The 71,288-nt window shown below is 33.0% G+C and overlaps 7 protein-coding genes and 1 non-coding gene across 11 annotated transcripts; 4 read left to right on the top strand and 4 right to left on the bottom strand.

The window, feature by feature from the left end:
• Positions 1-20,443: 20,443 nt before the first annotated feature.
• Positions 20,444-20,959, bottom strand: LOC130974624 (uncharacterized). The gene has a single exon (XM_057899485.1). It carries the CDS (start codon positions 20,957-20,959, stop codon positions 20,444-20,446), a length of 516 nt encoding a protein of 171 aa, XP_057755468.1.
• A 7,106-nt stretch (positions 20,960-28,065) lies between these two features.
• LOC130976022 (UDP-arabinose 4-epimerase 1-like) lies at positions 28,066-32,530 on the top strand. Its single transcript, XM_057900756.1, has 11 exons — positions 28,066-28,299; positions 29,219-29,338; positions 29,648-29,772; positions 30,159-30,272; positions 30,367-30,474; positions 30,587-30,678; positions 30,821-30,962; positions 31,077-31,171; positions 31,353-31,482; positions 31,811-31,959; positions 32,084-32,530. The coding sequence occupies exons 2-11, from the start codon at positions 29,278-29,280 to the stop codon at positions 32,313-32,315; spliced, it is 1,248 nt and encodes a 415-aa protein (XP_057756739.1). The 5' UTR covers positions 28,066-28,299; positions 29,219-29,277; the 3' UTR covers positions 32,316-32,530.
• Positions 32,531-33,657: 1,127 nt separating this feature from the next.
• LOC130976711 (coatomer subunit epsilon-1-like) lies at positions 33,658-36,567 on the bottom strand. Its single transcript, XM_057901634.1, has 6 exons — positions 36,146-36,567; positions 35,913-36,064; positions 35,486-35,621; positions 35,249-35,404; positions 34,825-34,904; positions 33,658-34,009 (listed from the first exon to the last, which is right to left on the bottom strand). Exons 1-6 carry the CDS (start codon positions 36,395-36,397, stop codon positions 33,916-33,918), a joined length of 870 nt encoding a protein of 289 aa, XP_057757617.1. The 5' UTR covers positions 36,398-36,567; the 3' UTR covers positions 33,658-33,915.
• A 1,548-nt stretch (positions 36,568-38,115) lies between these two features.
• On the bottom strand, positions 38,116-41,095 carry LOC130976525 (probable ribose-5-phosphate isomerase 4, chloroplastic). Of its 2 annotated transcripts, none has more exons than XM_057901405.1 (9): positions 40,742-41,095; positions 40,310-40,437; positions 40,033-40,102; positions 39,725-39,829; positions 39,538-39,633; positions 39,400-39,456; positions 39,017-39,134; positions 38,861-38,927; positions 38,116-38,419 (listed from the first exon to the last, which is right to left on the bottom strand). In XM_057901405.1, exons 1-9 carry the CDS (start codon positions 41,003-41,005, stop codon positions 38,347-38,349), a joined length of 978 nt encoding a protein of 325 aa, XP_057757388.1. In that variant the 5' UTR covers positions 41,006-41,095; the 3' UTR covers positions 38,116-38,346. The 2 variants fall into 2 exon arrangements, with proteins under 2 accessions (XP_057757388.1, XP_057757389.1); XM_057901406.1 differs by having other exon boundaries at positions 40,820-41,095.
• Positions 41,096-48,880: 7,785 nt separating this feature from the next.
• Positions 48,881-49,378, top strand: LOC130974622 (uncharacterized). Its single transcript, XM_057899483.1, has 2 exons — positions 48,881-49,075; positions 49,154-49,378. Exons 1-2 carry the CDS (start codon positions 48,881-48,883, stop codon positions 49,376-49,378), a joined length of 420 nt encoding a protein of 139 aa, XP_057755466.1.
• Positions 49,379-55,131: 5,753 nt separating this feature from the next.
• Positions 55,132-58,789, top strand: LOC130977143 (pentatricopeptide repeat-containing protein At1g52640, mitochondrial-like). 3 transcript variants are annotated; one of them, XM_057902170.1, is made up of 3 exons: positions 55,132-55,536; positions 55,713-55,917; positions 56,520-58,789. In XM_057902170.1, the coding sequence occupies exon 3, from the start codon at positions 56,590-56,592 to the stop codon at positions 58,159-58,161; it is 1,572 nt and encodes a 523-aa protein (XP_057758153.1). In that variant the 5' UTR covers positions 55,132-55,536; positions 55,713-55,917; positions 56,520-56,589; the 3' UTR covers positions 58,162-58,789. The 3 variants fall into 3 exon arrangements, with proteins under 3 accessions (XP_057758153.1, XP_057758152.1, XP_057758154.1); XM_057902169.1 differs by having other exon boundaries at positions 55,132-55,635; XM_057902171.1 differs by lacking the exon at positions 55,713-55,917 and having other exon boundaries at positions 55,132-55,481.
• Positions 58,790-59,125: 336 nt separating this feature from the next.
• Positions 59,126-59,199, top strand: TRNAT-AGU (transfer RNA threonine (anticodon AGU)). Its single transcript has one exon. It is a non-coding gene; the product is annotated as a tRNA-Thr (tRNA).
• Positions 59,200-64,121: 4,922 nt separating this feature from the next.
• LOC130976802 (ribonuclease MRP protein subunit POP4) lies at positions 64,122-68,298 on the bottom strand. Its single transcript, XM_057901727.1, has 9 exons — positions 67,113-68,298; positions 66,954-66,989; positions 66,762-66,838; positions 66,204-66,469; positions 65,924-65,992; positions 65,745-65,803; positions 65,126-65,227; positions 64,798-64,921; positions 64,122-64,618 (listed from the first exon to the last, which is right to left on the bottom strand). Exons 1-8 carry the CDS (start codon positions 67,330-67,332, stop codon positions 64,824-64,826), a joined length of 927 nt encoding a protein of 308 aa, XP_057757710.1. The 5' UTR covers positions 67,333-68,298; the 3' UTR covers positions 64,122-64,618; positions 64,798-64,823.
• Between the last annotated feature and the right edge of the window lie 2,990 nt (positions 68,299-71,288).

Raw genomic sequence — 71,288 nt, 5'->3', positions numbered from 1 at the left:
ATAGATACCCATTCCTTCAATGAATCCGCAACCCACAAAAAGGGATCATTTGGATTCCAAACGTATATATCCTCCTCAACCATCTATCTTGTCTCTTTCCCTCTCAAAGCTCTTTTTCTTTTTTGATCCCCTTTTACCTTTTTCCATGTCACAAAAAAATAAAATATAAAATGCACTACAAAAGGAGAACTAAAAGCAAATATACTAACCCCTTTTACTCGTCTTCAACAAAAATTCTCAAACGTCAATAAACTAGCAAACAAACACATGAACGTTTTAACTTCAGCCTTTCTTATAAACACCCACTAACCCACCAAATCCACAACCTCAGAAACACCAGCTAACACCCTGGCCAATCATGACCGTTAATTTTGCACATATAAACGGTCCTATTCACATTGATAACTGACTTCATTTCCCAAAAAGTATTCATTGCATATGTCTTTTCAGTTATTTTCTCTATTTTTTATTTTATTTTTAAAAAAACAAAACCATTTTTTCAAAATTTCATTTTAATAATAAATCCCAAACTCATTTTTACAGGGACACTTTCCTACTAAAATTAAAATTTTTCTTTGTCCCCAAAAACTTTCAATAAACAAGTCAAGCTTGGGGCTACCACTATCTTAATTCCGAGTTATAGATCAAAAATTCAACTTGTTTATAGTCAAACAATTCCACAAGTCATGCTTGCGGGCTATGATCCGTTACTCATAACTCAAACTAATAGCAGCCTATAAACTTGGAATCCGAACAAAAGCATATAACCACATACCAACCTGAACCAAGCGCAAAAATCTCTCCCCACAAATCTCTAAACAGCCCCAACGGCCCACTAAGACATGGTTGCCAAATAATTAGGCAAAACTTATTAAACATTACGGAGATATCAATAACTGTTCACTAACGCAACAATCTTATAAAACACAACAAGACCTATTTGGAAATGGTATGTTATTCACTCTGGATAATATTATATTCATCTTCTACTCTCATTAACTTGAGTATCGGAGTACCTTTGTAGGTGCCCGCCACCACCATTTTTCTTGAAGCCAACGTATACCTCTTCCACCTCAAGCAAAGGAAAACTCAATTCCTGAACAGGACGAGTTATACTTCAAGTCCGGCTTAACAATTTGTATCCTTGTTATACATGCATATGTATTGTAAAATACAAAAGCATTTAGCACAAATTATACCACATTCATGAATATATACACAAATTATACCTCGTGGTGCAGTCCCTGCTTCTCACGGGTCAACGAAAGCCTTTCGCAGGAGTGGCAGCAAGCCTGGGCAGGCCCTGGAACACATGGCTCCTCCTCGTCTTTTCGCACCAAGCAAACTGTCATCGTCAGTTTCTCGTCTATAGCAAGAAGCCCTAACCCACCATGAATGCATTCATCATCGAGTTGAGTCACAGAACTACACATCACCACAAATAAAGATAAGTTCGATTTTGGTCCCTAAGGTATAGACTGAATTTTTTTTTGTCCCCAACCTTTTTTTACATACAAAATCGTCCCTAATATTTAACTTAGTTTTAAAATCATCCTCACCTTAGAGACAAAAATCGTACGGAGGTGGCAGCGAAACCAGAGACAGAGGTGGATCGTGGATAACTTCTTCTTTTTTCCTTCCCCCTTCTTCTTCTTTTCTTTCCCCTTAGCATGAGAAGAAACAGCCTCTTTCTCTTATTTTTTTAATTTTTTTTGTCATTTTATAATTTTTTTGTTATAGATAATTTGGTCCAAAATTTTAATATTTAAGTAAAAAGTACGATTTTAAAACATGGTTTTAAACCTTAGGGATGATTTTGCATGCAAAAAAAGATTGGGGACGAAAAAAGTTTTTAGCATATACATTACATAATGTTTGGTTAATGTCCATGTCTCAATGAGACATGGACATGGTGACACATGTCTGCTGTTTGGTTTGGTGAGACACAGAATTTCGAAAGACACGGGAGGACATGGTTTGACACAGAGACACTAAATTTGTGTATTTCCAATTTGGTAAGACACTTAGACACAACTTATAAGACACTAATTTTTTACTCTTTTATCCTTATTCAATTTTTAAATTTCCAAAGTTTGTCCTCCTATCTTCCTAAATCTATTTTTAAATAAAGGATAATTTAGTCTTTTCAAAATATTTATGTGTCTTGTTCATTATTTTTACTAAATACAATGCATAGACACAAATATTTTATATCTATGTCTTTGTGTCTATGTTTTTGTGTCTATGTCTCATTATATACATCAACCAAACCAAACAGAGTCTTAGAGACCAAAATATAATTTAACCTTATATAAAATAATTTTTGGCCGAATGCAGGACAATTTGATAATTTTACAATTCTTTCTTTTCTTTTTTGTTCTTCCTTTTTTTGTCAGGACTTTTCGTTTTTGTTCAAGGCTCCTTCCTTTCTTTAAATGGACTGGATTTGTGTGAAACAAAACCCCAGCTCTTTTGGTTTAGAAAGCCCAATTACAAAAATAGGACATCTATTCGGATTGGGTTATAGATGTGAAAAGATTGGATTTCCCTAACAAAAATTGAACCCTACCAACAACAAGATTGAATTAAGTACCAAAATCTTAATTAGCATGAAGCCCATAGTGATAAAAGGGCTGTTTGTTAGTTGATTTTTAATTCAAAAACCATAGAAGCATGTAACACAAAAAAAAAAAAACCATAGAAGCAGCTACTACAAAGTCAAAAAAATTTGTTGAAAGAAAAAAAGTCAAAAGTAATTATTTAAATAGTAAAATTAACAACCCAAACCCTCCCTCCCCAAAAAAAATTACTACTACAAAGTCTTCTCACGTTAGATAAAAGGTTAACTATATAGATCAAAAGATTATTAATTCCTTTCATAAATAATTATCTCTAAGAAAACACAAATATACCAACTTGCATATAAATGTAAAGGGATTTAATCTTCAACCAATTTGTTCGTAGTCTTAGATTATTACCACCAAAATATATTTGACATAATCAATTTTCTTAGTTGTATTATTAGTAAGTGAGTAAAGATTCTAAATCTTTCTCTTTATATATCTATTTTAAGAATTTTCCCATACAATTTCACAGCAATTTCCTTTTTTCTAATGAAATATCTTGCAGTGGACTTTGATTTGGCATTATTCAAAATCAAGTCTCTTTCTACTAACTTCTTAGAACTTATCCTCACATGTCACATCAACTTGGAATTTTTCAAAGCACCTAATTCTGTCCTATGCTTACCATAATCTTTTCTAATATCATATATTTAGTTAGAACTTTTTTTCCCCTTAAAATGACACGTCAAACAATAATAATTTCTATTGGCTGAATAAAAGGTGTGTTTAATTGCATTTTAATTTTTTTTAATTTCATTTTCAGTGTTTTTAATTCGTTAGGATTTTGGGAAGAAAAAATAAAAATAAGATGTGAAAACATAAAAAAAAATTGTTATTTATTTTTTTTACAGAATTATAAAAATAAAAATCACTGAAAAAAATCATTTGAAGTAACTAATTAGATTATACAAAAAACTCTTTAAAATAAGTTGCTAGAAGCACATCCATTAAAAACTTTAGCAGAGGGACGTGAATTACTACTTACTAGTATATGTTTTTAAAGGAAGGTACTATAGATTTAAAATCTTGTATCTGAAGCGATTATAGTCTTAAGTATTTTTCCTCTTTAGGGAAGATTGGTCTTACACTTAAAGATTTTGTGAATAGCTCAATTAATAAAATTCATACTTTTTATTATTACTAATTGTTTGACTTAGAGAATTTAGTTAGATCTGTTACGTTGAAAATTGTACTAAATAGTGAATGAATGTGAATTTGAGAGAAGTGTGTTTACTAGACAATTTCTTACTCGTAGAGCAGCCTAAAGCATATATATATATATATATATATATATATATATATATATATATATATATATATATATTCAATGAGAATAAAATTTTTATTTAAAAATATAAAAATGTATTTATAATCATTCGATTAATTTAAATGGTTAAGATTAAATTACTTTTTAAATTTAAATTAAGATGGTGTTCAGAATTTTTCGATGTACTAGTATTAGCAATAGCAAGTGCATCTTTAATGCAGTCATCAATTCTCTCCGGAGGCTACAATTGCCGCGAGCAAACATAATTAGTGGTGAATTGAAATTTATGCATTACAAGATATACGGAGAATGACGGTGAAAAATTTCTAGCCTTTCACCTTATCGCCGCAAAATAAGTATGTCAAAAAAGGATTTCTTCGTGTGCCGCAATATTAGCGGCAACTGCATTAAAAAACGCCGCTAAATGAAAATTTTATTATAATTCAATTTTTCAATTTCGTTAATCATAAAAAAAACCATCGCATAGACGCGTCTATCTTATAATGATGGATGATTATTAATACAACAAAATATTTAAATGCGGATCACGTAATTTAAATTTATAAGTAGTTTAATCCTAACTATTTAAATTAATTTAATAATTATAAATACATTATTGTATTTTTAAATAGAAAATTTCATATTTTCATAGTTGGTACATTAGTGAAAGCCCTTACCTATTCGTTTTAGATATTTTAGCTTTAGCTAGAATACATGGTAGGATTAAGTGTTAGGCGGAAATCTCATATTCACAAAGAGTTAGGTCTCTATCCCTGAACAGACTGAGTTCAAGAAGTGAGAAAATTTCCCGCCGGCCCTCTTTTGAGGTCGAGACCAAGCAGGGGAAAGTGCCTTCTTATCTTATATATATATATATATATATATATATATGAATTTGATCCTACATTTTCGCCTTTAACACAAGTCCCATGTCAAATATAAAGCTAAAAACACTTGATAATAAATAGCATCTCCTCTTAATAACTTGAAAAAGAAATTTGATCACAAATACTTAGTTAAGATTCAACTTGAAGTATCCCATAAATAAATATTAAAAAAAAAGCTTGAAGTTGCTTTGAATATTAGAATATATTTATTTATTTGTTTATTTACTATATGATGAAGAGAAAGTGAGTTGTCTCTTTCGAATAAGAAACACAATTGAAAGAGTACAAAAGAAAAAGTCCAACAGCTTCTTGCTACCTCAACTAGATCACTCACTAACCACAAGGATTGTAAACAAAGTTAGGCATTGAAAATTCAAACTCCACCTAATTTCATTATTATTATTATTAATTATTATTATTTTGGTTGTATTATTCATATATTAATTGATCATTTTTCACATGACGTATGATATGGAAAGTCGTAGGACTTTGCCGTATTTCCTTGTATACCAAAATATTGCCACCTATCTTTAATGTGCCCACAAAATATTATGGACATAAAAACAATGTACCATTTAATGTGCACATAAATATATTAACTCTTTTCCATTATGACAAGATTGGATTTGACCATGAAAAATATATATATATAATGGTTTCCTTCCAAGGTGGATAAAGGAGGATCATGTTCTTGGCTTGATTAATTAAGGAAAAAAAGGTTAAAATAAAAAAACTTACAATTGTTTTATTGTATTAAAATGATCTCAAACGATTTAACACGGTGTCAAACGAAATAAATAATTGATGTTACTATATGTTTCAATTGTAGTAAAGAAAGAATGAGGAACTAATTTTCGGAAAAAAAAAATAAGGAGTTGAAGTTTCTGCCAGTTCGTATATATTAATAAAGAAAAAAGGCCTCAAAACTTGGCATTCATGAAATGTGAAGGTTCATATGATTCTATGATTAATAATGGGAATTATTGTTAGGAACCAAATAACCATCATGCACGTTGTGATATGATATCAAGGTTTTTTGTTTGACTTTTTCTCTATACCATATTAACATTATTATGGGATAGGTTAGGAGGGGTGTGACAAATAAATGAAAGTTTGAAACATGCGGAGGAAAAAAAATTAATCAGAAAATTGGAAATGAAAAAGAAACCAAAGAGATTCTAACCTTTATCTTGGTTTATGGAATAAACGAAATGAATGAGAATTAACAAAGTGGCAAAGTTCACCAAAACAAAAACTGAAGAAAGAAAAAAGTGATGACTAGTTGTATTAGTTTTTAATTTACTCAACAAATTAAAAATCTTTTTTTAGGTTAATGGATCATATATTTCATTGGATGGTACACCAATTTAATTAAAAGTTGTTAGATGGAAAATGATATATGTATTTATAAAAATAATTTTGATATGTATAATTAAATTGGGCAAATTAAATGTCGCTACTTGTCATTTTACTTCATATTCAACAGAGATTCTGTATGTGTATACAAGATAAACCCAATATAATCAAATACCCAATTAAGTAGCTGTTTAATTTTTTCTTTCACACCACAGGTAAGTTGACAACAAAATATGTTATTCTTTGTTTTAATTTTCCTTCCACTTCTTTCTATCTTTTTGGCAGTTTTTTTTTTTTCTATTTCTCTCACCAATTTTCTATTCTCTTCTTTTAAAATGCTCATCTTTCTTATTTGACGAATGCTAATGTGTTCCGAAAAAAATAAAGAATGCGACGTTCCTAAATCTAAATCATTGATATAAAATATAACAAATAAATAATTAAGATTTGTTTATATAATATAATTAACAAGAAATACAACACTCTTAATAAAAAAAAAAGTGACGATTAAGAATAATCTTTTTAAAGTTAAATTTATCATTATTTTATTCTCTTCGTTTTGGTAAAAAAAAATGATGATTATTTTAGAGACACAGTATATAGTACTACCACTCTTTGGATTTATATAATTGAAGTTTAATAACTAAGCGAATGACACATTCTGCCTAAGTAACAAATTTTATATGAAAAAAAATTATTTTCTACTTATGCTAAGATACTTTGTTACTTTCTCCATGCAGAATACTAGTAGTAGTTGCATTGTCACGTACGTTCATATATATAGTGTGTAATATTTGAATTCTCTACGTTTTGTATACCCTATTATTTGTTTGTTGAGATTCTTTTAATTTTAACTTCAAATAATTAACTACATACATATATACAATACATACATGCACCAAGCAATTTGTGGATGCTTCAGCTTTAATGCATGCTCCAACAAGCACATTTTCAATGTATATACACCTTTTACAAATTGACGAGCTGGCCAACATTAACAGACTTGATTTGATAAAAACAAAATTTAAAGATGTTTTTATGCTTTTTATTTAGTAAATAAAAAAAAATTATATATATGTTTATATATACTTACGACTTTTAAAAGATATAAATAATTTTAAAAGTACTTAAGATAATTTTTTTAAAAAATAATTTTTATTTATTAAAATTAAAAATTTTAATATAACTTTATACATTAATTAATATTTAAATTTAATTCTTTATTTATGTCTATTATATTATTTTTAAATATTAAAAACTAATTTACTAAATATACTTATTATTACTTATGTTTATCAAAAACTATTTTTAATTTAATTTATCAAATATAAATGTATACCCTTTAAAAAACTAATCTTTATAAATTATTTTAAAAAAATAAAAATTTTATCAGAACAGTACCGCTTTTAGCAAATAAATAATTTTGAAGACAATATATTTTTATTTTGATATAAAGTTGTAAAGGAAGCAAAATATAGTTATGACTTTTTTATTTAAATAAATAAAATAAAAATTAATTTTACTTGTTTTCTTAAAACAAATTTTTAAATATGTTTTTTTTTTCTAATATTATGTAAATCGTTCTAGGGTGATAAGAATTATAGAATATATTAAACACGGCATTTTAGGATAATTTATGCATTTATTATCAAATTCAAAATCTCCATAAATCATGCCAGAGTGTCCATGGTTACAAGTTGACTATAAATCGTGCCACTTTATTAGGATTTATATGATTTTGGGCTAAAACATAAAGGCCTGCCACGATTAATGTGCATCTAGAATCCTAACAATTCTGGCGCGATTTACGTTATATTTGCTAAATTTAATAGGCCTGCCACTATTCACATGCAACGTGGTAACCCTAAGGAGCCTAGAACGATTTATGATGATAAAAACTCTATAAATAAATGAGTGTGACGTAAACAAATCACACTTGAAGTTTTGTGAGTTTAGGAAAAGATGGCTAAGAGTATATTTTTGTTAATTCATCATCGAGGAAAGATTAATGAAAATACAAGTGAAGGTGTTGTGGTCTCTAGTAAAAAGCAGATAAGTGTATTTGTAAATCCGTCAGCGACTTTGATGGAATTACATAGTAGTATATTACAGAAGGCAGAAAAATATGGCAAAAAATGTGTGAAGCAATTATTTTTTCGTATTCTTATATCACTGAGATAAGGTTATGTTAAGTTTGAAAAGTACGAGATGCTGGGCGATGACGACATACGAGTTATATTCCAATATCAAGCAAGATTTTTCGACTTGGGCGCTATGAAGTTGTTTGCCAGAATGGTTGATGGAGAGGGTAGCTTTGGTGGATCCACTCTGAATCCGCCAACTAGCGTCATAGAAGGGAGTTTCGCCGCCATTCCAGCTGGACAACTGGTGACTCCCTTTGTTTCATCCCCATCATTTGCGGCTGATTTGTCCGTTCCGGCAAATGACTTGGGTGATGGGCGTAACTTCGGACAGCTCGCAGTTGTAATTGGAGCAGCACCTGTAGTAGACGGTGCACTGGCATTCATGGAGATGATATATATATATATATATATATATATATATATATATATATATATATATATATATATGTAGTAGACGGTGCACTGACATTCATGGAGATGATATATATATATATATATTTGCGGAGGCTGTAAGCGATGATGGGTCGGGTTCGAAGCCACCAATCATTAGTGATGAAAGCGATGGCGAGGAAGACACCACACGTGCTGGGGGAGCACAAACCCATGCAAGCAGTCAAACACACCAGTACCCTCGACACTTTTCCACTTTGGACCTTGATGCAGAATAGCTCTGGTGGAAGTTCACCGAATAGCTCTCCAAACCACACCCAGGCAGGCTTCCCTCCCTCCATCAACTGCTCGAAGTCACTGAGACACCCGCTCACTACATGTCTGTCAATAGGGAGGTCAAACTGATATGCCACATCTTGTAGTGTTATCGTGCACTCTCCGCACGACATATGGAATATATGCGTCTCAGGACGCCATCGCTCCACGAATGCACTGATCAGCGACTCATCAAGCTTGAACCAATAATCATTCAACCTCGCAACATGCAGTAAATTAGCACGATCTAAGTATAGCTGTATATGATCATGCATTGTTATCTTCTGTTGCCTACGAACGCTCCTAATTCATCGAGTTGGCTGATGAAAAATAAATATGAAAAAATAATTTAACGGGTGATTATACAAAAATAATTTACTAAGTATAAAAGGTTTATCCAACAAGCTGTTGAAACTAAAAAGGCTAAGTTATCCTTATTCAGCAAAAGTGCACACTTTTAACAGCACAAGAAAAAATTTATCACTGCGCTAACATCACAACCATAAAATTATCGACCACTTTATTCATGGCTCATTAAAAATTTCGAACTCTAACATCATTTAACCCAACTAAGAACCTACGAAATCACTAACAGTAAAACCCACAAAATCCTTATTAAAAAATGTTCTAACATGCATATTCAAACTAATATTCATCAACATATCAGTATAGTCAAAATAGCTATGACATCAACTAACTCAACTAAATTTACATTCTGATGACTAACTTCTTCGTCGATAAATCCGACAACATGTGCAATACCGTTAAGGCGGTACATATCTCTGTGGTTGGCCGCCATCCTTCCCGCAAGACGGATTCTTCCCACTCCGCTGCACAACCCACTGCTTTGTGCCTCACTACGCTGGACAATGGTGGATCTGGCCCTGCCACCGTCGCCAGTGAACCTCCGAACCCTCCGCTTACTGCCACCTCTTCCACCGGTGTGGGATGTCTTCCAAAGCTATCCGAATATGGTGGCTCCTCCCAACCCAACGTAACTCGCCGTTGTGTGTTGAGGGAAGATTGAAGCAATAACTCGCGGCAGCCACCTTAGGATAAATCTTCAGCATTAATCATCCCTAGGTTTTGAGAGTCTTCAAAAAGACCATAAATCGTGCCAAGCTATCTAATGTTATGCTTTTGAACGTAAATCGTGGCAGACTTTTATGTTGTAGCCCAACTTTACATGAATTATAACAGAGATGGACGATTTATGTGTAAATGTAATTCTGTTAGTCTTGTGACGATTTACACTTAATCCTCTTAGGCAATACATGTATAAATTGTCCTAAAATGTCATGTTTAATATATTTTATAATCTTTATCACTCTAAGACAATTTACATAATATTTAAAAAAGAGAAAACAGGTTTAAAAATTTATTTTAAAAAAATTAAATAAAATTGATTTCTGTCTCATTTATTTAAGTAAAAAACCCTATAATTATTCATGTGTGCATATATTCCTTATCAATCTGTATAAAGATTATATATAATATGGATGTAAATAGAATTTAAAAAATTAGCGTGTTAGCCAAAATTTATCGTTTCTCTAAAATTTATGTTGTAGAATCATTATCAATCTTCATCTAGTAAGGTATTTTAATTTGTTGTTAGTTGGAACAAGATTGATTTGATTTTATATCTCGTTAAAGCTAAGCCTAATAATTTTCTTTTATATTGATAACGACATATTTAATAAATATTTTTATTAGATATTAAAATTAATTAATATTTATTATAAAATATATTTTTATTATTTCAATTCTCTTATCATTTATAAATATTTTTTAATATTTATTATTTCACATAACTTACATATATAAAAATCTTTTTTTACTGTTCTCTTTTTATAGTATCTTCTTTGAAAAGGATATGTTATTTTTCTTTTAGTAAAATCACCGTATTTTTCATATTTTTCTTTCGTGTAATTTTTTTCTTTTATCACTGCTTTATTTCTTTTTTTTTCACCTCACTAATTAGTCCATCTTTTCTCTTATATTTTTAAGTCTAATGAACGAAACACGATCGTTATCCGCCATCACACACGCTTCCACACGTCACTAGAGAGTTCTTTGTTGTTCACCTCTACCTGCAATGTTTTCACCTTTTTCAGTCATATTTCCAGCGTCTTCTTCCACCACTAACCACACCATGATATGAGATGTTTGTCTCTCTGTTGCAAGTGCAACAGACCAAACCCTATTGCTGTAGGAGCCTCCACGTGCCTCCCAAAGCGGCTGCCACCATCCTTCAAACTCAGATTTCCAGATCCAATCTCCACCATTAGATTTGCTTCGCCATCTAAATGTTCAAGATCGTGCATTCGTTATTGCTAGCGCCTCTACCTAACTTGACAAGCAACCTGCATCTCTGCTTGACATGCTTTCTTGTTGATTGCATGTTGACTAGGGTTGAGTCAGTTGTTGACTGGGTTTGAGTCAGTTGTTGACGGGGCTCACGCGTCCTCTCACGTGGCTTTTATGCTCACTACAAGAAAAAGGTTGAATACCATCCCATTTACCGTCAGACGATGTTAGCATCGAATTTATCGGTGGATTTACCAATTTGGTAATAAATTCATCGAATAAAAAGATTACCGTCGGATACGCTTTTCTGATGGTAAATTTGCCGGTAATTATTGGAGAAAAAAAAAGAAAAAATGGCACAATCATTACCATCCAATTTACCGACAGATAAATCTATCTGTAATTCGAATTAGTGCAACGCTGCGTTTTGGTCATTCGTAAAGCATTACCGTCGAATTTATCTATTGGTAATTTTGCCCTAAATTCAAACCACGAACCTTCTTCCCCTCATTTTCGAACTACTCTCTCTAACCTTCTCCTCTCTCTCTCTCTCTCTCTCTCTCTCTCTCTCTCTCTCTCTCTCTCTCTCTCTCTCTCTCTCTCTCTCTCTCTCTCTCTCTCTCTCTCTCTCTCTCTCTCTCTCTCTCTCTCTCTCTCTCTCTCTCCCCTACAAACCACCTCTAGCAACCCCTCCACCAGTGTCGGCCACCACCATTAATGTTTAAAGACTGCGTGGAATCCTTGCGTCGCGTTGGTCGCTCTATAGCCACTGTTTTCGTCACTTCCGCCGCTGTTATCGCCGCCACTGCTGCACCACTTTTGCCGCTGCTCCCTGGGTCCCCGGAGCTGCCTCCTTCCTCCCTCCAGGTATGTTATCCTCCTCCTTCTTCCTATTTATTTTAATTTATTTTAAAAAATCCTAATAATGCAACCCTACTGGTTGGTCACTGCCGCCACAACTTTGCTGTCTGTACTGCTACCATTTTGCGAGAGTTGTCTCCTTCTTGTCTCTAGGTATATTGTCATCCTCCTTCTTTTTATTTTTTTTTCAAATTTAGTTTATGTATTAGTTTAGATTTAAGATTTTTTAATTTGGTTTTAATTTAAAATTTTTTTTAATTATTTTGATAATTTTGTGTTTGAAATTTCATTTATAATTCTAATTTCAAATTTTATTTTAATAATTTTGTATTTATTATTATAATTTTTGTTTATTGTTCAGAGATGGTGCAGGTTTGGAGGCCGGTAGTGATGTTTTACCAAAATTGACCTTAAAATGTGCTTTTTTTTCTTAATTTTGTTATTGTAGGTGTGATCAAGGAGATCATGATGATGAAAATGATGATTATTTGAATTGGATCAATTTGGATTTTGTTGTTGGTTTTGATTTTTTTCCCTTTTATTTGTTTATATTCTTGGGTTGAATTTTTTATTATGCAGTGAATAAACTGGGTAGAAAAAACCCTCTTGATTGTTGCATGCATGAATCCTGAGCTTTAATAATGTTGCCAAAACTTTGATAGAACTTGGAGCCAATGTCAATGCATACCATCCAAGTATTGAATTTTTATCTTATTTATTTTAATATGTTGACTGCTATCAATGGAATTAGTTTATTATAATTTGAAAGAAGCTGGAACATTGTGGTGAATTGCTACTGAGCAAAATTCTTGAAGTTTTGTAGCAAAAGTAAAACTTAAAAAGAAATTATAATTAACCCTAGGGTCATTCGTGATGTAGTTTTGGATACTACTGTACTTGTATAAGTTTCGTAGTTAGAATTTGAGATGGTTGGTTATCTCTATTAGAACATGTTCAATGTATGAGTCTCAATTTTATTTTTTCTGGTACAAGGAGGTCCTAGCCGTTAAAACAAAAGGAGAGAAAGTTCTCACACAGATTTCTAGAGAAATCAGGTAGTCTGAACAGAGACTTTGAAAAGCCAATAATAACTTGCCAAATGACAAGTTATTATTTAAATAAATAATTATATAAAATTTTAATTAATTATATTAAATAATTATATTATAATAAATAATTATATTAAATAATTAAATAATAATTAATTTAGTAATAATTATAATAATTATTTATATTAAATAATTATATTTTTATTTAATTAATAATTAAAATAATTAATTAGATTAAATAATTAAATTTTTATTTAATTAATGATTTATATTATTATATTTAATTAGCCATTGCAAAATTAACCGTTGAAAACTAGCCGTTACTATGTTACCGTTATTATTAATAAATTAATATTTTATTACTCTATATATATACCATTTAGATACACTTCTATTCTCACACTTTCTACTACTCTTCTTCATCTTCTTCCAAGTTTACGAAATCAAAGTTCTGCTAATATTGTTTTTTGTTTGGAAAAATGGATCCAAACCAACTCAACTCTTTCTTCAATTACTTACAAAAATTTTCTCAAATTCCAAATACCCAACAATCTCAAACCTCAAACTCTCAAGTCCCAAATCAAAACTTCACACTACCGAATACATTTCAAAATCCAAATCCACAAAATCTGTCTAATTTCAATTTTCAAGCTCCTTGTAATAATCAATTTCCTATATTCCAACCGCAAAATCAAAATTCACAAATATCACATTTTCCATTTTCTTCCATATTTAACCCCTCTATCGAAAATGTTACTCCAACTTCTTTGCCGTTTTCAACTCAATTCAGTGCATCAAGACATAACTCATCTGGTGTTGGTGGCTCTTCTAACACATCCTCTCAAACTCCTATACAATCTAGTCCAAATTCGCAATATTCAGATTTTGTCAATTCTCGTGGATTAGATGCTATCGACCTTAATGATGATGATATTGAAGATCGGAGGCAAGATAGTATTCAACACTGACATTGGAAAGAGGATGAGATGCTGATAAGTGCATGGTTAAATGTTTCAACTGACCCTGTAGTTGGTACCGATCAAAAGGGGGAAACATTTTGGAGTCGAATTCATAGCTACTGTGTAGAATATTGCTCCAACATGACAAGGGGGGTAGTTGCATGTAAGAAACGATAGTATAAGATCAATAAGGCTGTTGCACAATTTGCTGGTTGCTACGATCAAGCTAGTCGAAACATAAGGAGTGGTTCGAACGTGATGATATAAAGGAGTTGGCTTATAAACTTTATTCCACAAATTATGGTCAAAAATTCACTTTTGAGAGGCATTGGAACATGCTTCGGTTGGAGCAAAAATGGAAAAGCCAACTACCTACACAGAGTGGCAGCTCAAAGAAAATCAAGGTTAGTGCAACTGGAGCATACTCATCCTCATCAAAGTGTAGCAATAAAAGTAGAAAACTGAACTTGATTTATGTTTTTCTTGACTTACTTCAACGGTTGGTTTCAACTATTATAAAGGTTGTCATATCGGGATTTCATTGTATTATACTGCCAAAATCTTACTATAAAATAATATACATGAATTACATTTGTATTTTATCATTAAACATTTTATCCTTAAGTTTTAAAGTAAGTTGTTTAATATACATGAATTTTTTTTTGTTTATAATTATTTTTTGAGTTAATTAGTTGATTATTGTTAATTATTTGATTTATTATTGAGGGCATTAACCATTTTATTAATTTATTTTTTATTGTTGTCAATTTTCTAAATTTATTATTATTCGAGTTAATTATTTTTTAAGCTCATTAATATTATATTTTCCGATTCATTAGTTTAGAAATTATCGAATTTAAATATTTAAAATTAGAGGTAAATACCAAATCGGTACCCGAAAGATTTTGGCGCTGACAAAATGGTACCTAACTTTTGTTATTGACAAAAAAGTCCTCATAAGATTTTAAAATTTGACAAAATCACCCCTGAAAAGATGATGCCACAGTGAATGGAAAATGCTAATGTGATCGTTGGAAGAAAGCTCCTGCAATGTTAAAACCACCACCAATCCCTTCTTCTTCTCCTCCTCCTCCTTCTTTCCACCACCAACCCATTCTTCTTCTTCTTCTTCTCCGGCGCCGGCGAGGGAGGCAGGATGCATGTGACGACGACACAAGAGAGTACGACCCACTATGGCATAATGGATGAGGACGACACATTTTCTCATGGCTGCTGCTTTACTTTCGAATCTCTTTTCTCCTCTTGCCTCAACTGCTGCGCGCCACCTCCACCACCACCAACTATATCTCCAAACCCTTTTCTTTCCCTCTCTTCCACAACAAAACCCTTCCTAAACCCACCGTCACCACCACAACACGTGCCGCTAGCTCCTACAACCACAACTCTCCAATCCCCAAGCCACAACAGCACCAACACTTGTCTCTCTTCTCCTTTTCTGATGACGACGAAAAACCACGTTAAGAGTGTGACATCGTTGGAATCTACAGTGACCCCAAAGCCTCCCGCCTCTGCTACCTCGCATCCCACACTCTTTAACATAGTGGTTAAGAAGGTGCTGGCTCGACCAGCTCTTCGGCCCTTTCTTCCCGTAAGTCCTCCCTCACTAGCGCTGAAGAAGAAGAAGAAGAATGGGTTGGTGGTGGGAAGAAGAAGGAGGAGGAGGAGGAGGAGGAGCTTTTTAACGTTGTCGGAGCTCTCTTCCGACGGCCACATTAGTATTTTTCGTTCACTGTGACATCATCTTTTTATATTATGGGTGATTTTTTGTCAAATTTTAAAATTTTTCGGGGACTATTTTGTCAATAACAAAAGTCAAGTACCATTTTGTCAGCGCTAGAATCTTTCGGGTACCGATTTGGTATTTACCTCTAAAAATTATATATTAATTTTTAAAAAAATTTTTTATTTTAAAGTTTAAGTTTATCGTCGAATTTATCGTTGGTTAAATCCGCCTATAGCTATTAATTTAATTATTAATTAATAATATATTACCATCGAATTTATCGAGAGAAAATCCGATGGTAAAAATTACCAACGGTAATATTCTGACGGTAATTAGCGACGGATGAAAAATCCGCCGGTAAACAATTACCGACGAGGTTTATACCGTCGGATTTTTTTGGTAAATCTGCCGAAAAATCCGACGGTACTCAACGTTTTTCTTGTAGTGGCTGCTGATGTGGTAGTTGATGTGTCAATTGACGTGGTACCTCTAGTTGAATCCTTCCTAAGATTTTTTGGGTATCCTCTTTTTTATTTTGTCCTCCGTTTTCATGATTGTCACTCCGATCTTGTTGTTTTTTATTTTTGTGGAATATTTACTTATTTTCATGGAGAAACTAGATACTTTTCGTCACCTTTAATTTCGACATTTTTCTATCCTCTGACAATTGCCATCTCTTTGCGAGTTGCCACCTATTTAGGAGTTTTTTTTAGCAATTTGCCATCTTTATGACAATTTGTCACCTTTTCGATAGTTTTTTAGCAGTTCGCCGTTTTTCCGATAGCTCACCATCTTTTCGGCTATTTGCCACTATTTCGGCAGTTTTGTCTGCGCTCTCTTTCAGCAGTTCTGTATGTACTTCTTTTCGGTAGTTTCGTCGGCACTTTTTTTTGGCAGTTTTATTTGCGCTCCGTTCTTGCAGGTCCATATGCCCCCGTTCCGTCAGTTTCTGCAGTTTCTCTTTAGTTCGTTATTTTAAATAAATTTCAAACTTAAGTTGCCACTTGAGTTTGTAGCATTCATTAACATATCTATATATTTATTATACGATATTACATTTTTATTATTTTGATTCTTTTATCATTTATAAATATCCTTGTATATTGTATCATTTTATACAACTTAAATACACAAATATTTTTTTATTGCTATCTCTTACCTTTTTAAATGAATTTTTATTTAAATTAAATAAATAGGTAAATACCAAATCGGTATTCGAAAGATTTTGACGCTGACAAAATGGTACCTGACTTTTGTTATTGACAAAATAATCTCTGAAAGATTATAAAATTGACAAGCGTGCCCCCGAACTCGCCGGAGCACATCTCCGACAACCACACTGCTGACGTGGCCACTGTGTTTTCTTGAGATGGCAGCATTTCTAGACTAATTACCTAGATGTAATTAATAATTAAATTAAATCAATAATAAGTAAAAATTTTCCAACCCTAATCCTCCCTTCCTCCTCCCCAATACACTCTTGCTGTCTCACTCTGAGACGGGCCAAAACGACGCCTCAACTTCTCACTCTCACAGAGCTGCATAGTCGCCGTCTTGTCACGTCGTCCCTGTACTATCTCGTTTTCTCCATGCGGTCAAGCAGAAGAACAGGACATACAGTAGCGGCGCCTCACTCATCGGTCTTGTCTCCGTGCCTCTCGCCAGTAGCTGTGCCTCGTCTCCCCGTCGCCAATTGCTGCTCGCACCAGCTCGTTGCTCGCAACAGCTCGTGCTTGCAACCGCTCACAACTCACCTTCATTTGCCGCTTGTATCTGCTCGCTGCTCGCCGCCAGTCGCTACCTGTCGTGCCTCTTCTGTTTGTATTAAAGCAGCTGTCTTGGCTCCACCGTGACTTGCCTTCTCTGCCTCTGCCTCTACATGTCGTGCTTCTCAACCTTCTCAAAAGAACAAGAACAACAATAATAGGAAGGAATATAATTTGTGACTTCTCATTTTTTTCTAAAATTGTTGTGGGGTAAGCATTTAGCCATTAAAACAATGATCTCTGACTTACTTTGGAAGAGATTGAATTGTGTTTAGGATTTGGTACTAGATATAAAAGGATCCTTCTGGGTTTGGTACTTTCGTAATAATGAAATAGGAAATGTGGCTAGATAAGAGAACTTTACCTTTAGTTGTAAAGCTTATGAACAGATTTTCAGTTTTCATTGCCATCATAATAGAGACTTAGAGGAAAACTTTTTACACTGACATTTAGCCATTCTCATCTGGAGTAGGATTTTGGTAGTTTGTTGCTGGTAATTTTAAGTGTATGTGTGAGAATGAGAAGGGGGAGAGTTTGTTGGGGAGGGGTTTTGCCATCTCAGTAAAATATGGTGGCTACGTCAGCAGCATGTTTGCCAGAGATGTGCTCCGACGAGTTCGAGGTCATGCTTGTCAAATTTTAGAATCTTTTAGGAATTATTTTGCTAATAACAAAAGTCATGTACTATTTTATTAATGTCAAGATCTTTCGAATACCAATTTAGTATTTACCTGTTAAATAAATTTCCAAAAAAATTTTGCACTTCTTTTATATATCACATATAGTTTTCATTTTTAAAATTAGAAATCTGAAATCATTAACAAAAAATAACTCAGGCCAATTCAATATTTATAAATCATAGTTATATTGAAATAAATTATTCAAGAAAAACTTAAATTCAAGAGCAAAATTTTATTATGATCTCTGTCCATTTTAAGAAAAAATGTCCGCTCTTCTACGATTAAGAAATGATAATTTGTATCATTCTACACATCTGAGTCTAATATGTACATCTAACAAAAATGATGATTAGAGATCGGATATTATTTTTTAATCGTAAAAGAACAGATTATCCTTTCATAAAATAGACAGAAATTGAAACGGAATTTACGCAAAATTCAAAAGGCAATGCAAAAAAAGAAATAAATGATCTAATAATGTATCCATTTTTGGGGGTGTATAAAGAGAAAAGTGTTGTGGAATAACGTGGCAAGAGAAAGTAGCATATGATTGCCACTGTTATGTTCGAGTGTAGTTATGAAGCACCTTTCCAACCAAAAATATTCCAAAAATAAATAAATGAAAAAAAAAAAGAAAGAAGAACATGAAGGGACCCACGAGAAGAAGGTGGTCCCGAGCGTACTGGATTGCGAGGGGCATGCAAGATGCAACCTGTGACTCTGTCCGCCCCGCGTTCCACGCTCAAAGTACGTAATAGGTGGTTGCTTCTTATTGGCTATTTCTTAAAACGTTCCTCTCAACTTTCAAATCTTTATGTTCATCCAATCATCCTTTTTAAAAAAAAAAAATAGTTTCTATCCTTATTATTTTTTATTCTACTTTACTCCTTAACCTTTTAATTTTGTTGAAACAATATTTAACACATTATGTCAAGTAATTAACAAAAGATTAACCATGTATATTAAAAATAAATAATTCTTAAATTTTGATAAGATCAGAATAGAAAAAATATGATTTGGTAAATTAAAACCTAAAAAAATCTTATTTAAGCTTTATTTTTGAAGATTTGATTTTTATACAATGACGAAATAAAATTTTTATATAAATATTTAATTATATATAGCATATTATATTAATAGAAATAACTAAATATATAAATTTAATTATTAAATAATTAGATAAAATCTTTTACGCAGTAAATATATCAATTATTGGGCTAAACTTTTTAATCAACAAAAAATATAAGAAATTTCATGAGTTACTATAGTAGAAATCATAGCTAGTAACACTCACCCAAAGAAATAATAATAACTATAAACTATATTTGTTTTGTTACAAGAAATATTTGCATTACTTTAATTTTTCCACCATGATCTAGTATGTACTAATCTTTCGTTAGAGTTTGATATTTTATATGTTTAGTATTACAAAATATAATAAATAATCTAGTTTCTTTATTTATTTGTATTCTCAAATTTTAAGATATAAACTTATATTGTCCGACAAAAAAAAATTGAATTTGAATTATAGTTTAATAATGTATATTTCCTTTTCCCTTTTTAGTCTATTTCTCATTACTCGTAAGAAATTTTTACCCAAATTTTTATGTAAAACTATTTTGTATATATTTTGGATACAAAAGTATTTTTTTATAATAGATAATTACACAACTATTATATATTTTTATTGCTTTAATTCATTATTAAATTTAATATTATCAGATAATTTTACAATCTCAATATAATCACCAATAGTTAAATTTTATTATTGCCGCTTGCTTCTTTCTCGATTTGATCCATTGGACCGTTTCACACGCAATAAGGACTCCATCATATATCTTTTGATTCTTGACAAAATCATTTTGTGTCTCACCTACTAATTCTGACATAACTGCTTACATTCTCCTAACCAGCACCTTCGAGATTATCTTATACACACACCCCATTATTCTAATCGATCGAAAGTCTTTGATTTCCTTAACCCCAGTAAACTTGGGGGGCCAACGCCACCCAAGTGACATTAGCATCTGTCGGTAGCCTGGAGGATTGGAAAAAGCCCAGTACCACTGTGGTGAATTCAGCACCAATTTCATCCTAACACATTTTAATAAAGTTCATGTTGTAGCCATCACTACTTGGAGCCTTGAATGAATCACAATCCCAAACGGCCACTCTAACCTCTCCAGGTGTCGGTAGCAACTCTAAAGTGAAAGCATCCTCCTTACTGATCATTTCCACTAGACCATCTCTGAAACCTACCATAGGAGACTTCTGTTGATGATATAAATTCTTATAAAATTCTATAACAGCAATCTTAATCCTAACTTGATTTCTTATTAATCTTCCATTAATAATAAGAGCATCGATCCTATTATTTTCCCTTCTCGCAGAAGCTAAGTTGTGAAAGTATCTCGTGTTTTTATCCATGTTCCTCGCATGCCTAGATCTCGACATCTGATTCCAATGTAGTTCTTTTCTCACATACCATTTCTCATAGCATACAACTAGCGCCCGCCTTCTTGCTTCCACTATTCCATCATAATCCCCATTGCCCACCATGTCATCTATCTTCTTAATATCTTCCTCAAACTTCATAATTTTCTTGTCCATGTCACGAAAATTGTCTCTATGCTATCTTCTCAGAGGAACCGTTAATGCCTTCAATTTATCGGTGAATTGTACCTCTCCTAACCCTCTCTGTTCCTCCTCCACCAATCTTAGAAATCCTTCATGTGTGAACCACGAGTCTAAGCTTCAAAAATGGCCTCGGTCTATCCCTACGTCTATTATCTTCCACTATGATAGGACAGTGATCTGACAAACCCCGTGGAACACCTCTCAATCGAGTCTCCGAAAACCCCTCAAGCCATTTCAAGCTAACCAGAGTTCTATCAATACGGCTACATGAGCATCCTTTGAACTATGTATACTTTCGGTCAGTAGTTGGCAAGTCCACCAAACCCATGTCGTTTATCCAATTATTGAAATCTTCTGCTGACAGAGGTAAGCTATCAGTGCCTTGCCTTTCCTCCACCTATACAATTTCATTAAAGTCCCCCAAAAAACAACAGGAACCCTGGCACAAGCCAGCAACGTAACTTAACTCCTCCCATACAACAAGTTTCTCATCTCGAGTATGTCAACCGTAAACCAAGAAAAAAGAATAGTTAACATTATTCTCCGACAATACCCCTTCAACACACAACCACTCTCTCCTTTATAGCAATTTTTCATTTTAAACTATACCTCATCCTATATTAACAACAGCCCTAGATGCACCAACAGACCCCACATACTCCCATCCTGCACCATTCTCCCAAATTTTTGACACATCAAACCTTGTTACTAACTGTCTTTTAGTCTCAACTAGACCTAACATATTCAACCTGTGTTTCCTCCTGAGGTCCTTAACCATCCTACACTTTCCATCACCCCTTAACCCTTTAACATTCTATGAACTTAAAATCATTTAAAAACATTATTACACACCTTTTTGTGAATTTTTGGCGTGTTTCGTCTTGCTCTAGCCTTCTGTTTTGTCAATCTTCTTTTCTGAGCAATTTCTTCATTATGTTCTTGAAGAATAGTCATGATGTCCTCTTCTTCTTCATTATACAGTATTGCTCCTGATTCCTTAGCTAACTACCAAGTTCTTTTGTTTTTCATCAGTTGCTCATCCAAACTTAAACACTCATTACCACTAATCTCATCATTATTGGCATGCCCTTCTTCCCGCATGTGGTCTCCCATGTCTCCATTGGCCTCTCCACCATTTTGAACCTTTAAATTTCTGTCACTAACCAAACTAGTTTTTAGATCTCTATTAGTTAAGTTTTCATTAGCTTTACCACTGGATTCATAATTAGCTTTATCACCGTCTTCATCATCGGCCCCTGCGTTCGCAGCCTTATCCCCTTGGAGTCCCTTAACCAACATCTTAGCCATATCAAACCCTTCATTGTGTGTTTTATAACCACAACGCACCCCTAACACAACACAATTTTCTCTAACCACCTCCCGAACACCGTCAGCACCTTCCATCTCCCGCGCATCAACGACGCAGCATTGCACGGCTACTCCCTGGATCAGAGTCTGCCGCGAGTTGGCTCTACCACCGTAACCACCTTGGCCTTCGACAGCATGGTCCTCGTCTTGCGTCGAGTCAGCGGCCACCACACGGCCCAACTAGCACCGCCGATCTTCCCCTTCAGATTGCATCAACCAGCGACCTCCAACGCATGTCACTCCCTCCCCAATCTCGTCACTAACGCCCCTCAAGTCACGTGGGTTCTCAAGCAACATTGAAGCATAGGTTGACCCGGTACCAGAGGCATTTACCCCACCAACCCAACCCATCTTCCAATGACCCAGCTCACTATAGCCATCATCAGCGCCCTTCATAATTGAAATTGATCGTAGGCCATGTTGACCTAAATAACCCTTGTTATATTTGTTTAATTTAGAGGCTCCAACAATAACTTGATCGCTAATATCATTTTCTACCTTCCTTACCATCCTATTAGGATTACAATTATAACTTCACAGAATAGTAAGTTTAGAATCTCCTTCATTACTCTCCTCATATCCCTTTAAATCTGCCAAGCCTTCAATGTCGCCATAATTTGGCTGATACGTTACCAATTTTCTTTGATTGCGTCTTGAATTATCATAACTCCACTCGTTCAAAATTGATTTTGAATTTACCACTCTATCCTCATCTTCAACCTCCTCTTGTAGCACCTCCGTAGCTACTATCGCTACCTGATCTCCAAAATCTATCAAATTTGTTAGCACTTTTGACCTTGTAGCTATATCATCACACTCCCTTATTGTTTCATCTTTATGATGATTGCATCTTGCAGCATCTTCTGCCACATTTTCCAATTCACAGCGCAAGCCAAATACTTCCCAACCCACCTCTTTTACCAACATGTCGAAACCACTAGTACCTATGGTGATATGGATACATTCATTGATTGCATCCATGACACAGGTATCAATAAGTATACGTCCAACACTGAATGAGAAGCACGATTCCGTCTCTTTATCACACCCAACCATCTCACCCCATTGACCTCTTATCATCTTGAAGGTATCCACTGACTAGGCATGTAACAGAATTCCGAAACACTCTAACCACACTCTTCGAGATTCGCTTTTCTTTGACTCGTCCCACCTCCAAACATTATGAAATATTTGTAGTAGGCTATTCAATTTAAATGTGTATGTCTCTTCAGCGTTTAACAGACTGTCGAAAGTGAAGAGAGCTTTATACGCTTCCATTTCACATACTTGAACAACTTGAGGCAAGTTCTTCGCAATTGTATCCTTAAAGGATCTAAAGTCAATAGCCATTGTCGTTCCACCTATTAGACTTTTCTGTAGCCATTCCAAGTTTTTTTCGCTACAGCCACCTTCAACTTCTTCGCCCACCCATTCCCATGTGGATCTTGGTCCTTTTTGTCCTTTCTCACATCTTGAGCTCCGCTAGCTGGGGATTTCTGAGTATTCTACCGTTCTCGTTGCGGCTAACTTTCATTTCGGATGCCATCTCCTGATTGTAACTTCTTCGTATCCTTTGCATCTGACGTTCTCCTGTATTTTGTTTCTCCGACAGACACAACCTTACCTCTCAATCTCATACGATTCATTTCTGTGATAGCCTTCAATGTTCCTCCCTTCGTAGTGTATCGTATGAACACAAAAATATACAAACTACCACCTTTTTGTTTACGTGATAGATATATATCATTTATGCGTCTAGTCCAACTGAATAGCTGAAACAGTTCTCTCTTCGAAATGTCTTCTGGGAAATTATCCAAAAAAATCGAGAACAACTTATTCTCTAACCGCTATACTCTTTCTGATTTCAAACTCTAGGATCCTTGATCTGATTCTTAGTTCTATCCCTCTCTGTGTTTCCTACTCACTCTCTCTCTCTCTCTTATTCTCTCGCTCATCTCTAACAATTTTTTGTTAGTTAATTTTGATAAACCTAGAACTATATATTCATCGAATATTTTCACCAGCACAACGAAATGTTTCCAAGCCTTTTTTCTAGTAGTTTTGCTAACTCGTTGGATAAATGTTTAAATGTTCCTCTTAATCATCTTACATTTTTTAGATCAACTTTTAATAAATGTGATGAAAAAAATTCGTAGAAAACTAACGTTTTAAAAAGATAATTTTTTAAACAAAATAAAGTACATTTGTCTCACAAAATTGATAATTATTTTTATCCCTATTTAACCTGAAAAATTGAATAGATTCTCTTAATTTTTTTCTTATTCACCCTGATGCTAATAACAAAATTGTGAACACTAGGCTAAATTTGAGACTCAAAATAGCTGTGATAAGGAGACTTAGCTTTAACCTCGAGAAACTTGATTACACCTAACCACCTATTGCAATGTGATTTAACTTAGCTCTTTGTTTCTTTATTTCTCATCACAAAAAAAAAAAAAAAAATGATCTAATATATCTCTTTCAATTTTACTAATTTCATGTTTTAGAAAATCTTAGCGGCACAACAATACGAAGTACCTGGTGCTGAAGGAATTATTTTATTGAATGATCAACGGTTACACTCACTTGGTTCCTGTTTGGAAACTTAATTAGTGGAATGCAACCAAAATTAATTCCTTTGACCAAACTTAATTAGGTGGATTACCATGTATATTTGGTTTTTCAGTTGATTATTAAGGAGTCAAAATTAATTACATCACAATAAAAATGTTCAATTTTCTTACCCAATTACTGATTATCGGTTGTAAAAATCAATTTTAGAACATATTACCAAACATAAATTAATTTACTTCAAAATCAATCCAAACATAGTTAATCTTGATCCTATTGGTCCTTAATAAATTTTTATTGGACAAATTAATCTCTAAAATAATAATAGTTTAGTTGAAAAGTAATTCTAAATTTTAGTATATAAGAGACCAATTTATTTTTCATTAAAAATTAATTTAGCTAATATTATAAAAAAAGATACAACTAACTTGATGATTATTTGTGTTACAAGCTAATTTTTAGTAACTGTATTAAAAACAAATTAATCCAAGTTCAAAATAAAAAATTAATTATTCTCCATATATAAGTTTTTTTTGATACAAATGTATACAAGTCATTTATATTCACGCGCATATATTTTCCTTCATGCTATTACTGCACGTTTTTCTTCATCTTCTTTTTTTTGCTGCATGTTCTTCTTCGTTATTTTTCTTTTTCGTTGTCGTCATCACCAACACCTCCTCCTCCTCCTCCTCCTCCTCCTTCTTTTTTTATTGGAATTTCTTTTTCTTCTTCCTTTTTCTCTTTCTCCTCCATCATCAGTTATCTCATTGTTGAAGATAATGAATAATTCAAGTTTAGATTGTCAATTGAATCAGAATAAAATTGATTATTGTTTTGAATTTAATCAAGTGGCTGAGGTGTGGTTCGATTCTAGTTAATTTTTTCGTTAGTAGTTTATGATTTTATAGGTGAATAATGTTTCATCATTGATGGTTTGAATTGAATGTAACGTAAAAGTTCTGCATTAAAGAAAATATTTTTCTATATTTGCAGCAAATTTGAGTGTAACACGAAGATATTTGAGTATATTGTTTAAAAATTTTTGGTGTATATGTGTTGATAAGTTTGACATAATTAAAAACTCTTCTTCTCCCTCATCCTCCTCATCTTGTGCTGCTTCTTCTTCTTCTTTTTCATCATCATCTTCTTTTTTTTTTCTTATTCATCTTTTTTTTCTTGTTTTATCTTCTCAAATTTCTTCTTATTTTACTCTTTTAACAAGAATAAAAATAAAAAATCAAACAAAGAAGAAAAAGAAACACATGATGCTTTAAAATTACTTGGAAGAAGATGAACTTATATTCATTCAACTAAAAGAAAGAAAGAAATAAGGAAAAAAAGAAGAAGAAAAAAAATACAGCATTAGAGGAAATATTTTTCTGTATTTATAGCAAATTTAAGTATAACACGAAGATATTTGGGTGTAACTCGAAGATATTTTCGAGTGGACTGTTTAAGAATTTTCGGTGTATGTATGCTGATAATTTTGCATAATTCAAAACTCTTCATCTTCAGCTGTTTCTTCTTTTTTTCATTATCATCACCATCTTCTTCTTCTTTTTTTCTTATTCATCTTTTTCTTTTTATTTTACCTTGTCAAGTTTATCCTTGTTCTACTCTTTTAATAAGAATAAAAACAAAATAAATTAAACAAAGAAGAAGAAGAAACACATAATACTGTAAAATTACTTTAAAGAGGATGAACTTATATTCATTCAACTAAAAGAAAGAAAGAAATAAGAAAAAAAAGAAGAAAAAAAATACAACATTAGAGGAAACATTTTTCTATATTTACAGGTGTAACACGAAGATATTTGGGTGTAACTCGAAGATATTCGAGTGTATTGTTTAAGAATTTTTGGTGTATGTGCGCTGATAAGTTCTGCATAATTAAAAACTCTTCTTCTTCATCCTCCTCATCATCTGCTGATTCTTCTTCTTTTTTTTTTTATCATCATCACCATCTTCTTCTTCTTTTCTTCGTCATCATCACCATCTTCTTCTTTTTTTCTTATTCATCGTTTCCTTTTTATTTTATCTTATCAAGTTTCTTCTTGTTGTACTCTTTTAATAAGAATAAAAATAAAAATATCAAACAAAAAAGAAGAAAAAATGTATAATGCTGCAAAATTACTTTAAAGAGGATGAACTTACATTCATTCAACTAAAAGAAAGAAAGAAATAAGGAAAAAAGAAGAAGAAAAAAATGCAGCATTAGTGAAAATATTTTTCTATATTTGCAGCAAATTTGGGTGTAACACAAAAATATTTGGGTGTAACTTGAAGATATTCGAGTGTATTGTTTAAGAATTTTCGGTGTATGTGTGCTAATAAATTCTACATAATTCAAAACTCTTCCTCTTCCTCCTTCTCCTCCTCATCTTCTGCTGCTTTTTCTTCTTCCTTTTCTTATTTCACATTCTCATAATTCTTCTTGTAAGGAAAAAATCAAATAAAGAAGAAAAAAATACATAATGTTGTAAAATCAATAGAAAGAGGAGGATGGAAAAAAATTGTAGCAACAACAACAGTAATAAAAAAAACGACGATGAAGATGAAACACGCAAAAAAAAGGAGAAACACAAAGAAGGAGAAGAAAAAGGAAAAAAAAAGAGAACAAAAAATGCAAAATACAAAGAAGAATAACATGATTTCACGTACACGTGATGTAATAATTTGTATAACTTGAATACCAAAAAAATTTGTATGTATAACCGTACTTATAAAAAAAATGAACGAAATCTTTTAAAAAAGTTAATCCTTTTAAAAAAATATTTTTTAATAATATCTAAAACCAATCTTAAAAAAACTTTTAGTTGTACAATTTAATTCTCAACAAAATTTAATCATCCAATCAACTCTTAATCTTATATTTATTAGACATTAATTTTTCCATCAAAATTTAGTACAAAATTAGATAAATTAATTTTTATTATTATTTAGTAAAAAATATGATAATTTTAAATAATTTTTAAAGGTTTTATATCTGTTCCTCGATATAGATGAATAATCTGATACGGGATAAGTTTTAAAAAATTTGTCAAAAAATAAAATGTCCAACTAAAAAAATTTGATAGAGATTGATTTAGATTTTAGAGTTTATTTTATTTTGAAGAAAAATAGAAGTGTATGGAAAAATGGAATACGATGGTGTTGGGTGTGGAGTGTGGATTGTGGACTCTGTCTTCGCCTGTAACTCTTTGACAACATGGACGCAGACACCTATTTAGGAGACCCTCTCTTCTTCTTTTCTTCTTCTCTCATCTCTCTCTCTCTCTCTCTCTCTCTCTCTCCAGCACCGGCTACACCTTCCCTGCTTCTACCTTCACATTCTCTATTTTTTTTTTTCTTCTGGGTCTGCCCAAATTTTGGTACTTTCTATTCCCTTACTCTGAATGGGTGCACAAAACCGTTAAAGTTTCATTCTTTTTCACTCTGCAAGATCTTCTGCTCTTCTGGGCAACTCTATAGAGGGTTACTTTAAATTTATCTTTTTTCTTAATAAAATTCTCCTTCCAACAACAATTGTTGTGAAAAGTGTTCTTTTTTATCTACCTCTGTTTGTTGGGTACTGAACTAGAAGCCCCTCACTTATCTTTTTCCTTCCCGAAATGGTTGTGTGTATACTGTTGCTGGTTGGCGCTTGATCTTCAAATTTTTTCTAGGTTTCTGATGGTTACAGAGCATCTCTTTTTATTTTGGGTGTATGGTGGTGAAGGGGTTGCTGAACTTGAATTGTTGATTAATGATTACTACTGAAGTTCTGTTGAAGTGATAAGCACTTTCAATTTTGCTTCTCCTTTCATTTGTTGGATCTTGGGAATTGCTTTGATTTGGTTTGTTGAAACAGTTTGTTCCTCTTTTGAAATTTTTGAAACTGTTTTCCTGTAGGTGGTTCTGGATACACTTTTGATGCTTTGTTTTTTCAAAACTTGGAAATTGTCTCGTCTCTTTTTTTTTTTTTTTTGTGGTGGTGGATGATTTTGTGCATGCCTTTTGCAATGTTGTTGTGAAATATGAACAGGGGGATTTTCAGCTTTCATTAGTTTGCTTTAAGATTTTCTTCTTCTGGGGTTCTATGGATCTTACATTTCTAGCTACTTTGTCTTCCATCAGCATCAGCTTTGTGTTTTCAAATATTTATTGGTGGGGGGTTTCTTTTGTTTGCAAAAGTTGTATGGTCTTTAGTGTCTGAACATTTTGATATCATATTTTGAACTGTGTTCTTGGTTTTGTATTTGTTTTTGAAAATAATAATAATCATAAAACTTATACTGTCTGTTTTTCCAGGGGAGTGGAGCTTGATGTGATCACTGATATTGGGGAGGAAAACCTTATTGATTTTGCAAATGCTAAACATTGGTAGGTCCCGAAGTCAGCCAAGGGCAACCCGAGCTATGTCGTTGGGAGGTATGATTATGTCTGCCCAATTAGAGCACATATTAGGGCATGCCATCTCTATATTTATATTCAATGAAGCTTGGATACTTAGAGCGTCATTGATTTTAAGTTAAGAATTGAAAAGATCCTTTTCTAGGTATAGGGTAGGTGGGATGCATGTTTATACCATCATGTTTGTAATTGACAATGCACAAGTTGTCAATTGCGAAATTTCTGTAGTTTATTTCATGTTGCTTGGTTGTTTACTAAATAATTTCTTTTTACTTATAATTGAAGTTTATATATATATATTCTTACTTGTGTTTGTTTTTCTTTTAGGCATGGACTATACGGATCCAAAAAGGAAGGGCAATTATTTTGGAAAAATTTTGCTTGCCGCAGCATTAACAACATTATGCATTATCATGATCAAGAGATCTCCATCGTTGAATTCACCTAGTCCGGTAATCCTATAATGTGACATTTACGGTTTATGTTGATGAAGTTTTATTGGAATTCAATGTCATAGCTGCTGCATAAATGCTTATTTGGCAGTCGATTTTTGCTAATGAAAAAAATACCTTAAAGTGAATATATTGTTCTTCTAACTTCTAGCATTGTCGATTCAGATGGATAAATGTTAAAAGAAACCAGAGGAATGAATAATAGAGGGCTATCCTTAAGAAGAAATTTGTAGAAGATAGACAAAGTTCTTTCCAGTTTTCTTTTGTCCCTTTTTTGTTTTTTGTTATTGATTGTTCTTTTTGGTTTTAGTTTCATGTTATATTTCTATCTAAATCTAAGTTATTCCATCATCTTATTTATTCTTCTCCTTTTCCTTTTTCTCCAGTTTTCCATTCGTGAACCAGGGGTCACTCACGTTTTGGTGACAGGGGGTGCCGGCTATATCGGTTCACATGCCGCTCTGCGACTCCTGAAAGACAATTACCGTGTCACCATAGTGGTATGTGTCTTCAAAATATTCAAATCTTCTCGGATAAGGTCAACAAGCCCACTATTGTTTGTGCATTGGACATAATGCATGTTCGGCATTTCAGGATAACCTTTCACGTGGAAATTTGGGTGCTGTGAGGGTTCTTCAAAACTTATTTTCGGAACCTGGAAGGCTTCAATTTATATATGCTGACTTGGGAGATCCAAAATCTGTATCCTTACTATCTTTCCTTGTTACAAGGTTTCTTTTGGTGTTGCTTTTAATTCTGATTGAAGTACATGTTAGAGAATGCCAAAAAGATTGTCTACTTAACTAGGAATCAGGTTGATAAAATATTCTCGGAGAATAAATTCGATGCTGTCATGCACTTTGCTGCTGTCGCATATGTCGGAGAAAGCACAATGTATCCTCTTAAGTAAGTACTTGAAGCTTTTCTTTAGGGATGTGAATCACTACTAATAAGTTATTTTTATGAGATGTAGATGAGATGCTTTGATGTAAAATTCATTTTTCTCTGTTATACTTTTGTTTATTTAATGAACTTACTTTTGTGTTAGGTATTATCATAATATTACATCAAATACTTTGTTGGTAGTGGAGAATATGGCCAAGTATGGTGTGAAGACATTGATATATTCTAGCACATGTGCCACATATGGGGAACCCGAAAAGATGCCCATTACAGAAGAAACAGAACAGGTTGGAATCTAATGTGGTCTGATTTAAGGACTTTGGTTGACAAATCTTTGCTTTTTTTTTTTTTTTTTGCTTCTTGTAATGTCTTTGATAGATATGGGTATTTTCCAATGTCAGCATCCAATTAATCCATATGGAAAAGCCAAGAAGATGGCAGAAGATATTATCATTGATTTTTCCAAAAATTCGAAGATGGCAGTAATGATTTTGAGGTTTGTCTTTTACATTACATTCCTGATTTCCCATCATTATCAATGATTCTTAGTATATCATCTTTTTGCTGAAACCATGCAAGGTGTGCATGGTTCAAATGTCATGCATATTAGGTAGAAATTTAATAATTTAGGTTTTGCTTAGATGCTTATCCTTGATAACTTTTCTTTTGCCATCTAGATACTTCAATGTGATTGGATCTGATCCCGAGGGCAGATTAGGTGAGGCTCCAAGACCTGAACTACGCGAGCATGGTCGTATTTCAGGTGCCTGCTTTGATGCAGCTCGTAGTATTACATCTGGCTTAAAGGTATGCCGCCGGTCATTGTCGTTATTTAATCGTCTGAAACCGAATTGTAAATTATTTACTTAAGTCAGAAAAATATAAAATCCGTCTAGGGGATTAATAATGGAACTAAACCTTTGATGCATAATTTAGAGAATCGATAATTCATACTAAACATTCGACGCATAGCCCCCGATGCTTTCCAAAGTAATCTAACTCATGATGATTTTACTATTTACTTGATTATCAGAGTAGTTGCGCTTGTCAAATTTTTCATCTTTACTGTCTCCGTTTCCAAATAATTGTCGCTTTCATCTTTCCTGTGTTCATTTTGGTTGCTGTGACCTTTCAGGTTAAAGGAACAGATTATAAAACACCAGATGGAACATGCATTCGGGATTATATTGACGTAACTGACTTGGTTGATGCTCATGTAAAAGCTCTTCAAAAGGCAGAACCTGGTAAAGTTGGGATCTACAATGTTGGCACCGGAAAGGGTAGGTTTTAGTTAGCACTTTGGATATGAACCACTCTGCATAAATTTTCTTGAGAAATCAAACTCGGTTTTCTTGGTTATCTCAAGATTCTCATGCTGGGCGGTTGTTTTTTTTTCTTTTTCAGGTAGATCAGTCAAGGAGTTTGTGGATGCTTGCAAGAAGGCTACCGGGGTGGACATTAAGGTAGACTATCTTCCGCGTCGGCCGGGTGACTATGCCGAGGTGTATAGCGATCCAACAAAGATCAGAGTCGAACTGAATTGGACTGCACAACACACTGACCTCGAGAAGAGTTTGCAGGTTGCATGGAAGTGGCAGAAATACCACCGTGACGGTTACGGGATCGCCTCTGCAATCTGAAGCTTTCTAGAAAGCTTTTTAGCATAGCAAACCATATCAGCTGCCCCTTTGATTGCTCTCATACATGTATGTTAGGCTGATTTTTTGTTCATATAGAGAGGGTTGGTAGCTTCATTCATTATTATACTTACATGTAATTCAACCACACAATGATTCAATAATATAATGAATGCTCTGGCTAATGCAGCATTGACCAGAATTTACTTAAATTTGTAGATTTATTTCAAATTGAAACACAAAAAGAAAAGTATGCTTGCATTATATAGCTTTCCATAATTAAAATTAAAAATATTAAACGAGATTATGATTTTCTTGTTAACGTAAACATTGAGAGGTCCTGATCACCGAAAAAGCAGCCAAACAATAAACACAAAATAGAATTTAGCTTATTCTTTATTGGCCAAGAAAATAGCTATTTTCAGAAGAAATAAATAAAAGAGCTTCTTCCCTGTCTATTCATATTCTTTGTGGGTCAACAAATTGGTCTGGTATTAAGAGTGTGTGACAGTTTGCACGTGAAAGGTTGAAACAGAAATCTGTGGCTCAATGTGTCTCCGCTGGATAGAGCAACTCGAGCCCACGAATTGATCTTTCATTTTGCCGACAGTTTTTGCATCATTGGTTTTGTTATTCCGTACTTATAATCTTTGAAAGTGTTTTTCCCTTATATATTTATTATGTTCAAAGTTTTAATGCTTTGCTGGTAAATAATTGTAATCATTTTAAGACCACCATGGTTTAAGAGAATAAAAGTAAAAAAAAAATGATCTTTTCAATGCATTTAATCCATAAAGAAACTTAAATATTTACATTTGTTTTGCATTTTCTATGTAAACTTTCTAATTGCAGTGTCGTTAAAAAATGCCCTTAATGTGTGCAGCTGATACCAAAGATTAATTATTAGTTACTGATAAATTCTGATGCTAATAATTTTTCCATATCAAGTATAGCATCATGTTGAACATGAAAGAGAGAGAGCGAGCGGCGCATGTAGGTTTTTAGAATTTGGAATGTATGCAGCCATCAAAGTTCCATTTGTGCAAACCTAGCTTTTATTTGCATAAGTAATTGCAACCATATCAAAGGAAGTAATATAATTTCAATCCAAGACTACTAGTAAACATGAAAAACAAGTATATATATACAACTATATATACTCACTGCTGTTAAATATTGTTGTCTAGCAATGCCCAAAATTCCTCGAGCTCCATGTTCATTTGTTGCTGAACCACTCAAACCAAGTAGTTGTTTCCTTTTTAACTAGGGAAAACCAAATGCTCACAGTTCACAAATCAGATCACTGCAATTCCGTTTCACCCAATGATATTTCTTACTTTTACTGTAAAATGTACAAGACGAAAATGAAGTAGATTCAAAATTAATGAGCTGTAGCTTTTACACATCAAGACTCAAGTAAACAAAACATTGTCATCAAATTTGGATCCTATGACATTTCCCAACTAATTACGTTCTAATAATATGAAACACATTGTACGATAAAATAAAATTCTGTAACCAATACAATAGCCATGATTAGGTGTAACAATTGCACTGGAAGACGACACACCATTCGAATCTCAAGAAATCAATCATTAACTCATCAAGAAAATGATTGCAGCGCTCTATCAAAGCTTTCTTCGGCTGTTGTTACTCGTTTAACCAGTACATGGTCCGGGTGTGAAAGTTTCAGCTGACTGCAAAACAAACCAATCACTCATTAGTGGAATATCCTCTCATAATATGAGCTAGACTTTATTTCAGTCCCGTGAACTATGCAGTATCTTAGTATAATGCTGTTGTTTTAATTTAATACTATCATTGAATAATATGTTAATAATCTTTATCTTTATCTAACAGAACAAGTTCAGCATTGACACACCAATGGGATGAAAATAGGATAGATAGAGAATCACAGTGCTGATTGGCTTCTACAATATCAGTATGTCAACCATAAAAATTATTGTTTAATTAATGTAAACTTCAAATATAATCAGTCTGTAACATGAATAACCGCTACATTAGATTTCCCACTTCAGGCACACAGATATGCCCTAGGGTATGTAGCCAGACCACACCAGTATAAACTTAAGAAGATTTCAATCACCTGAATTTATATAAATCTTAGCACCATATTCGGGTTCTTTAAACAACTTATGCAGTAAAAAATTGAATCTTATAAAGCAATTCATCCAATTGATTTTTGAACTCCTACTTCCTTACATTCATCACCAAGTACTACCATTTTACGCTAAAATGCTATGAGCCTGTGACTAAGGACACCAGCTATCGTGTACATATTCAAACTACAAATATTACCTGCTAGGTTGATTATTGAATAACACTTCTTAAGGTGCAAGTGATTCAGCCCTCTATATCAATTCTAGCTTGATTTCGATTGAAATACAAGGAGATATACTACAGATGGGGAAAGCCAAAAAAAAGCTCCACTAAAGACGCAACCACTCATTCAGAGAAGGAAACAGACAATAAAGGTGTTCTGACAGTTTACCTGAATGATTTAGAAGATGGCTTGCCAAGGTGAAGACAGCATACAACTAGATTAGCTAGAGTTTCTGGATCCCTGGCATCCTGTAAAGATCACAAAAAACTTTGTTAACTACATACAAAATTTGTCTTTTTCTCCCCCAAGAAAAAAAAAAAGTCTTGTCAAACGCTATTGTAACATTTCTTAAAGCCCTATAAAGTCTAGAAGCCAAGAATCACCACAGAGAATATATGAATATTCAGTTAGAGATGAAGTGTGAAATTTCTGGCAACATTCATTCATTCATTCAACAATTTATGCAAATCATACAAGGAAAACTATTCAGATTCATTCTGAAGTGAATAAAGTTAACAGAAACAAGCAATATGAATTAACAGCAATTGCAGAACTTCAAGGAGATATATCAAATCAACCAGCTAAAACTTGCCTTGTTCAGTGCTTCAACCAAAAGGGTTTCAGCTTCGTCAAAGTTACCCATGTGCATGCAGCAAACAGCCTTCCCATTCAAGAGCAAACTGGTGGACTGATACCTCTCAGACAAATCCTGGAAGATGAGATGTGCCTCCTGGATCTTTGACCCACCCTGATATAATACCAACCACACCAAATTCATAAAATGATTACCAAATTCGTCAAATTAATTTTTTTAAATTTGATTTCTTACCACAGCCAAATCTAGCCATGCATTGGCAAGCTGTGTGAGGGTGTGATCCTCATCAATCTGCTGCATCATCCTGAGCTGCCTCTCAGCATAATCAGACCTATGCATCTTAATAAAGATCTGCACATTCAATGCATGCCTGAAACCAAAGATCCAAAGTTGACACAACAAACTCACACGATCCATAAACTAATAGAATTAATCAGATCCTCTTAAATGAAGATACAAACAACCACATCATACACAAGTCACAGCTAATATCCAATTCAATTTGTCCACTTATCGAAATCGACACTATTCCCCCAAATTTAATAAAATAAAAACGGCAACAACAACAAACTTAACATGTTTCTGGATTAAATTGTTCCGTACAAAATTGAACAGGAACTAAACATTTCACAAATAAGAGATTTAAGAAAAGAGGAATTACAATTCCATTGTTCCTCCGGCATTGGTGTACTTAAGAGCCTCGTTGAAGTCCTGCTCGTGCAAGAAAATCGTCCCTGCGATCAACCTCAGCGTAGGGTTGTTCCCGATTGCTGGATCCGCCAGCCACTCCTTGAGGCTCGAGATCGCAGATTCCTGCACCAACAACCAAACAAATCAAAACCACGATAAACTAGCGAGATCTACGGAGATTCCGGCGATAAATTGAGGATGAACCTTTTGTGAGGCGCCGGAAAAGTAGAGGGCGAGGAGCTTGACGGCTTGGAGAGGAGTGGGAGCGTTCTGGTCGATCTCGGAGATGACGAACTGGAGCTGGCCGAGTGCGATGTAGCAGCGATGCACCAGCGAGTCCCTCTCGACGACGTCGTCCGGTGAGAGGTTTGAGACGTCGCTGCTGTTGATGGCGGCTTGGTATGCGCCAAGGTAGAAGTTGTTGCGAAGGTTGAAGAGGTGGTCCGGTGCCGCCATTGTTACAGAGTTTGGTGCAGACGCAGATCTGAACGAAGAAGAAGAAGCAGCTTTGCGCACAGAAGATTCAGATCAGAAAGAACCGAAGAGGGAGTGATTCGTGTCTGAGCTATTTGACGAGCGAAAGACACAAATGATTAAATGAAACACACTTTTTTTTTTACTGACAGTAACGGAAATGAAACAGGTCATGTATTAATGCGTTCTGGGCTCCTTTTGTTTTATTGTTGGGCTTCGGCTTGGGCTCACTCTTCCCACACTGAACAAAATGGTTGAGTGGCATAACATATGCTTCCTTAACAACCACGTTCAAGTCTTATAGGAGAAAAAATGAACCTGTAAATAAATTCATGTAGTGTGTGTAAATATGTTGTATCACTTATGTGAATGTATAATATATGAATAATATCTAAAATTAGAGATTGTCTAATTCATCTGACCAAAAAAAAAATTGATTATTTTCAAGTGTTTTTTTTTTGTCATTACACTACTCAGTACTCACACACTCCCACTAGGTTTTCTAAACCTCATCCAATCATGTTCGCAACGCTGGCCAGGGGAGTGAGCAGCGTTGTTTATGGCGAGGTTCAGTAGTCAGAGTGAGAGAGATGAGCGATGGTGAGAGGGAAAGGTAGTTTGAATTAGAAAATGTCGGGTTGGGTGGGTCTGGTTTTCGAGTTTTTCCTGGGTGTGGGCCGGGAGAGCCCGACTCTCACCGTGTCAAAAAAAATCTCATCCCAATCTCAGCTGAGATTTGAAAATGGGAGAGCTTGATTAAGAGGCAATATCATTACCATTTGGTCTTAGGTCTCGGCTGCATTATTTTCATTTGTTTGGAATTCAAATCTCAACTTATACATGCAGTAATTTATTGGCTAACAATAAATTTTTAAACAGAGTTCCGATTTTTAACAAATTATTTATTGACTTGCCAGTCAGGAGATAACTTAAAAAAAAAAATCTGATTCTTTTCGTGACAAAAAAAATATGATTCTTTTATGTTTTGAGGTTAAAGCCAAAGTGATTTTTCATATGGAGATATTTTTGAGTAAAGATAATAGTAAATATTTAAATATGAGTTATGTTAAATAATTTAATTAATTATATCAAATTATCTAATGATTTTATATTATTTTCTTTAAATGTATAGCCCAATTATCTTTGAACAAAATGGGAGTTGAAATTTTTAAAAAAAATCTTTAGAAGAGTTTAGAATTACCTGCCTAACATTTACTGTGCCAAAAAAATTGAAAAAAGAACTAAATTTGTCTATTTCATGGTTAGAAATACTCAAAAGCCAGCAGAATTAATTATTTTTGACCATCACTTCTAGTCATCAATTCAATTTTTTTATTTTAGTAATCTAACAACATACTTTTAAATATTAATGACTAACTATTACAAAAAAACAATAAATTTTACTAATCCTCTAACATTTTTCTTTGATGGTTCCTTGTGGTTACTATGTTGTGTATTCAATAAAAAAATTTTATCTTTTTTTTTTTCTTTTTGATATTCAAGCCATTAGTATCTCAACTGTACTTAATTAGTTAATTTTGGTGAATCCAACTCGAGCTAAATCAAGTGGCTAACGAGAATATCGGATTTAATAGTTAAGTTGTGCCTAAAGTTGAGCGAGTATAAATTCGTTATAAAATTTGAGTTTTATAAACATTTTTCTTTTAAAAAAAACAATTCAAAGAAATAAATTCATCTTCTAATACAATAGTTCTACATAGTAATAATGCTAGTATCCTACAGTTCACAATCATGTCATAATCTTTACAAAAACATACATCTTATATAACAAATATTTGGGAGGGAGGACGAAAATAAATGAATAAATAAAGGGAAGAAAAGAGGCTTCAAGAACAACTATAACCACATTTACATTCAAAACCTCAAGGCAGAAGTATATATAAATATTAAATAACTATAACAAGTGTAGCCTATCCCACTATATCTGCGGTCAATTTGTCCAAAATTTTCATCCCATTTGGAGAAGCAATTACCACTGTACATCTGCATCACAAAATGAACACAAGCAACTCAATTTGTGTTTCCAAACATGACAATTTCCTTGCTTATTTTAATTTAATTACTTTTCTTCTATGAAGAATACTAATAAAATCAATGTAATAACATTCTCAATCACATCATACAGTAATGCAAACAAAGATGTTGAACATGCTTGCATTCTTAACCAATTTTGATGAACATAGTGTGACAGACTATAGAGTATTTGGATTCAACATTGTGGGAAAAAAAACATTGCCTGAATCTAGAAACAAGATAAGGTTAAACAACAAAACATCATTCAACTAAGTATTTTGAGCTCAACAGACACTTGGCTCTATCGGATTCTTCCGATATATTTGTCATCTTATCTAGTTCAATCAGTTTCACTGTCAACCAATTGTCCAAAACTTCGAAGATTATAAAAGTTAAGATTAGAAAACTAACGGGATTTTAGATACGACCCCATGGTCGACAACACCATCCACAGTATCAAGGCGTTTTGCTACTTCAGCTGCAGGTATGATCACTAAGTCAGCTGAATAGACTCGTACGAATAACAAGGCTAGATCTTGAAAGAGGTAGGATAACTGTAACACTTACCAAGGCTTGCAATTGGAGAAGTAAATATAAGATCAAGAACATTACATCCTTCTTTGGTGACTAGGGGGAAGTCACCTCCTAATGGACCTGCTTGTCCTATTGCCGGTCTTCTCCAAACCTTCAATTTGCAAAAAACAAAGAATAAATAGAACATCAGAATATACAGTTTTCACTATGAACGATAACTTGCTAAGATGGCTAAGATAATGAGAAATTAAAAGAGGAGCATAAAAAACTGTGTTGATCAATTAAAAAGTAGAAACAAAGGGAAACTAATTCTGCTCCAAAGAGCTCTTCATGACAACATCACTTTTTAAGGTAAAAGCATCCATTCACACCTGAAATGATTAATCATAGTATATATAAAGTGATTGTTTGCTAACCTCCGCATCGCCCAGAAATATATCATCAATCTCTTCGGCGGTTGCCAGCCAGGTAGGCTACAAGGAAAAACTTGAATAGAAAAGGCAAATATATACAGGAAAAAAATATAGAAGCAAATAATTTGCATAGCTGCTTACAGACTGAATTAAAACTGGAATAGAACCTTCCAGTCCACCTTTGTACTGGTTTTCTTCGATAATGAACACAAGTTTATTGGCGGCATACAGTATGGACTGCACAAATGGGGAGTCAATTATTGAAAATTGACATTCACAAATAAAATGTAGAACAGAGCAATATACATATATATATATTGCGTCTCACCTTCTCCTGCACTATGGATTCCTCACTTTGCAGTTTTCGGCGCCCAATGATAGCAACAAGTGTCCCTTCTTCTATAGCATCAGCATCATCAAAGGCAAAATCAATCTACAATGGAGCAATTGCTAATGATTATGAACTAAGATTTCAAGTATTAGAGGAATAAAATGAAAAGAAGAAAAAAAAAATCCACTTTACTTTACACATTTCCACCTTTTACTTAAATTCAAGTTTCAGGCAACCAAGATCCTCTAAACAAGAAACACTCAACATTAAAGGAAAATGTAGAAGATAATTATTTTTATGCACACTTGAGTACTGTCTTGGTAGGTATCCAATGGTATCCCAGACTTTGCTGCCTCGCTTGCACTTGCAACAGACCTGGAACAACCGATGCATTAAGGTTCAACGGTTCATTGGTTTGATCGAAATTCCCATTGTATAAAGATATTTCTATCGCGGAAAGTGACCAAAATTCAAAATATGGCTAATTCAAATAACTAACATCATTGAAACAGCATAGTAATGACTGATAATATAAAAAAGGAAGGAAGAAGAAATGTAAAGTGCCAAAGAGGAAGAACTCACATGGGAATCCCTACTATGTCCTTCAAATTACCGGTACGAAGCTGGCGACCCAAATGCTGAATTGCCATACCAGAAGCATGACCAGACCCCAATCCTACAACCATTCCACTTTTCACATATGTGTCTACCTATCAAACAGCATATCTACAAAATCATTCATCTCCCAACAATATGGAAAATCACTATGCATAAAAAAGGAGTTTTAATCCCAACATAAGCCTAGTAACCTAAAATCTGGACAACAAAAAGCTGCATACATTACAACACTAGGCATCAACAACAAGAATGCAATACTGTATCAACTAATTCACAGAAAGCAACCCAACAAAAAGAGAAAGGATTTTTGACAAACATTGCTAAGTAAAACATGAAACTAGGGATTATGATAACAAAGCCAGTGAATTCTGAATTGGCATGCATGAAAAACCATACATTGATCACAGAGAGTAAATTGCAAAGTTGCAAACTTTGAAAGCTGCAGAACTGGGAATTCAAGTTTCGTAGGCATACAGTGTATTGAGCTGCTCGGAGAAGTGCGGAACTGTCATCGAGACAGGAACGAGTCACCATTCTTAGAAAATCGTGGTTGCTTCTTCTTCTTCTTCTTTTTAGAGGTGTTGAAGAATGAAGAGGAAGCTTTGTTGAGAAGGATGAAGATGATGAACAAGTTAAAGAAGCCATTTGATTCATGTTCATCACACTTTGTGGTTATTGCAGAGTGGATAAGGGATTCTGCAAAGCAATTTCACCAATGAAATTTATATGTTTTCTCCTTATACAATTTAGTTTTTCTCACAAATAAAGCACTACCAAAAAAAATGTACTTTTTAATTAGATTCAAGGCTTCAAAGTTCAAAGAAAGTTTTAATAAGAATTTTTTGGTGAACACTTAATATACTTTACATTTACTTCAGTACTAAATATATTTTATATGATAAAACAAATATTTATACAGAAAAAATATAATCACTTATGATTTATAAAGAAGAGTTTAATTTTGATGTATTTATAATGTAAAAAGTTTTACACAATCATACTTTTTTTTGGATGACCATTTATGTGATCGATGTAAAAAGTAGTTATTTTTATTTATATGATATTACGTAATTAGATATATGTATAAAATTATTTTATCGTGCCTCAAAATTAAGTTATATAAAAAAAATAACTTAGTTTGATTTGTTTTTCCAGCCTTGTATATTTATTTATTTCTCTAAATAATGAATGCTTTTTTTCACCTTTTTAAGAATTAATTTATCCAATATAAAAATTATTAAAGGCTAATTTAGAGCATCACTTTCTTTTCGTAGTAAAATTATCAATTTTTTCAGAAATATATAAAAAAAATAGCTAATCATTTTTAACTTTTATACATCGTCGATTATAAATACTAGCATCTTAATAATAAACATAAAAAATATTATTTAATGGTTAATAGGAGTTTAAAATTTAATTAAACTACCCAAATTCTTTTCGTATATACATGAAAAATTAATTTATAAACATACAAATTTGATTATATTATTATTATAAAATATTTCGTTAGTCTAAGAGTATATGAAAAATTTCTCCTAATATGACTATTATAAAAATACTAGTTGTATATAAAAAAAATTAACACTAACTCAAATATTATTTATTTATGTATAAAATATATAATTTATTTTTTTTAAATATATATTTTATATTTCAATATATATATTCTACTCCAATAACTTGATTTTGATATTCATTTAGAATAATTTCACTATCATACGTTTCTGACAGCAACATGCTTGGTCACCATGTAGAGATGTTAATGAGGCAGTAGGAGTGTACATGGATTAGACCACATCGACTTTGACTTAACTCATATCCGACTCGAAATATAAATTGGGCCTAATTTTTAGATCCTAATCCGATCCTAAACCCGATGAAACTTACGCATCTTTAGGCCGGGTAAAAATCGAGTAAAAACCAAGTGAAAAACAAATCTTTAGCATGTAAAAATCACATAATCTCCAACTATTATTTCACAATTCACATAGTAAAATTCACTTAAAAAATATAACAAGAACCAACCCTTCTCTGAAATTAAAACATAACCATAATCAACAATAATATTGTCTGATTAACACCAAATATTTAAATCAATACAAATAACACAATACTATGCATTAGTCTAAAATCTTATGCATTTTAAATATAAAACATTAACTTATAATCTTATAATGACTAATAACACAAAATATTAAGGTTTACAATATTTAAATTCCACATAAGAATAGCTATAGTCCATCACTAATAACACAAAATATTAATTTTGTATGATAACCGGGCCGCCGGACCGAGTTCGGGTGATCCGAGCTATAACCCGGACCCCACCCGAAATAATAACTGGGTCTATTTTTGAGACCATTACCCGACCCTAAACCCGATGAAATCACATCAAATTAGTCCCTAAAGTGTTCGAGGCCGGGTCGGATCTTCGAGCCGGGTCGGGCCATGTACACCCCTAGAGAACAGGGTGGGATAGGGAATGTCTTTCTGTTCCTCTCCATTCCTGTCTCAAAATTTGTTTCCTATCCCCATTTTCATTGTTTCCCGTGAGAAAATATTGTTTTCTATCCTTATTTTTCACAGGATTTTATTTTTTGCGAAGATTCTATTTTTTATCTTTCTGATAATTTTGACTAATTATTAATTTTCATAGAAATAGAGTTGAAAATATCCATCTTATACAAAAAAAAATACGATTTTATACAAAAAATTTAAACGATAAGATAATAACTTTTAAAATAATGCAGTAGAAGACGCCATGACGAGTCAGAGCACAGAGCAGTGGACGAGGCAACAGCAGAGAGGAGAGTGGAAAGGAACACCATGAATATAGATAACGACGTAGTGAGGGTGATGAAACGGTGAGGGGTGATAGTGCGGTGAGACGGGAGAGTAGCGAGGGGGTGGCTGTAGAGAGGTTGAATGAAGTATGGACAATGTTAGGAATTTACGAATTAAAGAAAGGTTATGCAAATGAGAATTAAAAATTTTAAATGTCCCTTTTACTATATATATATGTCATCTGAAATGACTAAAAAATATATATAAAAAATAAATTATTAAGAATAATTAAGTAAATTTATAAATTTCAAAGATTAACAAGGATGGATGGAAATCTCCACTCGAATTCCGCACCTGCCTCGAAAAAATTTTATCCCTCATTCTTATTTCTGTGTAAGAAATTTTCTACCATCGAATCTCTATTCGAGATTATTTTCGCAGTAATCTCTATATCTCAAAAAATTTTGCCATTCCTACGACACCATGGACGTGGATACCGTCATCGTCATTCCAATTTCGAACATAATTGTAGGCACCATATGCATGAATGCATGCACACCAACCTTGCTCATCGTATTTACTCAATTTATATATAGCCTTATTCAATATATAAATTAAAATATATATATACAACCAAACCTTATTATACAACTTACAAATAGAAATTAAAATCAATCAATGTCATCGCTAAGAATGTTTAAATTTAAACCGATCCAAATTAAACTGTTCATCTAATGTAATTCAAACTAAAAATCGATTAAAACCGTACTAATTTAGATTTAATTATATTTTATTTTTTACAAACCATTGAATTGGATCGAATTTCGAATCTATTTTTTATAAACGATCCAAATCGCACAATGTGCTATAATATTATTATTTTATTATTATGTTTACAGTTATACTTATAAGTTATAACATGTTTAATTTGTTATACATTTTTCTATTGTTAATGTATTATTATTATTTAATAAATATTTTATGTGTAAAATGTTATTTATTTATTTATTTAAGCTAACCTATAATTTTATTTCTATTATTATGTCGTTGACTTTTTAAAATATTGTTAAGACTTGTTATGTCATTATTAATTATTTAAAATTTGGTGTTGAGACTTGTTATATGTATTTAATTTTTTTAATTTATAAAACTTCAAATCCAATCCAATCCAAACCATTTGAAATTGGATTAGATTGGATTATATTTTTTTTAAAGTCATCTAATCTAAACCGTGTCGCAAGTAAAATTAATATTTGAATTGAATGAATTTTTGATTTAAAATCGATGAATTTTTTATTCAAAATCGATCCAGAGCACTGCAAACATCTCTAACCTTCTCATAGTGCTGTCACCCTTGTTCTTCCATTCACGTATGTGTCTCTCTTCTTCTTCGTAAAATAAGGATAATTTATGAAATGTAAATCACACAATAACATCGATTTCTCTTTAATCATCTATGCTATTGGTGTTCCTTAATAAAGAATATGAAAGAAAAGAAGGAGTAAAGGCAATTAATTAAGGTTAATTGTAATTTAGGATTTGATTGATTAATTCTTAATTAATTTATTAATCTCCACTTCAATTGTTGTTTGGACTCTAATGCATCTAATTGGATGGGATTTGGATATTCTAAAGTTTGAATTTTATTTTAGAGAGTAAAGTGTGATCTCTCACCATTGATTTCATGGGTGAGACCAAGAATAAATATGAAAGAAAAACTATTTAAGGGTAAAACTCACACTTTACTCTCTAAAGTGAAATTCAAACTTTAGAGAATCCGTATACCAAAAGTAATTGGATCCAATAATTAAGGCGGTACCAAATTTTCTACATGTAATTTGCGGTTTATTTGACTAATTTAATATAAAAAAGTAGGATTATATTAGGTGTATATTAAAATCAGCTACTAAAAATCAACTATTAGTATAAAATATATATTAGAATATAAATACATATTAAAAATAAATTAAATTACATATATATTTATACACAAATATATTAGTAACTGATTTTAGTGACTAATTTTAGTGTACAAATAATATTTTTAAAAAAAATAATATTGTCACTTTTAAAATTAGTTTTGCTCCTCATTTTTGTGTGTTTTTTTTTTTTAAATCACCATTCATTCTCATTATTTAATTTTTCATAGTAATAAAAATATTTATTGAGAGTAATTTAAAAATGATATATCATAAAGAAATGATATTATTAATTTGAAAGTGACACCCTTCAATATTAGGGGTAGCAACGGGACGGGTGGGGCAGGTTTTTGCTCTGTCCGACTCCGTTTCGCTGTACAACAATTCGCATAAAATCCGCTCCATTTTTTTTCGTGGGTAGTCAAATATTGAACCCTAACCCGCTCCGCCCTACCTGCCTCTATAATTATTAAAATCCAATAAATAAAATTAAATTTCAAAATTTATATAACCATCATCACATACATAACATAAATTAAAGTAAAAATTTAAATATGATACAATATTATTAATTATTTATTAATTATTTTACATATATTATATATATATATTATATATTAAAATTTTATATATTATATATATAATGGGGCGGGTAGAAACGGGTATTATCTAAACCCGATCCCGCTCTGCCCCTCTCAAAAATTCGCCCCACTAAAAATTCGTTCCGGTGCGGAGTGAGTAATTACTCGCTCCAAACGGATAGAGATGAAGTGGATATCCGCAAGTTCAGATGGTGTTGCCATCCCTATTCAATATATGACCCAATTATGGATGCAATTAAAGTTTTGTTCATATTTTCACTTATACTTTTGAGGTTTAATTCACTAATAATGTATTCAATAAAACCTAATTATATGATTATATTGACCTTCTATAAAATTTAACTAAAGTTGTAAACCTTATATTTTTGGATAATATTTTATATATATTCATAAAACAAAATCCTTTTTGTTATTGTTAAAACTAGAATTCAAAACATTTTAATAGGAAAATAAACTATTTATCCATACTAATCATCTTACAATTTTTTCACATCAATCCCTCCACGTTTTTTTTACAACTAAATTCAATTAAATTGATTCAAATTCAACAAAAATCAATTTCATTAATAAAAACATATTAAACAACTCTCCACTAATATAAATATTCCTATCCCGCGCTCTTTAATATGAAAACTTTTTTTTTTTCGTATATTTCCTCTTCATCATCATTCTTTTATTTTTTGTTGTTGTTGCATTTTTCTTTTCTTTTTTTTCTCCTCTTTTTGGTGATTTTGCAACATTATGTATTTTTTATTTCTTTTTATTCTTCATTTGATTTTTTTTCTTTTTTCTTTATTTTTATTCTTGTTAAAAGGATAAAATAAAAAAAATTATGAGAGGGTAAAAGTGTAAAATAAAAAAAGAACAACAAAAAAAGAAGAAAAAGATGATGATAACGAGAAAAAAGAAGAAGATTTTGAATTATGCAAAATATTTATAAGAAAATAGTACCGGAATTTTTTAATCATAACACAAGAAGTTTCTTAATTTTAACACCGAACTTTCTTAACCGTGACACAGATTCTTGTTAAGAAGGAGAAACAAGAATTATGTGAATGTGAAAATTTTAATTACTTCGTCGGATCCTGTAGTTTCACCAATTTTTCAATTAGGTCCCTATACTTTTTTACTTTTTAATTGGATCCCTATACTATATCAGATTTTGTAATTAAGTTCTTATCGTGACAAAAAATATTTGATTTAACAGAATATTCTATTAAATGAAATAGAATATTCAATCAAGTATTAGACATATTCGTTTTGTTTAATAGAATATTCTATTAATTCTAACATTTTTGTCACAATAGGAACTTAATTACAAAATCTGATATAGTATAAGAACAAATATAGGGACTTAATTGAAAATTCAGTAAAATTATAAAGAATAATTAAACCAATGTGAAAGAAGAATGAGAGTTTTAAATTGTGTAAAATTTATCAGAAAAATAATATCAAATTTTCATAATCGTGGCACGGAAAATTGTTTATTTTGACACCAAAATTTTTTAACCGTGACATAGAAAATTTTTAACCATATCATTTTCAACTAAAAGACGTATTTTTCTTTTTACCGAACTAGTTGGGTGGCATTGAATTCATATATAAGAGGTTTAGCTATTTTTGTGTCATTTATAATAAATTGATGTATTTTTTTATTTTAAAACATATTTAAATATATTTTATTAGTTGAGTGAGTTAAAATTTTGGACTGAGAATTCTTTAAAGATTTCTTGTGTCATTTATAAAAAATTTTGGTGTCAATTTTTAATTAAATGATGTGTTTTGTTATAATTGAATTGATTGTGTGATATTAAACTAAAGAAGAGGAAGGATAATTTTAAATTGTGGAGAATTTATTAAAAAAATAACACTAAAATTTTTTAATCGTAACATAAAATTTTTTGTTTTGACATCAAAATTTTCTAATCGTGTCATTTTTAACTAAATAATGTATTTTTTTATCATTAAACTAGTTGGATAGTATTAAATTCATATATAAGAGGTTTAGTCCTTTTTATGTTATTTAAAACAAATTGATATATTTTTTTGTCCTAAAACATATTTAAATGTATTTTGTTGGTTGAGTTAAAGTTTTATATTTAAGATTTTTAAAGATTTTTTGTGTCATTTACCAAAATTTTGTCATCTTTAATTAAATAATGTGTTTTATTATCACTGAATTGATTGTATGGTATTAAACTGAAGAAAAAAAAGAAGAGGAGAAATTTTTAGTTATGTAAAATTTATCAAAGAATAGCACCAAAATTTTTTGAATGTGACGCAAAAAATTTCTTAAATTTTTTTTATGTGGACACTAAAATTTTCTAACTATATATAAAAGTATGATGTACTTTTTTTATCATTAAATTAAATTATGATATTTAAATAAAAATAAGAAGAAGATGATGATGGTGATAATAATGAACTAGCAGAAGAAAAAAAGAAAAAAAATAAATCAAATGAGATAAATGAAGGAGAAGTAGTTAGTGATGGTGTAACAACAACTATGGTAATGAAAGTGAAAGATGAAAAAAGAAAGAAGAATAAAGAAGAAGAAGAAGTAGTAAGATGGTAAGAGTAAACAAAAGAAAAGAAGAAAAAAGAAGAACAAATAGTAAGAATGAGCGTATTTAAAGAAAATGAAAGAAAAACGCTCTCACAATAAGTGACACATGATGTGAAAAATAATTACAACAGTTTGGTTAAATTTAATTAGGTAATTTATTTGGTTGTAAAGTTTTTTTGTTTTTACAATATACCTAATTTATAAGACATATTTATTATTAGTCAATAAATTACTGTACATACAATACAAAATTTAAATCACTAATATTTAATTAAAGAGTAAATGCCCAAAATAGTCCCTCAAATTCAAATCGGTGTTCAATTCAGTCCTTTAATTTTCTAAATGACCAAATAAATCCCTAAAATTCAGAAACGTGCGTCCCCGTTAGTCCCTCCCAGAATTGCCGTCTTAACGTTGCTGATGTGGAACGTTAACTGCCATGTGGGCGTTCCAGCTGGATGCTGATGTGTGCCAAGGTTGAATTTGTTTCAAATTGGTATCTGGAATTGCCTAATATCACCCAAATTAGTCCATTGCAATTATAAAACCCTAATTTTCTTGTCTTCTTCGATTCTGCTTCTCTTCTCCGACTCTCCTTCTCTTCTGTTCGACATCTCTTCTTCGCCGTAAAACCCAAATTGATTTCTTGTCTGTGTGAGTGATGATGGGTGGTGGCGAGAAAAGCCAAAGTAGCTCAAGTAGGTGCAACGCCGCAGGCAGACCTTATGGAAACAAAGGAATGCGAAATAGGGGAGGTAAGAACGGTGTTTTCTGTTATTGCGGGCTTCGAACGGTGATGAAGCACTCAACAACTGCAGAAAATCCTGGTAGACCATTTTATGGTTGTCCGAACTATGAGGTAAGGTTATGGCTGTGAAGAAAATGTTAAGATGGTTTGAGTTTGAGTTTGGATTCACCTGCATTTTTTACTTTGCAGTATGAAATTCACTGTAATTTTTTTCGCTGGGCTGATGGGTGTGAAGATCAAGTTTCTGCAGCACCCATTCCACCAGAAGTTTTGCATGAGTTAAGTTGGAGGATGACAACCTTGGAGAGTGATGTTAGGACCGTGAAGATGATGACAATGATGCTGCTGGCTTTTGTTGTTACTTTTGGTGTGTGTTTAGGTTTTAGTTTGTTGGGGTTTATATTCAACAAATGATGATAATGTTATGAAATTTTAAATTTCTTAAGTGGTATGTAATGTCTTGATGAAGATGGAATGAAATGAATTGAAACACTAATTTGACATGAGTTGAAATCTTGATGCTGCACTTATTCTGCTAAAAATTGTGTTCAACTAAAGCAGAAAGAGATAAATCACAACATGAACTAAACCAAAAACTTCATTAATTTAAGATAACTAATACCGAAACAAGTGTTGTTTGTGCTAAAGCACATTGTGCATAACATAGTATCACAATCCAAAACATCATAGGCCATAACAACAATCAAAGGCCATACATACAAGTTTGATAGGTTACATTAAAAAAAGGCAGAATTCTTTAAGCATAACATTCAGCTACAACAACATGAACTCAAAAAGCCACCACACTTTGTGCTGGTTAGACAGTTTTCCTTGGTGGGTTGGATCCTGGATTTGGAACAAATTTCAAGAAGGAGGCAAGTTTTTCAGAGGTTGCTGCACTAGCTCCCTGAATAGTCTCTCTTGAAATCTCAGTTGGATGTGGAGCAGCCGCAGCAGTGGATGAAGTTGTCCTCTTGACAGGGAGTTTATCTATGCGTCTCTCACATTTAGTTCTCATATGGCCTTTCTTTGCAGTCTTTGTAGTCTTTACAGCCTATGATATCAACAACAACAATACAAGAGTCATTATATGGATTTGTTTGTTTCCATATTTATCAATAGCAACAATATCAATAACAATAATACCTTAGTTGCAGGTTCTTGTTCAGCTCCTAGACCCCCTTCAGCAGCAACTTCTGTTTGAGTATCAATTTGTCCTCCTTCAGCCCCAACCTCACATTCTTCAGTAACAACCTCACCTTTGTTACCTTTAGAACCGGTGTCACCCTTATCTGCAGCATCTTCAGCAGCCTTTGCAGCAGCTGCTTGCTCATCAGCCTTTTGTTTCTTTGATATTCTACAACTCCTTGTTGTGTGACCAACATCCCCACATGTCCCGCATGTGAATTTGCCATATTTTCTCTTCAATTTTGTTGCTGTGCGCTGTTGGCTCCCCCGAACAGGTGCCTCATGTTGATCCTTTTTTCTTGCATAATGTGATGGCCTGCCACGGGGTTTGCTCCTTACAGGAGGTAAGCAATGGAGGTATTCTGATGTTTCCCACAACTGTTGGCCTCTTACCGGGTTGATATGGTACTCATAAGTCTTGTTGTATGAGCCCATTGTTAGCCATGCATGGACATAATTCTCAGGTCTACCATTCATGACTGAAATCGCAGCTATTGCATGACGACAAGGTAACCCTACCAAATAAAAAATTTGAGTAACTAAGTGTGTTGATAGGTATACTACGGTGCAATTACACAAAAAAATAAAAACAGTCAAACATAATAGTACTTACCCGATAACTGCCAAGACCTGCAGCTACATGTTTGGTTTCCCAAATCAACCACCACATTATGTGGTTCACCATGCACTTCAAACATCACTTCAGCCGCATCTCCAGACCACATTGGTGTATAGTACCTGCTGTAATGCCTTTCCTTTGCAAGTCTACTTTGTTGAATCGGAGGTAAGTATCCCATATGGCTAGAGAGTTTCAGTTTGTTCCTTGCCATACTAGTCATGGCATACCTCCTAACCTCCTCCAGTAAAGTCAAGACGGGCTTACATCTGTATGGTTTGGTGGCAGCGTTGAACACCTCACACATGTTGTTGCAGACATTGTCAACCTTTGGAAAGTCCTTGTAGTGAGCCCTGGTCCATGCCTGCCTAGGGAACTTGTCTAAATATGCCCACGCCTTCTCATCACCCTCTTTATAGACTGCATATGTTCGTTGAATTCCTGGACAGTCATGGCTCTAACACACTTCCAAAGCAAACTCTTCAAGTGTGAGTCCTTCCATTGTTTCTGAAAGTTTTGCCAAAGGTGCCACGCACAGAAGCGGTGATGCGCACCTGGCATAACTTCACGCAATGCTGGGATTAAACCCTACAAGATAACAAAGTTGTCACCTAAAAACCTGAGCAAATAACAGATTCTTAATTTTTACCATATATATAATATTAAATTGAAAAACAGGTTCTATGTTGAACTTATGCGCTTAAGGATTCTTAAATTCTGCAATTGCCATAACAATAGTATATAGCTTACCATATACTGAAATTCTTAAAATCTTAAATTCTGCAATTCTCCAAAATAGTCCTTCAAATTTGGTTCATTAATCCAAAATGGTCCTTCAAATAATTTATCGTGCATCTAATTAAAGCATATAGGTTAGGTTACCTTCTGCATATCAGAGATGAAGCACCAACCATGCTCTGTCTGATCTCCAATGTCTTCCTGCAAGAGCTCCAAGAACCACTTCTAGTTGTCTTTGTTCTCATTATGAACAATTGCCCATGCAATTGGATACACATGATTGTTCGCATCCTGACCCATGGCGCACAGCAGCCATCCTCCATAATAGGTCTTCAAAAAAGCCCCATCAAGTCCTATCAAGGGTCTGCAGCCACCCACAAAACCTTTCTTGCATCCATGCAAACACACATAAAACCTTTCGAAGACACCTTCTCCGTTAGGCATTGGACTAACACCTAACTTGACAGTTGAGCCCGGATTAGACCTCAACAGCTCCTCCGCATAATCTCTGAGTTTAGCATACTCAGCAGCTTCATCACCCCTCACTATTTTCCTTGCATCACCCAAAGCTCTTGTAATTGTAGTCCTAGACAGTTGAATTCCAGTTTTTGCTTTAAAGTAGTTAAAGACCTCACTGTGTCTAAAAGTTGGGAGCTTCCTAACCTTCTTAACAAGTATGTCAGTTACCCAAGACCTAGTTGCACATCTATTCTTGAAAGTTCTCTCACATGTATGATCATCATTAAAGGTCTTAATCTGCCAACATCCATTCGGTTTGCTATAAGAACAAAACACCATCCAGGGACAATCTTCATTCTTGCATACCACCCTACATCTAGTAGTATCATTTTTCTTGTACCTTACACCCCTACCCTCTTGCAATGTATAATTTCTAACCCCTTTCTTAAAGGCATCCCTAGTGGTAAACTCCATACCTAGCTCTAATCTCACATGTCCAAACTTGGCAGCATCATTGAAGATGGGATTCGCAGCTGGGTCTGCTTCATCTTCAGAGTCTGGTGGAGTCTTCAGTTCATCAGACTTCCAGCTATCATCAGAGAAAGACACTGCCATACAAATTTATACATTACATCACCAACAGAAACAGAATAAAATCAATACATATGCACATTAATTATAATATGCGGTACATACATTGCAAGTTTTCTTCGTTCTCATCATCATCTACCTCCTTTTCATAATCAGATGCATCCATTGATGGGGGACGAGAAGTATCTTCATCATTAACAACCTTTTTCTTGCCTTTGTCTTTGTCACTGGCAGTCTTCCTTTTTCTCCTATCACTGCTAGGACTAACATCATCATTGTTGTCACTGCTTGAGTCGAGAGAGTGAAGTGGCATGTGTGGCTTGTATAAACTGTCCTCTGCAGACTCATAGGAATCAGATGAGCTATCAACATTCAACTGAACTGGCTCCTTGCTTGCTTGTTTTCTCCAGCCTTGTGATCTTGTGATATACCTTCTAGGCATTTTGGTAGACGTGTTGAATTTAAAGTTAATAGGCTTGGATTGTTTCTTTGATGCGCTGTTTTTTTTAATTTGTGCATTCTTGGTTGAAGGAGTGGGTTGAGACCAAACTTTTTGAGACACAGGTTTGGATGTAATGGGATTTGGTTGGGATAGAGATTTAGGGGACTTCGCCTGTGAACATGATTTGTCGCCATTAAAATTCAGGGCAGTTGAACTTCGTGTACTGGGCTTCGAGGGAGTGGGCTGGGGGGCAGTGGGCTGGGGGCCAGTGGGCTGGGGAGCAACGGGCTGTGTCACACCGGGCTGGGAGGCAGTGGGTTGGGGGGGGAATGGGCTTCGGAGCAACGGGCTGTGTCACAGTGGGATGGGGGGCAGTGGCTTGGGAAGCAGTGGCTTGGGGGGCAGTGGAGATGGGGCAGTGGGTAGTGGACAGTGGACTTGGTGCAGTGGATTTCAGTTCAACTGGGATAAAGGTAACTGGTTCTTCAAGTTGACTTAATATTGTGCTGGTTTTCTTCACAGATTCAACCCCTTCTACTATATCTTCTTCCATGCCTTCCATTCCGACCTTCTGGCCTATAGCACCATCCTCCTCAGACAAATTCGTTACATCAAGTATCTCAGGAATCGAAGTTCCGTGCTCAAAATAGATGTGGATGACGTTGTTATTCTCATGGCAGTGCTTGATCATATCAACAAGGTCCTGGTCCACTTTCAATCTCCTAAGACCAAATTCCAACACATGTTTAGGCTCCAGATACCAACATGCTTCAGCCTTATCATACCCCAACTCTTTATAATAACCTGTTACCGCAAACACGTCAAGATAGTCTTCATCAACTCCAACCCATTCATCATACAAGTCAGAATTGTAGATAAAATTTCCCCCAGGATCTGTCTCAAACGCTCCACCATGGTGGAAAACAAGTCTCAATCGATCAGGCATCTGAAGTTTACAGCACAATGCACAAAACAGACAGGATTATTCATTTTGTCGCAAAACAGCCATATTGCAAAGAACTAGAAATCAAACTATATTTGTAATAAGGATGCATATATTTACTTCCTACTGACTATAACTTAAACAAGATTATGATTTATGTGGTTACAAGTTTCATATTAGAAACCCTAAACCCTAACATTTGCGCCATCAACAACCACAACATTCTAAACCACTCCCTTACATACACAACAACGCATTCACACATAAGTATCAACAACCCTCAATGAAAACCAAAAAAATGGAAGAGAATGATCAAGTTTCATATTAGAAACCCTAAACCCTAACATTTGCGCCATCAACAACCACAACATTCTGAACCACTCCCTTACATACACAACAACGCATTCACACATAAGTATCAACAACCCTCAATGAAAACCAAAAAAATGGAAGAGAATGATCAAGTCGAACTGTTACCTCTTACCGTCGGCACTTAACGAAGGTGATGCTTCGTCGATGACCTCTTCACTGACCGGAGAGAACAGATGCTAAGGATGATCCTCGCCGATGAAATGTTGAGTGGGAAGTATGGGAGAATGAAGGGACGTAGGAGAAGAGAAAGGTTTTCTGAATTTTTGGTGGGAAACGTTGAAGTGGAAGGGGGGACCAACAACAATTGTTTATTCAAAGGGGGAGAATACGTTATTTCAAACGACGTCGTTTTACAGGTTTAGGGCACCCACAACTCAAACGAGGGCAGTTAACGTTCCACATCAGCAACGTTAAGACGGCAATTCTGGGAGGGACTAACGGGGACGCACGTTTCTGAATTTTAGGGATTTATTTGGTCATTTAGAAAATTAAAGGACTGAATTGAACACCAATTTGAATTTGAGGGACTATTTTGGGCATTAACTCTTTAATTAAATAAATGGGTGAACTAATTACTCTATATTATCTTGCATTTATTATTTATTTATTTATTTATTTATTTGTTTTTAAAAATACTTAAGAAGAGTCAGAGTCATCAAGTTAAAGTCATATTTTGTTTATTAGAGTTTATTTTCTTGTAAAATTGTATATTCTATGTTATGATAACCGAACTGAATTAACCGAAAACCGATCACTTAAGTTTGGTGGGCATAAAACCGTCCTGTAAAAAATCGATTTGTAAAACGATTGAACTGGCGGTGGTTGGTGCCGGTTTTTCAGGATTTGCGGTTCGAATATTTAAGCTCCTACGACGCCGTTTCTCTTAGAAGGAAGAAGGAAAACCACAGCCACCCCACCCCTTTCTCTCATCTCTCTCAGAATCAGAAACCTAACCTAAACCCAGCCACCAGCCCACCATCACCATCCCCCATCGCCGAACTCTTCTTATCCGGTAGAGGGTGCTGTCGCCGCCGTCTCTGCCTCGGCCTCTCCGGTTTGACGCTGCCGCCGCCTACGCCTCGGCGTAACTGTTCTGCACTTCTGCTTCTCTCCTCGCAGCACCGCCGCGTCTGCCCCTTTCTTTCCTTCTGCACCATGGAATCATCAAGTTAGCTTTTGATATGTATAATCATTTATATGGTTCTGTGTCAAAATCTTAGCAGGTGTTACACTTAATGAAATTGATGCTCAATGTGTTTGTTGCTGCCATGAGTGTTATTGTTACCAATGCCATGTTGTTGTGTTCGATCTTATAAAATGATGTAAGGTGAAAATTAGTGAATTTAGGAGAGACTTGTAGATGAATGTTGCTAAGTAAGAGAAATTTGTTTGAGAACAGGAAGGTAGATTGCAAGAAAAGAAGATATTTCAATTACTTCTAGTTTTGGGAGGGAGAGGTTATAATGAATCCAAGACAATATTGCTGGTGGTTCATATGAGTGCCCTAGAAATCAATCAAACCAAACAAAGAAAAGAAAAGAAATGAAAAGAATTGAAGCTCTAGTGAACAGTAGCTGATGTCACTGCAGTATGCTGAATGAATAGTAAGAGTTGCTTTATGAATTTATGCTGCTACTAGTAGGTGGAATAGAGTCTTCTATCTGTTCTAATTTTGCTACGATTTAGCTTAGTATGTTTGGTGATATAAACATGTTATTTAGTTTAGTTGGACTGGTGCTGATGAATTTGTTCAAAATTAAGGAAAATTGTTCACATTAGAATTTTTCTGCTTCTCTATCATGTTTTGCTTGTGTTCATATGCTGATGCTTCAAAACCTGTTTTCAAATATTGAAATTGAGACATGCTTAGTCTTCTACTTTGCAAGTATATAAAATATTGATATTGGTTTATTATGCTGTATTTTTGTCTTTATTGATAATCTATTGTAGTGTTCCTTTCTTACTAATTTTCTTTTATTAGGTTAAAACTTAAAAGTTAAAACCTTTATTCTTTATTTTTCTTTATTACTGTTGTACTAGTAAGAGCTTATCTATTTGCTTCAAGTTATTGATGTAAATAGGTAAATATTGCTCACTGACTTTGTGTTTGTCATTTTGTATTTATGTTGCATTTATGAAAAAGCCTAATTTGTTAGTAGGTTTTAACTGTGATAACATAATTTTGTTTACACCTATTTCTAAACAGGAAAGAACAAGGGCCATTAAGCTGGGCAACGGAAAGTTGTGGATTGAAGATCCTATGAACAAGTTGCAACATGGGTTTTCGGGCACTATCCTCTAAGTACAAACTCCTACCATCTTTCTTTCGGCCTCTTATTGATCACAAGCCTCGCTGCTATCACGCCCACGCTTCCCCAACCACACAAGTCTCTGGGCCATTATTACCAGACCTTGTGAATGAAATATCTCGTGTACTAAGTGATCACCGAGATCCTCGCCATGATCTAGAAATGTCTCTCAATCCATATTCAGCACAAATATCTACAGATTTGGTTGACCAGGTATTGAAGAGGTGTAAGAATCTTGGCTTCCCATGTCACAGATTCTTTCTTTGGGCTAAATCAATTCCATGTTTCCAACATAGTGTTGAGAGCTTCCACATTTTGGTGGATATCTTAGGAAGCTGTAAACAGTTTGCCATACTCTGGGATTTTCTCATAGAAATGAGAGAGAATTCTCTTTGTGAAATCAGAAGCGAGATGTTCTGGCTCATTTTCCGAGCATATAGCCAGGCAAATTTGCCAGACGGAGCAATACGATCTTTCATGAGAATGGATGAATTTGGAATAAAGCCAACAATTCATGATTTTGATAAGCTGCTGTACTTTTTATGCAAGAGGAAACATGTCAAGCAAGCTCAAAATTTTTTTGATCAAGTTAAGAATGGTTTTGTGTTAACTGCTAAAACTTACAGCATTTTGATAAGTGGATGGGGTGAGATTGGTGATTCAGGAAAGGCTCGTGCGCTGTTTGATGCAATGCTTGAACAAGGATGTCCAGTGGATTTGCTTGCATATAATAATTTGTTAGATGCCCTTTGCAAAGGAGGTAATGTCAATGAAGCTTCAGATATTTTTCATGATATCATGTCAAAAGGAGTTGTGCCGGATGCTTTTACTTACTCAATATTCATTCGTTCATACTGCAACGCAAATGACATGTATTCGGCTTTTAGGGTTCTTGATAGAATGAGAAGGTATGACCTTTTGCCTAATGTGTTTACATACAATTGTGTTATAAAGCAACTTTGTAAGAATGAAAAGGTGCAAGAAGCTTATCAGCTGTTGGATGAAATGATTTCAAGAGGAGTAAAACCGGACACTTGGAGTTACAATGCGATACTCGCTTACCACTGTGACCATTGTGAGGTCAATAGGGCTCTAAAGTTGACGTCTAGAATGGTGAATGATAACTGTCTTCCTGATCGCCATACATATAACATGGTGCTGAAATTGCTGATTAGGATAGGAAGGTTTGACAAGGCAACTGAAGTTTGGGAAAACATGGGGCACAATAAGTTTTATCCTTCTGTGTCTACATATTCTGTCATGATTCATGGTTTATGCAAGAAAAAGGGAAAGCTAGAGGAGGCATGTAAGTACTTCGAGATGATGATTGATGAAGGAATACCGCCTTACGATACTACCATTGAGTTGCTGCGGAATCGTCTCTTAGGGTTGGGATTGTTGGATTACATTGAAATACTAATTGGTAAGATGAGGCAAAGTACTTCCTGTTCAATTCAAGAATCAGCAAAAATTATGAATGGTGATAGGGCATTTCCTAATAATTTGAGGCATGATGAAACAGACATAGAAAGTGACTAAAGAAGTGGCCAATTATTTTTTTTTAACTGTTGTTGATGAAATACACCAGGCACCATTTTTTACAGCAGGGATCATATTGGAGATTTTATATCTTTGGGTACTGATCAACTAATGTATAATTTAAACTGAAGAGTGCCTATGCCTCCTAAACATCATTACATGTTAAGAGTGCATGGCCAGTTGAATTGATTGAGCATGCTCATATTGGAGAGTGATAATGTTTATGGAATCTTAAACCCAGGGCAGAGATGAAGGTGAAGGTTTGGGAAACTTTTGAGAGCTGAATTGCAAATCATTGAGGAACTAGGGACTAGTGGCATGCTACAAAGTTTTCTATTGATTTGTAAGTTATCGTCCATATCCAGGGCCAGTGGATCAATAGAGTAGACATGTATCAAGTTTTAGAAGGAAAGAGAGAACAAATTGAAGATTGAAGATTAATACAAAATCATGTCTTTGTCCCTTGAAAGATTTAAGGAAATGAGAAAGATTTATGTAACTATTATTCTTTCCTTGTAACATATTTCACGGTTTTGTATGCTCTACATTTATTTTGAACTTTTATTGAATTGTCTGAAAAAAAAAAGATGAAATGTATATAACTTTTAAAGTGTCATTTTTTATATAAATTGAGCATCGTAATGAGAAAAAAACAAATTTCTAAAATTTTTTTGTTTGTTACGATATCTTTCAATCTAGCAGGTTAAAGATTAATATGTCAAAGTTGGAATTTGTCACTAGCTAATAAATTATTGCAAACAAAATTTTCAAACGAATTAGTGAATTAATTACTAGATCAACCTAACTTAAGTTAGTTAGAAACTTTAAAATTCTAATTGTGCTGTGATGGGTTCATTTTTGCATATTTATGTTGCTGATAGCCTGGACAATGAGAAAATGGGTTGGAATTTTATATCTATTTTACTGCGGTCAAGTATAGTAGTCAATGTAATTTTTCCAAGCAGCTCTTGTAGCTCAGTTGGTTAGAGCACCCGTTTAGTAAGCGGGAGGTCTTGAGTTCGACTCTCAACAAGAGCATTTTTTACCAAATCTGGCTTGCTACTTTTTTCTAACCTTACATGGCCGTCGAGTGGCTCATCAAGTTTACTGAGCTGAAAGCGAGGGAAAGCGAGGGAGAGCTGCGAAGGAGAAGAAGAAAAGCGTTATTCATCAGCATCACAACATGAACCCAATTTCTCCTTCGTTTACTGACCTACTCAAAGGTGGGATCACCAGTGCGGTTCCAACAACAACTAGATAGTCCTACTTCTGATGAGCCTGCTGCTACTCTCTTCCAACAACAGCACTAGCAGCATCAATGGATTACTTCAACCAGGTTCTTATAGGCCTCCTTCATCTTCAAGAACCCACCAACACCCTTGTCATAGAGGCTAATTTAAAAATTTTATTAAATTTTGTAAGATTCGAATAATTTTGGCTGCAAAAATATTTTTTTATGGATATAATTTTAATTTTAATTTTTTATGAATAAAAATATTAGCGTCGAAATCATTTGTAATCTGAAATAATTATTTATTCATGTTCTTGTAATATGTGGAATTAGTATTACTCGAAATAGGAGGGCTAAAGTTGGACGACTAAGATAATTCTTTTCTTGTTTAATGAGTTGAAAGAGATAAGAGGAGGACAAACTCCACCCAATATCGAATTTTTATTATTATTATTATTATTATTATTAAAATTGAATAAATTATTATTTCCACTCATAGAAATAATCACTATATAAACAAAATATCTAGATGTATTCAAACATTATATTTATTGGTAAATTCGTTAGTATTCTAAATGTCCAGGAGTTTTACTCATTTTCATAAATATAAGTTGATTTTATTTCTTTTTAAATAAATTTATCAATATTGTTTTATTATTTTTACTCATTATATTTATTTATGGGCCTAGTCACTTTGGACAGCAAAAGTAAGAATAAATGATCATTTGTATGTTATGTATGAGAGATGAAAATGCTAACATTTGTATCCATGAAAGCTCGAAACTAATCTTGTATCCATGATATATGCTGTCCGTCTAACAAAAGTGCCCTGATTTGGATCTGCGTTTGGTTTGTGGGTTTCCAAACCTACGTGCACTCCCACCCCCTCCAAAGCCATATCTGATCCAACCATTCACCATCATCATCTTCATCTTCTTCACCATCATCCCCATCCATCACTGTCTCTTCCCAACCACCATAACCTCCATCACCATCACCTCAACACCGCCACAGCCACCTCCCTTCACCACAACCTCCGGCGACAACCCACACTGCCGTGCCCCTTTCTCTTTTTCTTCTCCTCTTCTCACCTCCGCTGAGCCCAGAAACCAAGAAACCAAAGCTCCCAGCAGTATCAGACAAGCCAAAAATTTCAAACAGCAGCATGAATCAAAACAAACCTAAATCCATTATCCAAGTAGTGGCACTGCAGTCCAAAACACCACCATCAATGGAACCCCATAATCTGCTATTAAAGCTCGTAGCCACCCTGTCCCATATCGCCAATGTCTTGCTTTTCTACTTTGCTTCGTACTCAAAAGTAACCCAAAAGAGAATATCACAGCCAGTAAGCCATTTATGTACCTCCATTGGAATTTTGAATCTTCTGAGTTTCCATCTCCATCCTCTGCTGGAAGGAATTCGTACAACACACCCTGTGCTACACAAAAACAATTCTCTACTTCAATAATCTTTTTCCTTTTATTATTTATTTGGAATGCTTCTAATTGTTTGTACCTTTACAGCTTGTTGAACGAAAAGGACAGTGATTAGCATTCCGAATAATTCCTCGCAAATTCTTGTGAACCTTGAGATGACTGTGCATGCATTGAAAATTGCAAGCACAATTAGAAATAAAGCTATCCACACACAAACCCAAGCAGCCCAAGGCAAAAAGAGTTTGGCACCGAAATCTGGTTTTGATGTGCAAAACTGAAACATAATTATGATACATTATAATGGTGGGTTCAGCAACACCAACAATCAACAATGGCTGACCACCAAATATTGAGTGGATCATTCCACAAAGCCCCGTGAAATTTGGGGAAGACGAAGGACGAGGGTTGTGAAATTTGGAATTTTGGGGAAGAAGATAGAAGGGGCTCATCGTCGGTGTCGCTGCGGCTCCTCGACGGCGCGGCGGTTCGGCCAGCGAGAGAGAGGGAGGAGAAGGTGGCCGGTCGTTGGTGTGGCTGAGGAAGACAAAGAACACGCAAAGGGGAGAAAAGGGAAGAGGGTTGCGGTGGTTCGTAGAGGCCGACGGTGATGGTTGGCGGAGCTAGAGTTCGGACAGGAGAGCGGTGACGGGTTGGAACGCCATAAGGACGCTGCGGAGAAGGTTGGGTGTTGCAGCTGTTTGGTGGCAGACGAGAGGAGACCCAGGAATGGAGAAGGTGGCCGCTGCCGCTCTGGGCTTTGGTGGAGAGGAGGAGCTAGCGCTGTAGCGGAGGTGAGAAGAGGAGAAAAAGAGAAAGGGGCGCGGCGGTGTGGGTTGTCGCCGGAGGTTGTGGTGAAGGGAGGTGGCTGTGGCGGTGTTGAGGTGATGGTGATGGAGGTTATGGTGGCTGGGAAGAGACAGTAATGGATGGGGATGATGGTGAAAAAGATGAAGATGATGATGGTGAATGGTTGGCTCGGATATGGCTTTTGGGTATCATGGATACAAGATTAGTTTCGAGCTTTCATGGGTACAAATATCAGCGTTTTCATCTCTCATGTGTACAAATGGTCATTTATTCGCAAAAGTAAATAAAAATCACGCTCTTTTTGATAAATTTTCAATGATGTTAAAATTGTAGACCAAAACAACTTTTTTAAAAAGTAATAGTAGAATTGATTTTATTATTGAGTAATCTATTATTTTATTATATATTATTAATTTTATAATTAAAATGTGTTATAAGTTATTTTTTATTATAATTAAAATTATTTTTTTTAAAATTAAAAAGTTCTTTATTTTTTATCTCTTTTTTTCTTTCACCCATTCTATTTTTTTTACTTTTATACTCATTTTTTTATATATTATTATTAATAACTAATTATAAATTTAACAATCAAAATGTATAATATAATATTTTTTAATTACAATTAAAATTGAAATTAAAAATTTAAATATAAGTATATTATATCACTAATTTAACAACTAAAATATGTCATATGACACTCTCTCATTAAAAATAAGATTAAATATTTTTTTTAAAAATTAATAAACTCTCTTTCTCTATTCTCTTATCTACCCTTCTCTATTTTTTTCACTCTCTCCATTCTATCTATAACTTATAATTTATATTTTATATTACTAATTTGATAAATCAAAATGTGTTACGAGGTATTCTTTCATTATAATTAAAATAAAATTTTTCTCCAAAATTAATAAATTTTTTCTCTTTTTTATCTTTCTCTCTCTTTTCTTTTTTATTTTCTATATCTCTCTACCTTTTTGTTTTAAAAAAAATTAATAAAATAATATAATTCAAATAAATTCATAAAACAACTACTACAACAACAACAAAGACTTGTCCCACTAAGTAGGGTCAGCTACATGAATCAAACGACGTCATTGAACTCTATCATGTATCATGTCTATAGAGACTATAGAGAGACCGTTTACATGTAGATCTCAGTTGACCACCTCATAGATGGTCTTTTTAGGTCTTCCTATACCTTTCACCCTTTATCCATCTTCCATTTCATCCACCCTCCTAACTGAGTGTTCTGTCGATCTTCTTCTCACATGTCTGAACCACTTGAGACATGATTCTACCATCGTTTTCACAATAGATGCTATTCTAACCCTCTCTCTTATATTTTCATTCCTTATCCTATCCAATCGCGTATGACCACTCATCCATCTCAACATCTTCATCTCTACAACACTTAGCTTATGTTTGTGCTCTCCTTTGGCCGCCCAACACTCTATATCATAAAGTATAGTCAGTCTGATAGCAGTGTGATAGAATTTACCTTTAAGTTTTAAAGGCACTTTTTTGTCACATATAAAACCAGACGCACTCCGACATTTTGACCAACCTGCTTAGATCCTATGATTTACATCATGTTCAATCTCTCCATTATCCTATATAATGTGCCCAAGATATTTCAAACTCTCCATTATATGTTAAATTTATAATTGAATATACTTAAAAAAATTCTATAATATTATTTACATAAAAATATATTTTATTATTATATACATACTTTTTAGTTTTTTTTTATTTAATTTTAAATTTTCACCACTTATTTTTCTTATATATATTTTCACTTCTCTTCTTTTAAATATTTATGACATAGAATTTGAAGAAAATACTAATGATGCGATTAATAATTAGAATCAAGATTGAATTGTTTCAAAAAAAAATCTTGAATTAATTTTATAACTATCAATATAATTTTTTTATACTAATATCTAATTATATATATATATATATATATATATATATATATATATAGAGAAAAAATATTATTTTTAAATAATAAGTATAAAAATTAATTATTTTTATTTGTACAATAATTTAATATCTAATTATATGTAAAAATATACACATTAAATTCTTTTAAATTTTAGATAATAAATGTTAAAATTAATTATTAGTAAAAAAATAAACTCTTTTACATGAAAATAATAACTAAAAATTATTTAATTTTTTTATCTATAGAAATTCTGATTTTTTTAGTCAATAGAACTTTTTTTCATATAATCTTTTTTATAATTTGATTTTATAAATATTTAATTTTTTGTCATAATCTATAATGTCAAAATAAAACCGACATAATTTTTAAAAATTTATATTTCCGTAATATTATTAAGGACAAAAATATTAGTAAATGTCTATTATCCCCCACCCCCAAAACCAGATTTTTAACGGTAATAATTTCTTAACATCATAATAGGATACAAAAACTGAAACTAAAGATAAAATAAAATACCATAACAAAAACAATTAAAAAATATTATAACATTGAGTGGCTAATTCAATTGCTGAAATACTATATATTTAGTTCCAATTCTAAAGTGAGCAGAAAATCACTCAAGAAAATGGGAGGTTCTATACACAAGTAAATGCATCCATACCTAGAAAATACCAAATTCTCGGGGGCAAAATTGTGGGTCATTTGACATTTCCATGTTTTCTGATGGAAACAACTGCAGTAGTGTTCTCTAAACAAACTAAAATAATTGGGACAAGATACTCGAGTGAGTCACTTGAGATTTTGAAGGATCCAAAGCTGCAAGATCATCTTCTGAGTTCAATGTGAAATGCTCAAACACTCAAAACATTCACACTTCTGTTGGAAGATGCCCTGGAACCGAAGACGGCTGCTGCTCTAACAATTCGCCGTTTGTTCCAAACCAGCTTCAGGACTCAATCATATGAAAACAAACATTTAGTCATCCCATAACAACAGAATCAGTAGAGACTTTTTTCATGTCGAATTTGACATTCCCTGCAAAACCAATACACAAGACAGTAGACACATCATTTTATTGTAAATCTCTTAGAATAGTTAGATTGCAGAAATCAAGGTAACAGAAAGTAACAAGGTTCATTAACATTGAACAAGATCAAGGCATCGGCATCAAAGATTGATAGAAAAGGCCTTAAGTAGGATGAATATGTTTTCACCTAGAGTTGAAGGATCATTTGTAGTATCATAATCCAATCCTTCTCGAACTGAGTTTATCTCCATGGACGGTGACTTTGAAGCAATCAACTTGGAATACAAACACAGACCCTCTTTTGGGGACAACTGCAAGATAGCACAGAGAAAAGAAGTATTTAGCAATCATATGTTTGAAAGAAATAAATTAAAGAGGAGATACTGAAACAAATAAAATCATCACAAATTCAACTTTACAGATGAATTTCTACATTCATATAAACATTATGAAGGACATGGATATCAGCCCCAATAACGCGTCCTGTTTTCATTTGTAAACAGTGGAAGAATTACCTCGGAATTTATTATCTTCAGTAATTATCCCAAATGCTTCTGCAGTTTCACGAATCATGATGCCACAAGTTCCAGTAAAATGGATGATTTTACACTCCACAACTGCAATACAGACATAAATATAGTACAGTCAGCAGATAACTACATATTGGGAGATTGACCCAAGAGCTTCGACATTCATTATTATAAAAAAAGAATTACTCATATTCAACAACAGGCACCGGCGACCTTTAGAAATTTGATTCATTTAATTAGAAAGTCCTAGCAACATGTTTTTTTCAATTGCATGCAACTGCTTCAACTGAACTTCTTAAGCTTTTCCTAAGAAAATAAAACATAGGCTTTGATAATAACCTTAGCAGCAAAAGCTATTTTAACACGATTTTTAATACATAGTAACAATATACATAAGACCCAATTAGTTAGAGGAAAATAAATGTAATATCAAATTAGCAACAATATAACTGCCCTTGAAGTCAACATAATTAACAGTAACACATTAACTGCCACAAAAATGAGAACAGTACCAGGTAATAAAAACATGTTTTAGCAATTTTGAATTTCTGACAGCAGAACATTGAGTTCATAACTAACTGAAAAATAAAGAGAGTTCTCAAACCTAGAATAAAAGCACCATGTAGATCTGCACCAAGGAGACATTGAGCCAATTGATCTATCCTGAAATGTTGACAGTAAATGGTTATAACAGCTACAAGCGAAGAAACGATTAAATCAACTGTTCCTCCCATCCTTGGAGAAACTATTTAATTGATCAACAGACCAGAGGAAAACAAGTACCTAGTGGATTTAAGAAGCTTCGCTATGTAGTCATTCCACATTTCACGCATTGGCTTGAAAATGTTAAATCTGTAACCAAAGTGAATAATTATTGAAGAACAAGGAGAGTATCATTCCCAACTGGATGAAACATTATTTCTCTCTAGCAAAGAATCCCAAAGGTCAGTGAAATGAACATCTCATTCAGAATAATAAATATGCCCGTGATCACAGAACTAAAATAATAACAGTTAACACCAACAGGCTAAAAAGAATTATACTTTAGAGACATTAAAATTACTTATGGAACTCTTGAGGAAGATCTAATGATCCCTTTTTCTTATGCTGTTTCATGGACATGTGTTTCTTCGAGCGTTTTGAATGAATTTGTAAAGTCCTAGCTTCAGAACCAGAAGCAATTGAACGTCCTTGAACAAAATAATCAAGATGGATGATGTTGTCAATTTTGTAGCTTCTAGATCCAAGCATGTACTTATGGCCATTATCCCCTTTCTTAAAAAGCTCGTGCAGTATGCTATCAACTGAACTTCTTCTATCAGTACAAGACTGCAATAGAAAATAAAAATTAGGGAGGTATACCATTTTTGAAATCTGAAGACAAAGAAACTTGTAAGAGACCTTCAAATTGCATCTTTCCATGGTATTTGGATACAGAACATGTGAAAAATTTCTTTTAAGACCCTTAAATTATTCATTGCATCAACAATTATATCTCAGTGCCCAGTGTTAAGAGGAATTCTACTGTTGACTCTCTGGAATTTACAGGAAAAGATTGATGATAGAAGCTTGAATTAGGATTTTCATACACGCATGACACAAATTCAAATCAATGAAATACCTTGTCATTAGTTCTAAGCAGATTTTCGTTTACATCATGAGAAAGTTGGGCATATATTGGATCAGCCTCTTCAGTTTCTGCATACATACATACAAACGTTGCCTTCATAATGTCAATGCAAATTGGAATGCAAAATTCAGTATATTTGCATAAAACTTTCCAAAAAGCCAAAAAAAGAAAAAGATGCAGTACCTTTGATAAAGGAATAACCAAAGAAATTGAAATTCCCTAACAGCATAGAAATAAAAATGGTCAGCTAAAATGTCAAACAGGATACAGAGAGGTTCAAATATAAATTAAAAGAAGGAAATAAAATCCGAAAAAGAAATAAAAAAGTGAAAGTTGAAATACCTTTCTTGGGTGTAGGAGATGGTTGTGGTTTCGGTTCAGGATTTGGCTTCTGAGCATTAGGAGAAGCAGAAGGTGCAGGATGAGGATGAGATGGTTTGACATGTTCTCGGAGGGTGATTTTGTTTGCTTTCTCTTTGTTGAAAATCTCAGCTTTGGCAATAGCAAACCTTTTCTCCAAAGCTTCCAAAGTGCGTTTTCTTGAATCGGAATGTGCAGCCATAGCGAACTTATGTATGAATTAAACAGAGAGAGAGCAACGACACATAGATGGATACAACAGCTGCAAAGTATTCATGAATTTCTCAAGAAAACTGATCGAAATAACACTGCAAAAAGCAGCAAAGTGATAAAACTCAAAATTTTGTGCAAAAAAGTATGAAGTGTCAAGCTCAGTTACATTTTTCACAAAGCAGCCAAGGACTTCCTGATTATTAATAACAAATATAATTTCCAAGCTCAAAAGACTCAAAAAGTAATAATAAAAGGAAAACGGTGAGAAAAGGCAAGAGGTAAAACATTCGCAGACCACCAAATTCTGCAACTTGTTTCAAGTTCTGCAAGTAATAACATATATCCAAAATTTACTCCACTACTTGGCCACTTAGATTAAAAAGAGAAAATAATAAAAAATAAAAAACAGTGGTTGAATCCTATATCCAAATAATAACATGATGAGTATAATTAATATTAGAGAAAAGATTGTAAATCATAGAATCTTAGTAATTACAAATTAGGTATGAATAAATATGAGTAATCACGCAATTATTACCATGAGGAGTGCTAGGAGGCAGCACTTTTATTAAATTCTGGCCAGCATTTAACCATTAAAAGGAAATTGAAAGATTCTACGTTATTAGATGCAATCTCACACCGTTAAAAACATCATTGATGATTAATTGATGGCTAAAAACCACAAAACCTGCTGCCCCTAGACTTTCTCTATTAGCAAAATAATCAGCAGTGTTAAACTCTTTAATATGCATGAACCAATTACATGATTATATGAAAAAATAAGACACGTCATGTTACAGGAACAAGATAGATTGCCATGTTGGAATGATGCAAGAGAAAAACTGGATTATAAATGATCCAATTTTCGGAACGAAGAATAAAATTCATGCTACATGTAGCAGTTAATGAATGTGGCGGCAGGGGATGACAAAAATGACGAAGAATGCAGAGAGGAATGAGAATCAGCGAATTGAACCTTTTAGTGAGGAGAAGACAACGAAGACGCGGCGCCTGGAGGAGGAGAATACGAAAACGCGGCCTTTGGAGGAGAAGAAGACGACTCTGCCTGCGGCGCGGCGGCGAGAAGTGTGATTTTGATTTGGGGTAAGCGTTAGGACTTGACTGACCCTTACTAAACTTTTTTTGGGCATTTTTATGGTAATAAAGATTTTTTATTTTTGGAACTACGGGCTAATACGGTTTTTTGAACAAATTTTGGGCCTATCTTCAGTTTGGGATTTAATTGATGCCTTTAACTGAGCAGCCCAATGCTGAACAGCCGAAAAAACACAACCACCAGTTAATTTTTCAAATATATATATTGCATGTTTGGTCGTTATTATTTTGTTGAAAAAAGATTTTTTTTTATTTTTTAATGTATTTGGCAAATTTTTAGTAGTAAAAGTAAAAGTACTAATAAAATAAAAAAAGATCTTTTTTGAAGCTATAATTTACATCTTTTTTTTAAAAGATCTTTTTTCCTTTAAAAAAAGATATTTTTCATGTAATAAATAAACAAAAAAATACTTTTATACTGTTATACCTAAACATAATTGATAAATAAAAAGACCTTTTTATATGAGATATCCAAATATAAAATTACTTTTACTTCTCTATAAGATCTTTTAAAAAAAGATAACTCAAAAAAGATATTTTCTTAAAAGCTCACCCAAACAAGCTCATAGTCATTCTAATGTAACTCATTCTAGCATGACTATATTAATGTGATTAAGGTAACAATAATGTTTTAAAAGGTATTACAAAAATTAAAAATAATACTTTTTAAAAAATATTAATTAAAAAATGTTACTAAAATATAAAAAAAGATATAATTTTGATTTTAACAAAAAATTTTATAATTACTATAACTACTATAACATAATCATAATAAAATCCACACACACACACACACATATATATATATATATATATATATATATATATATATATATATATATATATATTGTGGGCAGTTTTAATTTAATTTATTTTTTATTTTAAATTAATTATAAATAAATAAAAAATATCTTAGCATAGACAAATGAGAATGAATGATATTCTGGAACAGAACTAAAAATAAGGAAAAAACATAATGGAATATATATAACATAATGGAATATTTTTATTTAAAATAATAATTCAAAATTAAATAAAAAAATTATTATGGAAATAACTTTTAGAAATGTTAAAGTTGTATAATAGATAATATTGATTTTAAATAAATGAATATATGTAATTTATGATTATTCAATTATGTCAATTGAATTTTTAATATATAATTTTTTAATTAGAAATCTTTCTTACGATATATGTATTAAAGATATCGAAATATTTTTTAATATTTTTTTATCCTAAGTTTATCTTCGTTTTAATTTTATTTCATTCGATGAATTTTTATTAAATAAAATTTTAATTTTCTTTTAATGCCACCTTATATATCCATTCTTTTTCTTTAATACGCACCCTCATGTCTCCCTTTTCCTAAAGTAAATTTTTTCTTGTCCCACTTATTTCCTTTTTTTTTTTAAATTAAGAGTGAGATTTAAATTTAAGACTTATAAACAAAGATAGAAAAATTATATATGTAAGTTATAGTTTGTTGGTTAATGTCACTTATTTAATATGATACTTTTCATGTATTCATATTAGATTAAATTGTTAGTTAAATTATTTTGGAAGAGAAAATTAAAAAATATATTAAATATAAGAGATTAAAATTTGTTTATTATTATTAAATTTTTATAATTATATTTTTATTATTTTATTTTTTATTTTAAATTTTTATGAAAAAAAATAAATTAAATTTTTTATTATTTGTTCTATTTTATATATATTTAATTTACTATCAAATAAAATATAAAAATACTAATTTTTGTGTCTCTATTTTTTATATTATGTTTTCAATATCTTATTTTATTATGTTCTCAAAATTAAATGTTTTCATATTGAGATATGTTTGTTGCAGAGAGAAAATATCCTTTAAGATGAGAGAAATTTTCTTAAAAATTGGAATTCACAATTATCATTTCTGTTTTGAATTGTGGTGTATATTATAAAAGTCTATTATATTCCATGTCCACTTTAAAAAATTTTCAGAAGACCATTTATGTAGTCTTTTGCATTTTTTTAATCAATGTTGTAATATTATTGATTTTTTTTTTTGTAATTGATACAGTAGAGAAATAACTTATGCAGTGTAAACATATTGAAGAGAAAGAAAAATGAGTTTATTGGACCAATTTTAATATTTAAAAATATTGAATTTAATTATTTGTACAATAGATATAGAATATTTTGTGCATTTAAATTAATAGTAATATATTTTTAATATTAAATATAAAATAAGTAAATAACTACATATTAAAATATAAAAATGTTCAAAAGTTATTATCTAGTATGAGTTTTGACTCGTTGGGAGATTCGACTAATACAGATTCATAAATATTGAGTCGAAAGATTTGAGACGAAATTGGTTAATCAGGCATGGTCGAAAAAATATTGACGAAGTAAGGATTTAACATGAGGAAACAAAACTCTGATCATGAGGTGAGTCGGGTGTCAAGAGAGTCCGAAAAAAAAATTTATACTTTGCACGTAATTTTATCTAAAAGCACTACACAAAATATGAGGTATAAAGACCAAAGTAAAAGTCAAGATGTGGGATGTCAAATTTGGGAATAAAAATTTTTTGTAGTCAAAACAAAGTTGTGGGGCATGAAGACCCTAAGAAAAAAGAGGAAACTAGATCGTGGAGAGAAAAAAGCATTTTGCAAGTCCACTTTCATGGTCTATAATTAGAGAAACCTTTAAGGAACGAGAGACTTCAATATGAATACTTTATCATCACACAAATTCTGCAAAATTTTCAGGCATACTAACACAATGAAAATCATGGAGTGCAAGTGCATGTAAATGTCTGAAGTCTATTTTTATTTTATTTTTTTG

Source organism: Arachis stenosperma, chromosome 4 (assembly GCF_014773155.1).
Source record: "Arachis stenosperma cultivar V10309 chromosome 4, arast.V10309.gnm1.PFL2, whole genome shotgun sequence".
Taxonomy (NCBI): domain Eukaryota; kingdom Viridiplantae; phylum Streptophyta; class Magnoliopsida; order Fabales; family Fabaceae; genus Arachis; species Arachis stenosperma.
This window is presented reverse-complemented; position numbering and strand designations above follow the sequence as displayed.

What these genes read in the sequence shown, in the direction of transcription:
- LOC130974624 (XM_057899485.1), bottom strand. Translation starts at nt 20,959, where the DNA reads ATGGACAAGAAAATTATGAAGTTTGAGGAAGATATTAAGAAGATAGAT.
- LOC130976022 (XM_057900756.1), top strand. Translation starts at nt 29,278, where the DNA reads ATGCTAAACATTGGTAGGTCCCGAAGTCAGCCAAGGGCAACCCGAGCT. An exon ending in CGTTGAATTCACCTAGTCCG is followed by an intron (nt 29,773 to 30,158) that starts GTAATCCTATAA and finishes CTTTTTCTCCAG; the next exon opens with TTTTCCATTCGTGAACCAGG. An exon ending in GTATTACATCTGGCTTAAAG is followed by an intron (nt 31,483 to 31,810) that starts GTATGCCGCCGG and finishes GTGACCTTTCAG; the next exon opens with GTTAAAGGAACAGATTATAA.
- LOC130976711 (XM_057901634.1), bottom strand. Translation starts at nt 36,397, where the DNA reads ATGGCGGCACCGGACCACCTCTTCAACCTTCGCAACAACTTCTACCTT. An exon ending in GCCGGAGGAACAATGGAATT is followed by an intron (nt 35,622 to 35,912) that starts GTAATTCCTCTT and finishes CTTTGGTTTCAG; the next exon opens with GCATGCATTGAATGTGCAGA. An exon ending in CATGGCTAGATTTGGCTGTG is followed by an intron (nt 35,405 to 35,485) that starts GTAAGAAATCAA and finishes GTATTATATCAG; the next exon opens with GGTGGGTCAAAGATCCAGGA.
- LOC130976525 (XM_057901405.1), bottom strand. Translation starts at nt 41,005, where the DNA reads ATGAACATGAATCAAATGGCTTCTTTAACTTGTTCATCATCTTCATCC. An exon ending in GACATAGTAGGGATTCCCAT is followed by an intron (nt 40,103 to 40,309) that starts GTGAGTTCTTCC and finishes CGGTTGTTCCAG; the next exon opens with GTCTGTTGCAAGTGCAAGCG. An exon ending in TATTTCTGGGCGATGCGGAG is followed by an intron (nt 39,135 to 39,399) that starts GTTAGCAAACAA and finishes TGCAAATTGAAG; the next exon opens with GTTTGGAGAAGACCGGCAAT.
- LOC130974622 (XM_057899483.1), top strand. Translation starts at nt 48,881, where the DNA reads ATGGGTGGTGGCGAGAAAAGCCAAAGTAGCTCAAGTAGGTGCAACGCC. An exon ending in ATGGTTGTCCGAACTATGAG is followed by an intron (nt 49,076 to 49,153) that starts GTAAGGTTATGG and finishes TTTACTTTGCAG; the next exon opens with TATGAAATTCACTGTAATTT.
- LOC130977143 (XM_057902171.1), top strand. Translation starts at nt 56,590, where the DNA reads ATGGGTTTTCGGGCACTATCCTCTAAGTACAAACTCCTACCATCTTTC.
- LOC130976802 (XM_057901727.1), bottom strand. Translation starts at nt 67,332, where the DNA reads ATGGCTGCACATTCCGATTCAAGAAAACGCACTTTGGAAGCTTTGGAG. An exon ending in TGGTTATTCCTTTATCAAAG is followed by an intron (nt 66,839 to 66,953) that starts GTACTGCATCTT and finishes GTATGTATGCAG; the next exon opens with AAACTGAAGAGGCTGATCCA. An exon ending in TGCTTAGAACTAATGACAAG is followed by an intron (nt 66,470 to 66,761) that starts GTATTTCATTGA and finishes TTTCTATTGCAG; the next exon opens with TCTTGTACTGATAGAAGAAG.